Source organism: Dromiciops gliroides, chromosome 3 (assembly GCF_019393635.1).
Source record: "Dromiciops gliroides isolate mDroGli1 chromosome 3, mDroGli1.pri, whole genome shotgun sequence".
NCBI lineage: Eukaryota > Metazoa > Chordata > Mammalia > Microbiotheria > Microbiotheriidae > Dromiciops > Dromiciops gliroides.
The window spans coordinates 135486595-135558683 of NC_057863.1; the positions used below are offsets into that span (position 1 = coordinate 135486595).

Below are 72089 nucleotides of genomic sequence, written 5' to 3' on the forward strand. Positions count from 1 at the left end.
TAAGGCTGGCTGGTTGCTTTCATCCATGTCTTTTATATTTCAACAGTCATAGCCTACTTTTATACACTATGCATCCCTCCATTTATCTATGAGCAACTGACAACTTCTATTCCAAGGAAGTAATAGTGATTTAACAGTTCATATCATTGAAAGAATAATGGCTTTAAAAAAGGTGTGTTTTGCCATTGTTTTATTGGTAGGAAGCAGTTTGAGATTATTAAATTACAATGAAATTGCTTAAATGTTATCTAGCCTGCTCTCTTCTTGCTATTAAATTCTTGTCTTATCTAAGCATCTATTTCCTATGACTACTTCACTTAAATATATTAATATACAAATTCAGTGGACTAGACTTCTAATAGGTGTCATAATCTTGGCAATAGACATTTGTCAACTACTTTATGGTTGTCTTGTATGGATTGTTAGAACTATCTCTTTTAAGATATTTGGAATTTTTGTTTGGACTATCTGGAATTTTGTTGAACAGACTTTTTATATTCTGGGACTTTCAGAAGTCAGGTTAATGCTGTTCACTATCTGGTCCATGCTGGGACCTTCCTCATCTACTGTAAATAGGCAATTTTCCTAGAATGGAATAACTAATTCCACCCAAAACAAATAGGAAACCAAAGTATTAAAGTCAAAATATTGTGCATTCACTATCATTTATGATGAGAATATATTGTTATAGGAATGCTGAAAATTTGACAATGTTTTCCATCTAATTTGTTGTCTTCCCATAGTTTTCATGCTCTTGGGATAATGGAGCTTAGTTCAGCCTTACATAAAGCTTTCTGCAGATTTTATCTTTAATGTCTGTTGCTTTTTGCTGCTTTAATATAGAATCATCTTAATCACCTAACATTCCCATTGTAGTGTTTTCTAAATGAAATTGCATTCGAACTTCATGTTGCCCTTGGGTATTACCCATCTCTCTCAGTTTGGTCAGAAAAACATAAGGTTTCCTGTCTCTTTTGATGATAATTAGAGATTCCTCAAAATCTTCTTTCCCCATCACCTGAGGTCTTCTATTAGAAGACCTTAATTACTTGTCAAAGATTTTGTGTATGTGAGATATAATTTGAATTATAGAGGTCCCTTTGGACTTTGCCATTTTGTCATTCTATGAACCTATTCTGACCTGCATTTGACTTTTCTGAGTAAAATGTAATAAGTTCCCAAATTTATAGCTGCAAGTGACTTTAGAGATCATCTAGACCAACCCTCTTATTTTCCAAATGAGGATACTGTCCCAGAGAGGTTAAGTGACAACTGAAGGTCACACAAATAATAAGTGCTATAGACATGTTACTGGGTGGAAGTGTGAGAAATAAAACTTTGTTTTGTGGCTATATTCACTATTCCCAAGACAATCATGCCTAAGTGGAGAAAGAAATCTTGTTAGTATTATCATCCATAATATCCATAAATATAGATAAAAATTCACTATAATCTAGGTTTGACTTCAAAAATGGAAATGACAATGCATTTTAATGTAATTTGTTGGACAAAAATATTCCTTTTCCTAACATGAGAAAAATAAGGATTGTGATGACAGTAATAGTATGTAAGTATTTTTTAAAATCAAAATAAGGAACATTTTTATTTGGAATTTCTCTAGTCTTTTCTTTGTAGTTAAAAGCATTGGAACTTAGTAAATACACTATTCAGGGTTTGGTGTGCTTACTAATTAATGTTTCTAGCACCTTCTCCTTCATAGAAAATGCCCAATGCAGACATATTTCCTCTGGGTGATACTGTGCTGTCTGAATGATTTATATTAGGAGCTCTCCCTACTAAATTTGGACTGCAGTTGTAATATTAACCATTTCTATCTTACCCTGAATTATCCTGTTCTTTTCTTTCAGCAAGGAATCCTTACCTAATTGAAATAAAATGCTACGAAGGTTGATGGATTTCAAGGTGACTGAATTTCTTTCCAATACTGAAGTTCAATTTTATATTAAAAAAATCAAATTGTAATGTGTTAATGCACTTTTATGGATATTAGCTGTTGAACAGCCTTAGGAGAATGGGCCTCATCCAGGGAGTATATGAGAAAGCAGTCTTTTACAGTTGACTGGCACATCTGGCCTACCAGATGTTCATTTCTGATTGAGTCACAAGTGACTGTTCACAGGCATTACCTACTGTTGTTCTCTCCACTCTTAGGCTTCCCAGTCTTAATTAATAAACACTGAGAAATAACTTAGAATTAGTAAATAAATGGAGGAAAACCAGTTAATGTTTAACTTCAAATGCAAATATATTTTGAGCTCTGGTTCCTTACCAAAATAAATGATAGTGAATTTGACAAAATATACTTTGTAAAAATGACTCTATTCAATGCTGTTCAATTTAGCAGGTATTTATTAATTGCATGCTAGGTACAGAGCACTGTATGAGATGCTAGGGATACAGATAAAAACATAAAATTGAAACTATTCCTTCCCTCAAGGAGCTTACATTTTGATTGGGGCAAGAATGAAAAATACTACCTGAAAGCAAGTAAATAAATACAATTGATACAAACTAAATTTGACAGACAGAGGTACAGAGACATACAGAAAGACAGGGACAGAGAGAGACAGAGACAAGGAGAGAGAGAGAGAGAGAGAGAGAGAGAGAGAGAGAGAGAGAGAGAGAGAGAGAGAGAGAGAGAGAGAGAGAATCCACTAAATTAATCAGAGACTTCTTGTAATAGTTGGTAGTAGAACTGTACTTTTAAGGAAGTTGGGGATTCTCCTGGTAGAAGTGAGGAGGGAATACTTCTGCACAAAGTGAAGTGGTTGCAGATGAAATGTAGTTTACAGGAAATCCTACAGAATCACAGATAAGTTAGATTTGACCATATACATAAATTGGACATAAATTACAAAAGATGAGTAATATGAAGTGAGATTGTAAAGGTAGTTCAGAACCACAGTAGATTATTTTTAAAGCTTTGGTTTTTTAATTAGAAAACAAACATATGTTTTATATTTATTCCAGAAGCAATATGGAGTAACTGAAAAGTTTTGAATAGGGAATGACAAGCAGCTGTACAGAGGTTAGATTAGGAATGAGGGTGACATCAGAGAGACCAATATGAATCTAATGCATTATCCTTTAATTTCTTTTTCTTCTCTTGTGTTATAGCTAGCATTTCTGAACAAGATTGAATCATAGTGACAGTAATGAGCATCCTTGCTTCATTTTCTGATCTTAGTAGGGACATTCTAGCTTATTTCCTTTATAGCTAATACCTTCCTAATATGTATAGTATATATTATATATTATTCCTAATAGATAGATAGACAGATAGAATAGAATAGGATAGATAGATAGAGAGATAGAGAGATAGATAGATAGATAGATAGAGATATATTTTTGGGTGGGGGCAGTTGCAATGAGGGTTAAGTAACTTGCCCAGTGGTCACACAGCTAGTAAGTGTCAAGTGTCTGAGGCTGGATTTGAACTCAGGTCATCCTGTCTCCAGAGCGGTACTTTATCCACTATGCCACCTAGCCTGCCCCCTTTCTAATAATTTTTGATAAACACTACTTATCCTTTTTGAGGAAAGCTCCACATATTCCTATGTTTTATCATATTTTTAACAGAAATTTTGTAAACAAATCCTTTTTTACTGCATCTATTGAGATAATCATATTATTTTTGTTGTTTATTTATTGTTATTTTCAATTATGTTGTATTTTTCAACAAACGTTTATTTTATTTTTTCCAGTTACATGTCAGGGTAGTTTTCAACCATTAATTTTCATAAGATTTAGAGTTCGAAATTTTTCTCCCGACCTCCCTTTCCTCCCCCCTGCACAAGACTTCAACCAATCTGATATAGATTTTATATGTACAATCCATAAGTGTTCTTTTTATCAGTTTTTTCTATGGGGATGGATAGTATTCTTCATAATTAGTCCCTTGGGATTGTCTTGGATCATTGTATTGCTGAAAGTAGTTGTCATTCATAATTTCTCATTGAACAATACTGCTCTCACTATGTACAATATCCTCCCAGTTCTGCTCACTTCACTCATATGAGTCTTTCCAGGTTTTTCTGGGATCATCCTGTTTGTCATTTCCTATAGCATAATACCATTCCACTACAATCATATACCATCACAGATTCTTCAATCATTCCTCAATTGATAGATATTCCCTTGATTCCCAATTTTTAGCCACTACAAAGAGTTGCTATAAATATTTTTATACAATTTTCCCCCTTCTCTTTTCATGATTTACTATTGTTAACTATTTCCCTCCATCCTATTCCCTTCCCCATGATATTTACTATATTATCTATCTTCTTTTACTCTATCCTTCTTCAAAAGGGATTTGTTTCTCTCTGTCCCCTCCCCCAATCTGTACTCCCTTCTTTGCCCTTCTCTTTTATCTCCTTCCCCTCCTATTATCCTGTAGGGTTGGATACATTACCTACCCAATTGAGTGTTTATGTTATTCCCTCTTTGAGCCAATTCTGATTGAGATTGAGGTATTTGAGTCAATTCTGCTGAGTGTTAGGCTCATTTACTTCCCAGGACTAAATAAATTACTCCACCAATCAGGTGTGTGTGTTGTGTGTGTGTGTGTGTGTGTGTGTTGTGTGTGTGTGTGTGTGTGTTAATCCCTCCTTGAGACACTCTGATAAGATCAAGGTCTTTGATTTTATTCAGGTGAGTGTAAAATTCATTTACCTGCCCCTGCTCCTCCCACCATCTCTTCCTATGTTAATGGATTGAGAGATTTGCTCCAAAATATTGAACAAGATATAGTGTTTTATGAAAAGCAAATAGGACAGTGATGAGTCTGAAGATCATTTGATATTGGAAACCAGTTGAAGAAAAGAGAGTATTTAGCTTGGGCATAATAATACTTGGTGGGATTGGTTGAGGGGAGGACTGGGACATGGTAGTTGTTTTCAAGGATTTGACAGGTATTGTAAGGATTCCTGTTTCCTCTACTTGGGCTACAAAAGGCAGAACAGGAGCAATTGGGAAGATGCAGTGAGTTAAATTTAAGCTTCATGTAAGAAAAATATTTATTTTGAATTAGAGTTATTAAAATATGTAATGTAACTGATTGGAGGTGTAGTGGGTTTTCTTTCATTAGAGGTTTTAAAATATGATGTAGAAGTGATTCTTGTTCAGCAGATAGCCTAGTTTAGATGACTGCTGAGGTCCCTTTCCATCTATGATATTTTATGGTTCTGTTAAGTATTATAAATATTCTACAATCATTTTGTACATACTTCAGATGAAGAACATCAAACAGCTAATTGTTGATTATTTGACACAATATGTATTCTGTCTATAAATAGACTAGACAATCAATCACATGTATCTAATTATTTGTGTTTACAATTCAAATAGCACTTTTAAGACTAAACTTGGAGGGGCAGCTAGATGGCGCAGTGGATAGAGCACCGGCCCTGGAGTCAGGAGTACCTGAGTTCAAATCCGGCCTTAGACACTTAATACTTAACTAGCTGTGTGACCTTGGGCAAGTCACTTAACCCCAATTGCCTCACTAAAAAAAAAAAAATGACCTAAGACTAAACTTGGAGTCTTAGAGTTCCCATCCCCTACTCTCCTTAAACTAGTCACACATAAAATTCTGTTCATTCCTGCTTCTCAAAGACTGGTATATTCATGTTTTTTTTTATTTGATTGTTTTTTACCTTAACCATTATTCAGTTCATTGTTCATTGCAGAAAAATAAGACTATTAGATAAAATAGTCCCAAAAAGGATAGGATGATTTACAGTTAAAGTATAAAGCTTCATCATAATTTTATTTCATATTTTGCCAGTGTACACTATATCACTGATCAATCTGTAATTACTCTAAGAGTAGAATAACTCAGCATGTGGTCTTCATAAATATTTCTTGTGTTATTTTGTTTTTCACCATTTAACACAATATCTGACAGTCATTAAAATATATCATTCTATCATTCCTTAAACAAAACCAAAAGCAAAGCAATGAAACATACACTATTAAACATGAATGTTAATGTTTATGAAAAAGAGCAACTTTATACTGGATAGTTTAATGATGGAAAAAAGTAGATGTCAGCTTTACATATTTGTCACTCTTCATTCTATATACAAAAAGGACAGTATAAAAGAAGATAATAGGCCTGCAGTCAAGACAGTGCTTCTCTTTTAATGAAGTAGAAACTCCATAATAAAATAAATAACACATGACTTTATCCCTATAACTGAATGCCAAGTGTTTCATGTGAGAAATAAATTTCCTTTATAAATCTTATGAACCTTCAAATTTCATTTTCTTTGTGAATTTTCACATATACATACATACACATGAATCAATTTGTCCAAAATGAAGATTTGCACATTACAAAACACAACCTATTTTAAATCATAATTATTCTGTTGTGTATAAACTATTATGTCCTTAGATAGCATTACAAATATTTATGAAAAACAGAATGTACTTCTTATCGATCAAATAATACTTTAGCAAGTTGGAAATCAATGCTTTCTTGCAGATAAGATGGGGGTAGAAGTTTCCAATGCAAGTGTATTCAGAAATCTGATGTTCAAATAATATTTTTATTTATCAAAACCAGTTTTAGGAATATGATAAAAATTACAGAACTGACAATTCAAAATTGTACTGTCATCAACATATATAACAGGATAAACTGTCCTTCATATATCTGATTCTGGACATTGCTTATTCTTTCCATTCAAATATACATTTTATTCTACATTTAATACCCAATACATTTTGCTTCTAGGGAAGATTATTCTCTGGCAACCTATACTTTTTCTCATCATTTTGGTAGAGGGCTCCTTCATTCCTCATGACATGGCTATGCAAGTCTCAGCAATGGAATCTGATTCAAATTAACTTCTGAGTTGCAACTCCTGTGCCTAAGATTACAGTGGATTTGATTTTGATTCAAAGTAGTTTTTCTTCAGATTCAAAAGTGAATTTGCTAAATCACCTCCTGTCCCACATATTCTTCAATTTTTTGACAATGACAACATCTGTTCCCATGTGCTATATATGAAGCTACAAAGCTGGCATCATCTCCAACAGGATGTGGCTGCTCCCTGGGTCACCAGAGCAGAGCAGGTAGCAGAAGCTATGATCTCACTAGGGCTTCTGTGGGTGCCCATACTGGAAGACTGGCACATTCTTGTTGGCCTATTCCATTTCATTGCCAAATGCATAACCCAGGGCCACATTGCTTCATTCCTAGATTATTCTAATAGTTTCCTAGTTGGTTTTCTTAATCCACTTTCTATTTTTCCAAACCATCCTTTACATCCTTCTCAGAATAGTCTTTTGAAGATACTGTTTTCATTGCATCCCTCTACTGCATAAAAGCCTCAAATGAATTCTATTTGAAAATTAAGTTTTAGAACCAAGTCTAGTTTTCTCTAATCCGCATTAAAGACTTGTTCATAATCAGACCTCAGCCTATTTCCAAATGTCTACCATCCATCCACAAAAATGCTTTTATCTAAGATAACTATTATCATTATTTCCCAAACCCTCCATCCTCATGAACAATTTTATTCCTGTGATGTTGTCCATCTGCACTGCTCTTAGGATCTCATGAAAACTAATTCAGACAACTAATTCCTGTCCTTTTTTGGGCAGATGAGGAAATTGCAATGTAAAGAAATTAGATGACTTGATGAAAGTCACACAAGTAATAAGTGGCATACCCAGGAATCTAAATCCAGCCCATCTGACTTAAAATCTGGCTTGCTTTGCACTGAATCTTCTTTTTCTACATCTTATCCTATTTTTCCCTTCATTTAGGCCAAGCTGAAGTTCTCCTTCCTCAAAGTTCTTCCACTTAGCCCATTTAAGCATTTATTAAATGCTATGCTCTGTTCTGCTGCAGAGTAAAAATGTTAGCACTAAAAGGGTATCTAGTTACCAGATAGTCCAGTTCCATCACTAAAAACTTAGATTTGTAGTTAAACTGACTTGCTTAGTACCCCACAGTTGACTCTTGAACACAGGTCTTTGCATCCCTTATATTCATCTTGATGCTATATCATATCATGCCACATTTGTTATTTTAGTGTTTTATCTGTGTGTGTGTGCACGTATGAGGGAAATAGAGTCCCCTTTCTCATTTTAAGTTCCAACTAAAATCCTACATTCTAAAGAAGACTTTCCCGGTCGCTCTTAAATTTAGTGCATTCCCTGTACTAATTAGTACAGCTACATAGTTCAGTGGATAGAGTTCAGGGGTTCAAATCAGGAAGATTCAACTTCCTGAGTTCAATTCTGGCCGGTAACACTTAACCCTGTCACTTAACCCTGTTTGCCTCAGTTCCTCATCTATAAAAATGAGGTGAAGAAAGAAATGGCAAATCATTCTGGTATGTCTGTCAAGAAAACCCCAAATGGAGTCACAGAGAGTTGGATGTAAATGAAAAATTACTCAACAACAATAATTTACTTTGTATCTATCTTTTTTGTATATATTTGACTAATGATTGTCTCTCCCGTTAGATTGTAAGCTTTTTGAGTACAGGGAGTGCTTGCCATTTTTTTGTATCCCAATAATTAGCACTGTGCCTGGTACATAGTAGGTCTTTAATAAATGCAGCTTAATTGATTGATTAATTGATTGTATGTGTCCTTATTTCCCCATTTATAGTGTAAAGTCCTTAAGGATTCCTAGGTTACATATCTCACTGGCTTGACAAATGGTGGTACCTTCCATTGTGTCTTATACCTCTTTTGTATTTTTGTGAGACCTAGCCCCAGTTCTTTATTCATTGATTGATTGATTGATAGATTGATTGATTCATTTGTTTATTCATTCATTCATTCATCTATCTATTATCTATCTAACCTATTTATTTATTTGTCTATCTATGCATCCATTTATTTATTTGTTTGTTAGTTAGGGCAATGAGGGTTAAGTGACTTACCCAGGGTCACACAGCTAGTAAGTGACTGGGACCAGATTTTAACTGGGGCCCTCCTGAATCCAGGGACTGTACTTTAACCCTGTGCCAACTAGCTGTCCTGCCCCAGTTCTTTAGATAGAATAGTAGCTCAATAAGAACATGTTCATGTCAATTGAGTTAATTTCATTTCAAAACATTTATTAATCACCTACTATGTACAAATTCAGAGGTAATTTACACAGACTTTCACCTAACATCTGAAGAATCATTTATTTATAAGTTAAATTATTGCATTATTTCTCTCTCAACTTTTTAAACTGCATATAAGTATTGTACATGTGGGTGTTTATATATGTACCTATAATTATGTCTCCATGTGTGTATGCACACATGAATGCATGCATACATGCATAAATACACACATACATGTCAGTGTGTGTGTGTACACACACAACTACATCCACAAATGCCATGATCTTTGTTCTTATGTTTCTTACAATGCTCATCAACTGTCTGATTCTATATAGGATTTGGAGATTGTTGTCACACAGAAACAGATGATATGTTACTGACCTAAAGGTATTACTATACCTACATTTTAGACTTTTAATAAACAAGACTTAGTACCAAATTAGATAAATACTATAATCAGCATAATAGAAAGTAAATGGGAGACTTTCCAATTATGAAATTAAATAAAACAGATCATCTAGATAACCAAGCCAGATTAATTAGACCAAAAACATGTAGTTTGGGGCTTGAGTGATTAGGCTTGGTTATCAAGTAAAGATCTGTATGAATTGTCTTAATAGAATAAAGGAATGACTCATGGCTCAATAGAAGGTGAATTCTTCTTTACCCTATTCCCTAATCCACATTATGAAATTTTCATTTTTATTTTCACCATGGGGACAGCTTGAGTTAATGATGTTGCAACTGCACTGAGATCTCATAACATGCAATTAGAAGGATTGAATTCCATTTGCTATTTATGTAATAAAGACATCTAGAGATTGAGTGACTTATCCTTCCAATATGCTTTGATAGAACAGTTTTTTTTCTCTTGAACAACCTTGTTAATAAAATGATATATTCTAACAGAATGAAATGTTGTATGTGTTACTATTGTACTTTGCCATCTATCACTTCATCCAATAACTCAGATTCAGACATCTGTTCCATTGCAAATGCAATATAATGTTTTTCATATTTTCAACATTTGCTACAAAAAATTGATAGCCATTAAAGTAAACATGGGAGCAAAACAACAGGTGTTGACATTTTCAATCTTTAGCAGAATCAGAGATAAAAATATCCTTTGTGTATTTTGACTTTATTGGCTTAGATTGGAAGCTGGGCTTTGCATAAATAAATTCACACTTGTGTCATTGATAAATCAGGAAAGTAATTCATAGAATCATAGCAGTAAATCTGAAAGGGACCCATAAGACATTATTCTTCAAAATCAACATTTTCAAAAGGAGGAAACTGAGGCAGAGAGAGAGGTTAAGTGATTTGTTCCTGATCCCACAGGTTAGGCAACAGAGACAGGCTGTGAACCCTGGTGACTCCAAAGCTAGTGACTTTTCTTCAGTATCATATTGCTTTTTAATATCACTTATTGAAAAATTTTCACATTCTATCTTCTGAATCCACTTGTCCGTGATCATTTTTACTATGGCATCTGTTCCATACCAGATATTATGGATTGTTTATTTGTTACTGCACCTTAAACCATTACATCTGCAGTATTTCTAAGCCTCTTCTGCCCTTCTACACAAATAAACTCTTTTTGAAAAAAATATAAAAGTATTTTATTATTTTCCAGTTACATGTAAGGATAGTGTCCAACATTTGTTTTCTTAGGATTTTTAGTTCCAAATTTTTCTCCCACCGTCATTTCCCTACACTCTCCCCAAGACAGAAGGCAATCTGATATAGGTTATATATGTACAATCACATTAAACATATTCCTGCATTAGTCATATTGTGAAAGAAGAATCAGAGCACAAGGGAAAAATGTCAAAAAAGAAGGAAAAAACAGCCCAAAAGTAGAACCAGTATGTCTCAATCTGCATTCAGAATCCACAGTTGTTGGTTTTTTTGTTTTGTTTTTATTTTTTTTTGTTGTTGTTCTTTGAAATTGTTTTGGATCATTGAACTGCTGAGAAGAGCCAAGTCTATCACAGCTGATCATCACACAATGTTGCTGATACTGTGTACAATGTTCTCTTTGTTCTGCTCCTCTCATTCAGCATCAGTTCATGTAATTCATTCCTGTTTTCTCTGAAATCCTCCTGCTCATTGTTTCTTTTTTTGTTTGTTTGTTTTGTTTTGTTTTGTTTTGCTGGGCAATGAGGGTTAAGTGACTTGCCCAGGGTCACACAGCTAGTGTCAAGTGTCTGAGGCTGGATTTAAACACAGGTCCTCCTGAATCCAGGGCCAGTGCTTTATCCACTGCACCATCTAGCTGCCCTACTAGTGGTTTCTTTTTTTTTTTCCATTACATGTAAAGATAGTTCTCAACTTTTGTTTATACGAACTTTCAAATTTCAGATTTTTCTCCCTCCCTCCCACCTTACCCCCTCCCCTAGACATCAGGTAATCTGATATAGGTTTTATATATATATATATATATATATATATATATATATATAACATTAAACATATTTCTGCAATAGTCATGTTATAAGAGAAAAATAAGAGCAATAAGGAAAAACCTAAAAATATAAAAACAGCACCCAAAACAAAAAGAAGTAGTATGGTTCATTCAGCATCTATACTCCACTTTTCTTTTTTTTTTCCTGGATTTGGAGATCCTCCTCCATCCTGAGTTCCCTGGAACCCTTCTGTACCGTTGTATTGGTGGGAAGAATATAGTCCATCACAGTAGGTCAACACTCAATGTTGATGATATTGTGTACAATATTCTTCTGATTCTGCTCATCTCATTCATCATCAGTCCATGAAAGACCCTCCAGGTTTATCTGAACTTCTCTTGTTCATCATTTCTTATAGCACAATAGTATTCCATTACATTCATATACCACAACTTGTCCAGCCATTCCCCAATTGATGGGAATCCCCTCAAATTCCAATTGCTTGCCATAACATAAAGAGCAGCTATAAATATCTTTGTACATGTGGGTCCTTCTCCCCTTTCCATGATCTCTTTGGGAAAAAGACCTAATAGTGGTATTGCTGGTTCAAAGGGTATTCAGAGCTTTACAGCGCTTTGGGCATAGTTCCAAATTGCTCTCCAGAATGGTTGGATCAGTTCACAGCTCCACCAACAATGCATTAGTGTTCCAATTTTTCCACAGCTTCTCCAACATTTATTATTTTCCTTTTTAGTCATTTTAGCCAATCTAATAGGTGTTAGGTGGTACCTCAGAGTTGTTTTAATTTGTATCTCTCTAATCATTAGTGATTTAGAGCATTTTTTCCTTTGGGGATAGATAGCTTGCTCTGGTTTCTTCATCAGAAAACTGCCTGTTCATACATATCCTTTGACCATTTCTCAATTGGGGAATGACTTGGATTTTTATAAATTGGATTTAATTCCCTATGTATTTTAGAAATGAGGCCTTCAGTTTCTATATTCCACTTGTTGATTCTGTCTTTACCTAAATCTTGTATCTGATATAAAAATCTTTTAAAAATTTTATGAGGCACCTATCAGATTGGCTGATGAGACCAAAAAGGAAAATAATAAATGTTGGAGAAGGTGTGGAAAAATTGGAACACTAATGCATTGTTGGTGGAGTTCTAAACTGATGCCAACCATGCTGGAAAGCAATTTGGAACTATGCCCAAAGGGTTATGGGGCTGTGCATATCCGTTGGCACAGTAATACCACTACTAGTTCTGTATCCCAAAGAGATCATAGAAAAGGGAAAAAGACCCCCATGTACAAAAATATTTATAATAGCCCTCTGTGTGGTGGCAAAGAATTGGAAATCAAAGGAATGCCAATCAATTGGGGAATAACTAAACAAGTTGTGGTATATTAATATAATGGAATATTATTGTGCTATAAGAAATAATGAGCAGGCAGATTTCAGAAAAACCTGGAAAGACTTAAGTGGAGTTATACTGAGAATTGAGCAGAACCAGACATTGTACAGAGTAACAGCAACATTGTGTGATGATCAACTGTGATAGACTTGGCTCTTCTCAGCAGTGCAATTAACCAAGACATTTCCAAAGAATTTATGATAGAAAATGTTCTCCACATCTAGAAAAAAGAACTATGGATTCTGAATGCAGATTGAACCATCCTCTTTTTACTCTTTTCTTCTGTTTCCCTTATTTTTTGAGGTTTTTCCCTTTTGTTCTGATTCTTCTTTCATAACATGACCAATGCAGAAATATGTTTAATGTGATTGTACATATATAGCCTGCTTCAGATTGCTTCATGTCTTGGGGAGGGGGAAAGGAAGGGAGGGTAGGAGGAAAATTTGGATCTAAAAATCTTATGAAAACAAATGTTGAAAACTAATTTTACATGTAACTGGAAAATAATAAAATGCTTTTATGATAAAAAAAGAAAAGAAAAGAAAATTACGAGGACCCAACTTAAAAAAAAAAAGAAATGAGGCCTTTATCAGAAGTACTGGCCATAAAAATTGTTTCCCAGCTTTCTGCCTCCCTTCTAATTTTGGATGCATTGCTTCTGTTTGTACAAAAACTTTTTAATTTAATGTAATCAAAATCATACATTTTGCATTTCATAATATTCTCTATCTCTTGTTTGGTCACAAACTTTTTTCCTTTCCAGAGATCTGAAAGGTAGACTATTCCTTTCTCTCCTAATTTTCCTATGGTATCACCTCTTATGTCTAAATCATGTATCCATTTTGACCTTATTTGAGTACAAGATGTAAGATGTTGGTCTATGCCTAATTTCTGCCATACTATCTTCCAGTTTTCCCAGCAGTTTTTGTCAAATACTGAGTTCCTATCCCAGTAGCTGGAGTCTTTGGGTTTATCAAACACTACATTACTAGTGTCATTTACTACTGTATTTCCTGTGTCTAGCCTATTCCATTGATCCTCCACTCTATTTCTTAGAGAGTAGCAGATAATTCTTTTTTTTTTTTGGTGAGGCAATTAGGGTTAAGTGACTTGCCCAGGGTCACACAGCTAGTAAATATCAAGTGTCTGAGGCCGGATTTGTACTCAGGTCCTCCTGAATCCAGGGCCAGTGCTTAATCCACTGCGCCACCTACCTGCCCCCATACCAGATAGTTTTGAGGACTGCCGCTTTATAGTAAAGCTCCAGGTTTAGTATAGCTAACCCACCTTCCTGTGCATTTTTTTTCATATTTCCCTAGATATTCTTGATTTTTTGTTTTTCCAGATTAATTTTGTTATTATTTTTTGTAGCTCTATAAAATAATTTTTACGTAGTCTGATTGGTATGGCACTGAATAAGTAAATTAGTTTAGGTAGTATTGTCATTTTTACTATATTATCTCTGCCTATCCATGAGCAATTTATATCCTTCTAATTATTTAGATCTGATTTGATTTGTGTGAAGAGTGTTTGGTAATTGTGCTCACAGAGTTCCGGGTTTGTCTTGACAAATAGATTCCCAAGTATTTTATAGTATCTACTGTCACTTTAAATGGAACTTCTCTTACTATCTCTTGCTGCTGAGATTTTTTGGTTATGTATAGAAATGCTGAGGATTTATGTGGATTTATTTTATATCCTGCTACTTTGCTAAAGTTGTTAATTGTTTCAAGTAATTTTTGAGTTGATTCTCTAGGATTCTCTAAGTAAACCATCATATCATCTGCAAAGAATGATAGTTTTGTTTCCTCCTTGCCTATTCTAATTCCTTTAATTCCTTTTTCTTCTATGATTGCTAGAGGTAACATTTCTAGGACAATATTAAATAATAGGGGTGATAATGGACATCCCTGTTTCAACCCTACTCTTATTGGGAAGGTCTCTAATTTATCTCCATTGCATATAATGCTTGCTGATGGTTTTAGGTAGATACTGTTTATTATTTTAAGGAAAGCTCCACCTATTCCTAAGCTCTCTAGTGTTTTTATAAGGAATGGGTGTTGTATTTTGTCAAAAGCTTTCTCTGCATCTATTGAGCTAATCATATGATTTTGGTTGGTTTTCTTATTGATGTGGTTGATTATGTTAATAGTTTTCCTAATGTTGAACCAGCCCTGCATTCCTGGTATAAATCCCACCTGGTCAAAGTGTATTATCCTGGTGATCACTTGCTGTAATCTCCTTGCTAATATCTTATTTAAGATTTTGGCATCAATATTCATTAGGGAAATCAGTCTATAATTTTCTTTCTCTGTTTTTGCTTTGCCTGGTTTTGGTATCACTACCATATTTGTGTCATAAAATGAATTTGGTAGAACTCCTTCTTCACCTATTTTTCCAAATAATTTGTATAATATTGGAATTAATTGTTCTTTAAATGTTCAGTAGAATTCACCTGTAAACCCATCTGGCCCTGGGGATTTTTTCTTAGGGATCCATTAATGGCTTGTTCAATTTTTTTTCTAATAAGGGTTTAAGGATTTTATTTCCTCTTCAGTTAACCTGGGCAGTTTGTATTTTTGTAGATATTCATCCATTTCATTTAGATTGTCAGATTTGTTGGCATACAGTTGGGCAAAATGATTCCTAATTATTGATTTAATTTCCACTTCATTGGTGGTAACATCAACCTTTTCATTTTTGATTCTGGTAATTTGGTTTTCTTCTTTCTTTTTTAAATCAAATTAAACAATATTTTATCTATTTTATTGTTTTTTTCATAAAACCAGCTCTTATTTTTATTGATTAATTCTATATTTTTCTTGCTTTCAGTCTTATTAATTTCTCCTTTAATTTTCAGGATCTCTAGTTTAGTATCTAATTGGGGATTTCTAATTTGTTCTTTTTCTAGCTTTTTAAGTTGCATGCCCAATTCATTAATCTCCTCTTTCTCTTTTTTATTCATGTAAGCATTTAGAGCTATAAATTTTCCCTAAGCACTGCTTTGGCTGCATGCCATAGATTTTGATATGTTGTCTCATTATTGTCATTGTGTTGGATAAAGTTATTGATTGTTTCTATGATTTGTTGTTTGACCCATTCATTCTTTAGAATGAAATTCTTTAGTTTCCAATTGATTTTCATTCTACTTTTCCATTACTCCTTCTTGTATCATAATCTGAGAAGAATGCATTTACTATTTCTGCCTTTCTACATTTGACTATGATGTTTTTGTGCGCTAATACATGGTCAATTTTTGAAAATGTGCCATGTGCTGCTGAGAAAAAGGTATATTCTGTTCTATCCCCATTCAATTTTCTCCAGACATCTATCATGTATAACTTTTCTAGTAATCTCTTTTACCTCTTTCACTTCTTATTTATTTTTCGGCTAGATTTATCTAATTCTGAGAGGGGAAGATTCAGATCCTCCACTAGTATCATATTACTATCTAATTCCTCTTGTAACTCATTTAACTTCTCCTCCAAGAATTTGGATGCAATACCACTTGGCGCATACATATTTAATATTGATATTACTTTATCATCTATAGTACCTTTTAGCAAGATGTAGTTTCCTTCCTTATCTCTTTTAATGAGATCTATTTTTGCCTGTGCTTTGTCTAAGGATTGCTTCCCCTGCTATTTTTTACTTTAGCTGAAGCACAATATATTCAGCTCCAGCCTTTTACCTTTACTCTGTGTTTATCTCTCTGCTTCAAATGTGTTTCTTGTAAACAGAATATTGTAGGATTCTGGTTTTTAATCCACTCTGCAATTCACTTCTGTTTTATAGCAGAATTCATCCCATTCACATTCACAATTATTATTACTGTCTATTCCCCTCCATTCTATTTACCCCCTTTGTACTTTTCCCCCTTCTTTCACCCTATTCTTCCTCACTGTCATTTTGTTTCTTACCCCTGCCTCCCACAATCTGCCCTCCCTTTTTATCATCTCAGTCACTTTTCTTTACCCTTTTCTCCTTGCTTTTGTCCTCCCTTCTCTCAGTCCCCCCCTTTCCCTTCCCCTTTTACTTCCCTTAAGAATGAGCTAAGTTTCTTGTTCCCAATGAACGTATATGTTATTCCCTCTTTGAATCAAATCTAATGAGAGTAGGGTTGAAACAATGTTCACCCCTCCTTTCTTTCCCTCTATTGTAATAGGTGTTTTTTTCACCTCTTCATATGATGTAATTCACCCCATTCCACCTCCCCTTTCCTCTTCTCCCCATAGACTGCCTTTTTAACCCCTTAATTTTCTTTGTATCATCACATCAAAGACAATTTATGTTTATACCCTCTGTGTAAAGTCCTTCTCTCTCCCCAAATACATTTACAATTCTTAAGAGTTATGAGTGTTATCTTCCCATGTAGGGATGTAAACAGTTTAACCTAATTGAGTAACTTTTTTCCCCCTCTGTTTACCTTTTTAAACTTCTCTTGAGTCTTGTATGTTAAGATCGAATTTTCTATTCAGTTCTGGTCTTTTCATCAGGGAACATTGAAAGTCCCCAATGTCATTGAATGTCCTTCTTTTCCCCTGAAAGAGAATGCTCAGTTTTGCTGAGTAATAGACTCTCACCTGCAATCCAATCTCCTTTGATTTCCTGAATATCATATTCCAAGCCTTGCAGTCCTTTATTGTTGAAGCTGCTAGGTCCTGAGCAATCCTGACTGTAGCTCCATGATATTTAAATTACTTCTTTCTGGCTGCTTGGAGTATTTTCTCCTTCACCTGATAATTCTGGAATTTGGCTACAATATTCCTTGGGGTTTTCCTTTTGGGCTCTATTTCAGGAGTTGATCAGTGGATTTTTTCAATGATGATTTTATCCTCTGATTCTATAATATCAGGGCAGTTCTCCTCTATAATTTCCTGGAATATGCTGTCTAGATTCTTTTTCTGATCATGGCTTTCAGGCAGTCCAATGATTCTCAGATTGTCTCTCCTGGATCTGTTTTCCAGATCAGTTGTCTTTCCATTGATGTATTTCAAATTTTCTTCTATTTTTTCATTCTTTTGATTCTGCTTGACTGATTCCTGGTGTCTCATGGATTCCTTATCTTCCAACTGTCCAATTCTAATTTATAAGGCATTGTTTTCTTCCATGAGATTATGTACCTTTTTTTCCATTTGGCCAAGTGAATTTTTTAAGGCATTGTTTTCTTCAGTGAGATTATGCATCTTTTTTTCCATTTGGCCAGATGAATTTTTTAAGGAATTGTTTTCTGCAGTCAATCTTTGTGCTTCCTTTTCCCAGCTGCTGATTCTTTTTTCATAGTTTTCTTGTTTTGCTTTCATTTCTCTCCCCATTTTTTCTTCTACCTCTCTCAATTGATTTTTAAAATCCTTTTTGAGTTCTTCCAGGAAGGCTTTTTGTTCTTGAGTCCAATTCACCTTTCCTCTTGAGGCTTCTCATGTAGGTATTGTCCTCATCTGAGTTTGTGTTTGCCTCTTCCCTGTTGATACAGAAGCTCTCAATGGAGAGGGATCTTTTTTGCTTCTTACTCATTATTGCAGCTTATTTATTTATTTTTTGAGTTGAGGTCTTCTCTGGGGGCACCAGGGACCCTGTTTTGGGCTTCTTGTGCAGGGGTATAGGTGCTGTTTGACTGGCTTTTTATGCTGTTGCCTTTGTAGTGTGTGCAGTTTGCCCCTCTGCACTTCCTGTCTGAGCGCACTAGATCAGTGGGCCTAGTTGCTCCTATCCTGTTCGTGGCCCTCTAGCTGGCAACTTGCTTTCTCAGCTGGTGCAGGTAGGCTTTTCCCCTGTCCTGCTGGGCCACCAGATGTTTGAGCCAGGATCCAGGGGCCTCAGTTGTTCGGCAGTGGCCCACAGCTTCCTGCTGACTTGCCCCGACCCCTTTGGTGCTGGGCTGCTGCCCTGCACTGTGCCTCCCTTTTGCCTGAGTTAGACCAACCTTTCCTGAAGTCTTCTAAATTATCTCTGGTTGGAAGACTGTGTCTCTCTGTCTCTTTGCAGGTTCTGTAGTTTCAGAATCCGTCCAGAGGGTTGATTTAATGTTCTTTTTGAGGGAACAGAAGGAGAGCTCAGGCAGCTTGCTGATTCCTCTCTGCCATCTTGGCTCCGCCCCTAACAGTCTCTTCCCAATTTGTTTATGTTCATAATTTCTTGCAGCACAATAATATTCCATTACATGCATATATTACAACTTGTTTAGCCATTCCCCAATTGATGGGTATTCACTCAATTTCTAATTCTTTGCCACCATGAAGAGTGCTGCTACAAATATTTTTGTGGGTCCTTTCCCCTCTTCTATGATCTCTTTGACATACAGATATTGTAGTAATATTAGTGGGTCAAAATGTATGAACAGTCCCATAGCCCTTTGGGCATAGTTCCAAATTGCTCTCCATAGTGGTTGGATCAGTTCATGGCTCCACCAACATTGCAGTAGTGTTCCAGTTTTTCCATATCTTCTCCAACATTGATTATTTTCATTTTTTGTCATATGAGCCAATCTGATAGGTGTGAGGTGGTATCTGAGAGTTGTTTTAAATTTCGTTTCTCTAATCAATAGTGATTGAGAGCATTTTTTCATATGGCAATAGATAGCTTTGATTTCTTTATCTGAATACTGCCTATTCATATCCTTTGACCATTTCTCAATTGGGGAATGAATTGGATTATTTTTTTTTTCAATGCAACAAACATTTATTTTATTTTTTCCAGTTACATGTAAGGGTAGTTTTCAACATTCATTTTCTTTCTTTCTTTTTTTTTTTTTTTTGGTGAGTCAGTTGTGGTTAAATGACTTTCCCAGTGTCACAAAGCTAGGAAGTGTCAAGTATCTGAGGCTGTATTTGAACTCTGTTCCTCCTGACTCCAGGGCCTCTGCTCAACATTCATTTTCATAAGATTTAGAGTTCCAAATTTTTCCCCTCCCTCCCTTTCTTCCCTGTTCCACAAGACTTCAACCAATGTATGTACAATCCACAAGTGATCTTTTTATCAGCTCTTTCTATGGGAGTGAATAGTATGCCTCGTCATCAGTCCCTTGGGATTGTCTTGGGTCATTGTATTGCTGAAAGTAGTTAAGTCATTCATAATTGTTCATTGAACAATACTGCTGTCACTATGCATAATGTCCTGCCAGTTCTGCTCACATCACTATACATCAGTTCATATGAGTCTTTCTAGGTTTTTCTGGGATCATCTTGTTTGTCATTTTCTATAGCACAATACCATTCCACTGATGACTTGGAGTTCATTACAAATTTTATTTTATTTCCCTATATATTTTAGAAATGAGGCCTTTATCAGAAATACTGGGTGTAAAAATTGTTTCCAGCTTTCTGCCTCCCTTCTAATTTTGGCTGCATTTGCTTCTGCTTGTAGAAAACCTTTTTAATTCAATGTATTCAAATTCATCCATCTTGCATTTCATAATATTCTCTATCTCTTTTTTGGACATAATTTTTTTTCTTCTCCATAGATCTGAGAGGTAAACTACTCCTTCCTTTCCTCACTCTTTATGTCTAAGTCATGTACCCACACAAATAAACTCTTTTACTTCAAAAAAGTCAATATCTTCTCCAAATTATATAAAAGGCATAACCTATAGCAAAGTTGGTATGTTAAGTATATGATAAAATCTGTACACATTTGCAATTTAATATGTTCTGTTCCATTAGATCATTTTCAAGTAATCAATCTATCTATTGCCATTTATTCAGCTCTGACTATATGCCAGGAACTGTGCTACATGATCTTGATACAAAAATAATAAAAAATGAAATAATCTCCTTGTTCAAGAAACTTACATTCTATAAGGGTATATAGTATGCTGACAGATAAATAAATGTAGGACATATAGATGGAGAGATAGATCTAGATATATGATGATAAATATAGATAGCTGTAGATGATATAGATATAGATAATAATAGATTATATATATATAGTTAGATTGATGGAGGGGTAGATAGATAGATAGATAGATAGATAGATAGATAGATAGATAGATAGATGTACACAATCACTGATCATAGGGGTTTGCACAACTTATAAAATCAGAAAGGTCTCTTGAAGCAGGTAGTATTTTTGCTAAGGTTTAAAAAGAATTAGGAGTTCTGAGAAGTGGAACAATTCCAGGCAAGCTGAATAACATTTACAAAGATATACATGAGGGAGGTAGAGAGAAAGCAGGCCTCTTTCACTGGAATATGCCATTGGTTGGAGGGAGAACTAATGTGTAATTAGTACAATCTGTACTAAAATTATAAAAACCATTAAATGGCAAACAGACTTGGTATTTTAACTGAAAGGCAATGAGAAACCACTGAAACTTCTTGAGCAGAAGAGTGATATTGTCAGCCCCAAATTTTAGGAACATCAACTTGGCAGTTGCAGAGAAAGAATTGGAGAAAATGACTACTGTAAGATCAGGTAGGCTACTTCCACAGTCCATGTGCGAGGTGATGTGGGACTGCAGTATAAAGGCAGGCTGTGAGTTGAGAGATGAAGGATATGAGATATATTGAAGAAGTGGACAAAGAATGGCAATTGATAGGTATGGTGGGTGATTGAAAGTAGTCATGAATGATTGCTTTCTTGTGAGACTAATTGTAATAATAATTGGTTGGAGGTTTTTTGCAGAAAGAGGCAATGAAGAGGAGCAATGCATTGAGGGGGAATGAGAATGAGCTTTGTTTTGCACAGGGTGTTTACACATGTCAAGCAGGCAGTTGGATTGCAGGAGTTAAGCTCAAAAGGGCGATAAGGTATGAATAAGTAGATTTGTGATCCATCTGCATTGGAATGATTGCTGCAACCATGAGAGGCAAGGGCAGTAGAGAGGCAGTGTTGAACGGTAGTTAGCTTGGTGTACCTGAGATCAAGGATGCCTGGCTTCAAATCCTGCCTCTGACATTTACTAGCTGTTTGACCATGGACAAGTTATTTATTGACCCTTAGCCTCAGTTTCCTCTTCATAAAATAGGAATAATACTACCTATTGTAGCCAACTCAGATATTCATTAGTTCAATTCAATGTAATTACATTTAAAGCACTATATAAATGCTAGCCATTATTATTATTTATCTTAAATCTATCATGCCAAACTTTAAAATATTGTGTAGCAAATAACTGCAGACATTTTATATTAACTTTTTGTTTGGGGGGTAGGGCAATGAGGGCTAAGTGACTTGGACAGGGTCACACAGCTAGTAAGTGTCAAGTGTCTGAGGCTGGATTTGAACTCAGGTCCTCCTGAATCCAGTGCTGGTGCTTTATCCACTGTGCCATCTAGCTGTGTCCCTATACTAACATTTTAATTAATTCTATGAGTAGCCTATTTGAGAATATCATTCTTTCAAATGTTTGATTTATAAATTATTTCTTAATTTTTAATGAAATTTTATAATATCTGTACTAAAATGTTTTATAGAAGAGGGGTCAAACATCCTATACATGGGACATAGGTAGTTCACAATATTCCTGAGTATGTTCCAATGCAGATAAAAATGTAATTTGGAAATATATAATAAAATAAATAATACCTAGATACAATAAAACTTAAATAAAAATACAATGCAGTAAATCATAGATAGTTTTTGGTGTTTTGTGTTGGGTATGGTATCCTGCTGACTACGCTACTTGTTGGGTATAGGATCCTGCCCACTATGCCAATTATTGGGTATAAGCATGAGCTCAAATGTATACCTCCCCATACCCCCTAGATAACAACTCTATACCAAAGAAAGCCATTGGCAGATTAAGGGTTAAATAGATAGCATTTATTTAAAGGGGACTTACTCACAGGGGTGGTCAGTGTCCTGGATGGCTAGCAGACATTATGTGAATTCCCACCTAACTCCTCCCCAACCTTCTCTGATATTTATACATATAAGCACACCTGACCAGAAAGCCTTTGTCTATGTAAGCACAAACCAGAAGTATGGGGAAACATGTGCAGGGGGATGATTGGTCAAAATGTTGTTTGACTTCCCTGTGCTTGGCTAGCTCATACTGCATGTACCTTAAGTACAGTCATTCTGCATGTCTTGGATCCCACACTCCAACTATTTTTCCCTGGGAAATTATTGTTAAGAAAGGACAGGCTAGGGCAGCTAGGTGGCACAGTGGATAGAGCACCAGCCCTGGAGTCAGTTGTTGTACCTGAGTTCAAATCCGGCCCTCAGACACTTAACACTTAATAGCTGTTGTGACCATATGCAAGTCACTTAACCCCAATTGCCTTCACTAAAAAAAAAAAAAAAAAAAAAAAAGGAGAGGCCTAATGATATAACAGTGTGCCTGAAACATGCACATGCAATACCTATTAGCCCCCTAGGTAACAGAATGAATGTGAGGTCAGATTTTTCTCTTGTGAGACCATGGCCATACAAGTAAAGCCAGGGACCCTACATCATATTATGTTTCAACCTACATGACTACATTTGGGCTTGTCTTGGCCAAAGATACAGGAGTGGTATGCCCTTACCTTCCCTTCTCCAGCTTATTTTACAGATGAGGAACTGAAGGCAAACAAAGTTAAGTGACTTGCCTGGGGTCACACAGATAGTTCATGGCAGAGGCCAATATGAACACAGAAAGAAGACTTTAGGTGTAATACTCTTACCATGGTGCCACTTAGATGCCCAAAACAAAAATAATATCATATTTTATAATTAAGTCAATTGTGGCCCACAAGGATCTTTATGTATAGATTAGTGGCCCTGTATTTCTATATGAATTTGATAACAATATTTTATAGAACCAACATTCTAATATGCAATGAAAGACCATGAGAAAACATTAAGATATAGCAATATCAGAGTCAGCAACTTTTTAGGAATAGAACTATTTAACATAATTATGTATAATCTTTTACATGAATATTAAATGCATTCCCTAAGTGTAATGAAGCAAATAGAAATGAAAGACCCAGGAAGGCACACACTTATATACAATATTTGAATTTCATCTACATCTTCAAGCTCATCATAGCTGATGTTTACATATGTTAAGGCTCACAGATGGCTTTATATGCATTATCTCAGTTGATGATACATCACAGTTTCTGTAGATTTATAAGAAAAAGCTAAGTTCACAGACAAATTAAATGCATCTGTAAATGCCAATAATATAACCATTGATAATTGTTAAATTTTCCTCTAAAATATTAATTTGGCTATCACCCCATTGATCTTCTCAAGGACAGTTGGACAAAGTGTATTTATTGTGATGGAATATCAGTCAAGTTCATGACCAACAATTCTATTGCTAAAAGCTCATTAGATGCATTTTCAATCTTTAATCAATAGTAGTTAGAGTCTTCTGGACACTATCCATATATTTTGAAAAGGAAATAGACCTTTTTTGAACACTACTTGGAAATATCTGTTGGCTGGCTTACAAACCCAATAGCATTAACAAAAAATAATGTTCCCATGGATACAACTCAAAACTGAAAAGATAATAAACTCACTTATAATATAAAATTGTTAGAATGCTTGAAAAGTTTCCCCTTTTATGATCCACTTTCCCCTTCATCATTAATTCTCAATGCTAGAGTTTATAGCATTTTGACCTTTTACAGCTTCCAAAAAGGCCCTACCTAAAGCTTCTTTGTTGAAAAGCATTTTCTGATTTCAGTTCATATTATTTTTCTAACATTTAAGATTTTCCCCAACAGTTTCCATTTTTAGTTTTCCTCACATTTCATTTTTCTGTCACCTCTATGTCCTTTTCCCTCGAATTTCCCACCTTCTTTTCTATTCTATTAATCTATTAGTGTATTTCCTGGGTAACGAGGAACAGTCTTGAACTGATATTAGAATTCTGGATAAAACTAATGTATCAAGAGACTAACTGAAAACAAAAATAAAAGAAAACTTATTCATGAGGTAAGAGAAAAATTACTTGAAACCCTATGCCTATGAGATACTGTGTATGTTTATGCCATGGATTATTTGTTTTCAGGAAAAAAAGAACACTTGAAAATCTATTTGTCTGACTAAGCATCTGTAGCTTTCCTTAAATCATCTTTTTCTGTATTATTAGTATTGGAATTTCTTCTGATTTAGTTCCATAAACTGTTGTCAAAAAGATACTATGTGCATTTGTGGATACTTCATACATAATACATAACATAAGCATATTTTAAGCTATGTAAGCACAGACCACAGTAAGCTAAACCCTATATTGTCCAAAGTTTAGGCAAATTCAGCAAAACACTTGAGTTTAGTTGAATTTTCCACATGGGGCCTGTGGAAATGTGTACAGATAGTTTCCTCTCCATGTAATCTCATTTCATTCTTATTTCTTTAGAGATAACTGAATATCTTAATAAATTAGGTATGACAGGTGTGATTAGTGGAGCCATATTGAGCCTTGGGTATTTAATAATGACACTGGACAGTGGCAACTTACTTAAAGAAGAAAACTCCCTAATGGTGATGTAGCAATGAGAGGTAAGGGCAAAAGTTTTTAGCTTCAGGGAAAAGACTAGAAAAGAGTTTAATTCCTGAAAGCACAGCAGAGGCATTCCAGTGGATTATTCTTGAATTCCCTTAATACAGTTTACACCCTGTAGTATGGGGACTTTAGCCATATGTTTGTTTGTTTTCTGGCCAGCCTTTTTCTAGGAAATGAATGGAAGTAAGTATTGCCCTCCAAAAGAAAAGCTTCATTGCTATGGTAGCATAGAGTACCATAACAGTGAAAGGCTAATGAGGTGAAATTTGAACCACATGACTATAGGTGTTGTGGTTGATAGAGCTATGGACTTTGCCTCAGGAATGCCAGAATTCAAATCTTGCCTCAGACAGTTCCTACCAGTATGACCTCTGGGCAAATAATTTAACTTCTGTGAGCCTTTATTTCTTCATCTGTAAGACAAGGCTAATAATGGTTCTTACCTCAACAGGGCTGTTCTGAGAAACAAATGAGATACTCTATGTAAAGCTCTTTGCTAACTTTAAATTAGGGAAAAAGAAAGCAATAAGCATTTATATAGTGTCTATTGTGTGCTGTGCACTATGCTAAGATCATTATAAATATTATTTCATTTGATCCACACAAAAGCCCGGGAAGGTAGGTGCTAATATTATCCATATTTCACCTTTAAGGAAACCAAGGCACACTGAGCATTAATCACTTTGTAGGGGCAGACAGCTATTAATATTTATTATTTAAACTCAGATATTCTTGACTCTAGCTTCAAGGTTCAATCCTTTGTGCCTCCTAGCTGCCAAATAGAAGTGAGAGGTTTTGAAGACCTCAACTATGTATATTTTTAGTTGGCATATAAAGAAAGGGAAGGGTGAAAAGGCTATTGTGGAGAGAGAAACAGGTATTGGCAACAGAAAACTCTAGCATCTTCAAAAGGTTTTTCCTGATCTGCACAGAACCTAGTGAATTCCCCCCTAAGACTGATTTCTACTTAATCTGTATGTAGCTTGCAGATACATATTTCTCCTTCTATTAGAATGTAAGCTCCTTGAAGGTTGGGAATTGCTTTTGATTTCCTTTCCATCCTAAATGGCTAGCTCAAAGGAAGAGTTCAGATTGATAGATAATGATGGCTTTGAAGTTTGTTACTGAAGTGATTGGGATGATGATAGTACCATAATATAAATTAGAAGGTTAGGGGAAGGGAAATCTTTTGATGGGAAGATTAGGTGGCTATTTAATACATGGGAAATGTAGGTCTGAGATTAAATATATATCTCTATATATCTATATAGATATATATCTAGATATATATCTATATAGATATATCTAGATATATATAAAATTGAAGCCATGGGAATGGAAAGGTTTACTAAGTGAGAATGTAGAGAGTAAAGAGTTTCCCAACTGAGCCATTTTCTTTTCCAAAAATAGATGAATGGTATCCAGAGCACTGTAGCTACTACTTTGCGGTCAAATAATTGTAGATTAATGTAGGATAAAGGGAAATAAAAGAGGCAGGGGAAGTTCAGGGAGAACAATATCAAGGAATTTAAAGTAGGGAATAATAATAATAAGGAAGTACTAAAATATGTACTTTAACTAACAAAAAAGGGAAGGAGGAGCCGGTAGAGCTTTCCTTTTAGGAAGATTTTTATTTAATGGAATTTTCTAGGTAAGGGCAATGAAGAATATCTGGCTTTTTTTGGGGGGGGGCAGGGCAATGAGAGTTAAGTGACTTGCCCAGGGTCACACAGCTAGTAAGTGTCAAGTGTCTGAGGCCAGATTTGAACTCAGGTCCTCCTGAATCCAGGGACCGGTACTTTATCCACTGAGCCACCTAGCTGCCCCCTTATCTGGCTTATTTTCAAGCTTCTAAGTATGAGTTCCTGATATGTCTGGAGAATTGTTCAGTTCACACAGGAGGAAATCCCAATGCAAGCCCAGTGCTTACCAGTACAAGACAGGCAAAGGGCTAATCAAATTTCTTTCTGTACTTTGCACAATGTCTTGCATATAGTAGGCAATTAATAAATGCTTATTGATTGATTCATTGTTTAGACCATTAATGACATTGGAAATAACTAGTTTTAGCAATCCTGTTTTGTAAAGACCTCAGAAATCAAATCATTCAGCGATTTTTCATTTTATACATTTAACACTATGATCAGTACTTTGGGGGCAATGGAAAGACTATAAGAAAATGAGTCAGCTCCTCAAGGAGTTTACAGTCTGAATGGGAACAAAACACATGAAAATGAAATATAGCCCATCTGAAGACATTATGCCTGTACTTCAGTGAATCTATATCCCATCAGCATAGGTCTTTCATTTAGTTCAGATCATAAACTATTCACAACTTTCAACTACTGCAGACCATAACCTATTCATACTCTTGTCATTATCTTCCATTTCTACAAATTGTCCAAAGGGGATTGACCACATATGCTAGGAATCTGGCTCTAGTTAATTTAATATTTCATGAATAGCAATAAAATGCCCAACTGACCACCTCTCATCTCTCACTTGTGCTATATGAATTTCCTACCTCCTCATCCATTCATATATGTCACTGATAAACAACAACAACAACCACTGGTAAAACATCTTGAACCACTTTTTGTATACAAATCAACACGTGTTGTTCCATTGCTCTTTGTTTTCACAATTCCTTATTTTTTTCTGAGATCCTTAGATAGATTTATAAAATGTCTTTCATAAATTATAACTGCATAGCATTAGAAGGAGAATATTAGTGTTCAGAGGAAGTGGAACTTACATGAGGAACTATTGAGAATAATTGAAGTACTTTACAATTTCCTATATAATTTACCTTGTTCTCTTCCTTTGATTAAATTGTTTTATATAATTTTTCATATTTATCACCTGCCCAAGATTGAGTCTCTATGAGGTATGTTCAGATGACTACATAATGTTACCCAAACAATGTTCATTCATCTGATTTCCTTTGCTTTGCCATTTCTCTTTGGAGTAAGGAAAAATAATAATGACCTTTTTCTTTCTTGTTTTGGAGATTGATGCCATTAATAAAACAGATCACGGACAGAGTTACCTTTGCCAGGAGTGAATCACCTAATGTGTAGATTTTGCAAAGAACATACTCCATGATATTGATAGGCTGCTTTCTTCAGAATACATCTTAGTTTTCAAAATATTGCTTGATGGAGATACTTAGTGGACTGTTTCATCAAATGATCATAGTAGTCATATTCTTCATGAAATCTAAGACAGATGTAATTAAGTATATAATTGTGAAGTATAGATTATAAGTGCAATTTAAAAGTTTCTTTGGTTGAGCCTTTGTGGTTAAATCCAACATTTATCTTTGCCATTATAACCAACTTATACTTTAAAATTTATAAATGCATTTTGCATAATTCTCCTTCAAGCCTTCCAACAGGCTTGTCAAGGAAAAATTGCAAGTATTATTGTCCTCATTCACAGATAAAGGAACTGAGGATTAAAAAGGTGAAATGACAATCCTAGCTAGTAACTTTCAAAAGGGAGATTATAACCCAGTTTTAATTTCAAGTCTAGCACTCTTAAAATGAGGTCAATCAAGAGGGTTTTCTTTGGTTTTGATGTGAGTGAATGTGATTTTTCCTTATCACATGCTCAAGCTAGATTAACATTTTTAACATTAATAGGAAAAATTAAGATGAAAATATGTTTGTAAATAGTTGGCCTCTGAAAATCTGGAAAAATAAAGCAATTGAAAGGCCATTTTGAATTCTGTGCTGCAGCTCTGATAAAAGTTCATTTTGAAGTGTCCAATTTCCCACATCTGTTTATACATTGATAAAGTAATCTTGTAATTTACTCATGAGGTTATTATAATGACATGGAAACAAATGAGTCATCTATCCTTAGCAAATATAAACCCAGACACATGCAAAATTCATTTGAAATACCCCTCCAATCAGTTTTTAAGGTTTTATTTGAGGATTTTCAGTATTTGTTATCCTTCATAAATTTTTAGCATTTTGTGCCAAATGCAAAATCAGATTCTATGGAAGACACAAGAAAAATATAAAACATGACCGTAGCTTATGACCTTACAATCTGGTGAGGAAAATAACATTTGAAAGAGAAAACTAGTCTACATGCTGTCAGGCCTTCAGCACCTTTTGTCCACTTAACTATAGTAATAAATGTAGGGACTGAACTTGTTATTTTATCAGTAAAATGAACTCACAGGTGACATAATTCTGTATCTCTCTCTCTCTCTCTCTCTCTCTCTCTCTCTCTCTCTCATCTCTGTCTCATCTATCAGTCCACCCATCTATTGCTCTATCAACCTATCTACTTATATGTATATATCATATAAACATATAGATGCTCATACAGACAATATGTATATATGTATAAGTGACTATATATGTATGTGTATGACAGAGTCAGGGAGAAATGCACACACATGGTCATGTTTGTATGTGTAATTGTGTGTCTTATTATTGTTTCTCCAAACCAAATGAAATGTTCTCAAAGAAAAGGATTATTCCATTTTTGTTTTTGTATTCTTGTCTTTAGAATAGTTCCTGGCACATAGAAACTTCTATGTAGGCATGTCAATGATAGAGCACTGGCCTGGGATGCAGGAAGACTGGAGTCCAAATCCAACCTCATATAGTTACTTTGTGATCCTGCACAAGCCACTTAACCTCTGACAGTTTCAGTTTCCTCAATTGTAAAATGAAGATCTCAGCACCTATTATTGAGGTTGTTGTGAGAATCAAATGAGATCAAATGTCATAATATTTGTAAGATACTTAGCACCTTCCCCAGCACATAGTATATGTTCAATACATGATTGTTGCTTTCATTCCTTCCCACAAAATATATATTTGATACATATTTTTTGATTTATTAATCTTGAAATGACTTCAGCGACTCCTTTTAAAATATTGATACTTCAAGATGATTTTGTAACAATTAAGTACAAATTTGTGTGGTATGGCTTATTAATTATCTGGAGGATACAAATATTTAATTCTAATTTGAACCTATATTCTGTTATAGTAATTGTTTAAATGCACTATCATATTGCTTTTATTGTTTTTTTGTTTGTTTGTTTTTGTTTTTGTATTTTGGTGAGACAATTGGGTTAAGTGACTTGCCCAGGGTCACACAGCTAGTAAGTGTTAAGTGTCAGAGACCAGATTTGAACTCGGGTCCTCCTGAATCCAGGCCTGGTGCTCTATCCACTCTACCACCTAGCTGCCCCCCCCCCCCATATTGCTTTTTAATAAAGTACATTTTCTTTAGTGTTTTGTCTTTAATATGTATTAATTATTAACCTACCAAATATGACACATACGCATAGAAGCAATGCTTATAACAGAGACAATATGTCATCAACAAGGACGGGTCATGGGAAGAAAGGCAGGAAGCTCTTGGAACTCACAACATGATTGCTCCAAAAAAACCTCCAAATAATGACAGAGCACAATTCCGGGACCAGTAGAACCCACAAAAGAATGAGCTGAGATAATTTTCCAGCCAAAGACAGCTTAGAGGTTTGGCAGGAGGGAACTGCTGCACCTGGGGCAGGAGTAGAGCCCAACTCTGAGGTCACACTAATACGGATCCAGTAAAACGCAGGCCTCACCAGAGAAAGAGACCCCCAGAGCCTCTGAATCAGCTTCAGCACTGGTGTCATTTGGAACTAAGCTCACAGTCAGCTGAGTGGGCTGAGCAGTTGGCCAGGGGGAGATTACAGGGGTTTCTGCTGGCACTGAGGTGAAACTTGGGTGATTCATCCCTGCTGGGAATCAAGAAGTAGGCTTCAGTGACTGTGGCCCTGAGTGGAGAAGGGGAACAGGCTCATCAGAGCTAACAAACACAGCACACAAAGTTTTGCTGCCTGGTTAATTAGCAAGTTGGCCTAGGTTTATCTACAGACCAGAGGACAGGCCAGGCAAGGGAACAACCTTAGACCACATTAGACCCCATGAATCTTGGGACAGTACATTCTGGAAGTATTGCCCCACTTTCAGAAAGTCAAGTAAAATATTGTCAAGATGAGCAGACAGAGAAAGATGAGGAACATAGAAAGTTTCTTTAGGGACAAGGAAGATTGAAGAACCCTCTCAGAAGAGAATATCAAAATCAGGGCTCCTACATCCAAAGCTTCTAAGAAAAATATGAATTGGTCTCAATCCCTAGAAGCACTGAAAAAGGATGTTGAGGATAAAGTAAGAGAGGTAGAGGGAAAAGTAAGAGAAGTAGAGGAAAACATGGAAAGAGAAATTAGAGTGATGTAGGAGGGTAATAAAAAAAGTCAAAAGCTTGAAAAGTCATATTGGTCAAATGGAAAAGGAGGTACAAAAGCTTTCTGGGGAAAATCATTGCTTAAAAATTAGGATTGAGTAAATAGAAACAAATTACTTTATGAGAAAACAAAACAAAATAAAGCAAATTCACATGAATAAAAAAATAGAGGGCAATGTGAAATACCTACTTGGAAAAACAGCTGACTTGGAAAATAGACCCAGGAGTGATTAATTTGAAATTACTGGGCTCTCCGTGAAACCCATGATCAACAAAAGAGCTTAGATAGCCTCTTCAGGAAATTCCGGGGAAAATTGTCCTGATATTCTAGAAGCAGAAGGTAAAATAGAAATTGAAAGAATCCACTGATCACCTCATGAAAGAAATCCCAAATGAAAACTCCTAGGATTATCATAGTCAAATTTCAGTGCTTCCAGTTCAATGAGAAATTATTGCAAGCAGCCAGAAAGAAAGAATTCAAGTACTGTGGAGCCCCAGTCAGGATAACACAAGATCTAGCAGCTTCTACATTAAAGGACTTGAGGGCATGGAATATGATATTCTGGAGGGCAAAGGCATTGGGATTACAACCAAAAATCACCTACCCAGCAAAACTGAATGTAACCTTTCAGAGGATAAAAGGGACTTCAATGAAAAGGAGGACTTTCAGGTATTTGTGATGAAAAGACCTGAACTGAATGGAAAATTTGACTTTCACATACAAGACCCTAGAGAAGCATAAAAAGGTAAACAGGAAAAAGAAATCAAGAGGCATGTTAAAAGCTTAAACTGCTTACATTCCTACATCGAAGATGATATGTCTAACTCATAAGAAATTTCTTAGTATTAGGGCGGATAATAGAAATAAATTTAGACAGAGGGCACAGATGGGTATTGATTATGGAGAGATGATATCTGTAAAGCATTTTTTGTTTTTTTGTTTTTTTTTGTAGGGTGGTTGGAGTTGGGTGCCATGGTTGGCAATGAGCAGGGCACAAGTTTCCTGTGACTGGGGGTGGATTTTGCCTCTGGTCCTCCTGGGTCCAGGGTGGGTGCTTTGTCCACCATGTCACCTAGCTGCCCCATGACAACATCTTTAGGCTAAAATGGAGCAGTGAGAGGACTGCACTGGGGAAAGGAGAAAGTGAGAGATAGAATGGGGTGAAATTCCACATGAAAGAAACAGGAAAGGGCTTATGGAATGGGGGGAGAGATGGGAGAGGAGTGGGCAAGTAAATGAGCCTTATACTAATCAGAATTAGCTCAAAGACTTTAATCTCATTAGAGTTGGTTCAAGGAAGGATTAGCATACAGACTCAATGGGGTAGAGTAATCTATCTAACCCTACAGGAAAGTAGGAGGGGAAGGGGAAGAGGATAAGGAGGGAGGGGTGAAAGAAGGGAGGGCAGAGTGAGGGAGGGGGCAATCAGAAGCAAATCCCTTTTGAGGAGGGATAGGGTGAAAGAACATAGATAATAGAGTAAATATCATGGGGAAGGGAATAGGATGGAGGGAAAGTTAACAATGGTAACTGTGAAAAAGAAGAAAGGAAGAAAAAATTGTACAAAAATTTTTTTGGCAAAATTTGTGGTGGCTAAGAATTGGAGATTGAGGGAATGCTCATCAGTTGGAGAATTAGTGAAAAAGCTGTGGTGTATGATTGTGGTGAAATATTATTGTGCTGTGGGAAATGAAGAGCAGAATACTTCCTAAAAATCTGAAAGGCTTATATGAACTTATGTATAGTAGAAGTGAGAAGAACCAGGAGAATATTTGTGCACTGTGGATCAGCATTGTGTTCTATGAGCAATTGTGAACGACTTAGCTACTCTCAGCAATACAATGATCAAAGACAATCCTAAAGGTCTAATGATAAAGCATACTGTCCAGCTCCAGTGAAAGAACTGATATTGCATGAACACAGACCAAAGCATGCTACTTTGCATTTTCTTCTTTTTTTTTAACTTGAGTCTTTTATATAAAATCATTAATAATTATGTTTTACATAATTGTGCATGTATAACCTATATCTGATTGCTCACCACTTCAGGGAGAGGGGGTTAAGGGAGGGAGGGAATGCAAGAGGAATAGAATATGCGAACCAAAACTTAAATATTTTAAATTATTAATGGGGGAAAACACACACACACCACACACACACACAAACACACACATGCGCGAACCCAAAACCAAACAAACAAGGCTGGGTCATTGCCAGACTAAACCCATTTCTTAGAGGAAATGACTACGCTTTAGAATAGAATAACTAAATTATTTAGTAGATGAGAGTGATGCTGTGTATAGAATTTACCTGTGCTTTAGCAAAGCCTGTAACAAAGTATACCATGCTATTCCTGTTGAGAAAAGAGAGAGAGAGATGGAATAATCCATTTGGTGGTTTCATAACTGCTTTGATGTCTAGACTCAAAATGTAGTATTAAGTGATTCAATGTCAACATCTTCTTTGGAATTCCATAGAGAATTCAATAGGTTGTTGTTCCTGTGCTTTTAGCATTTTTTACCACTAACTTGGATCAAAGCATACATGCCATGCTCATCAATTTGTCTAGGCCATCCCAACTGGGAAGAATAGGTAACATACTAAATACTAATCAAAATTCTAAAGTATCTTGATAGGCTAGAGAATTGTATTGAACCCTAATAATATGAGATGCAACAGAAATAAACCTAGAGTCTTACAACTTAGGTGCCAAAAGATCTGTTCTCAGATACAAAGTTGGGGAGTCATAGTAGCATAGAAGTAATTGTGAAAGATTTGATGGTTTTAGTGGACTACAAGATCTGTTGTGAATAGATAGTTGAAAGCTAAGTGACACATGAAAGATAGAAGGACTTGGAGTCAGGAATAATTGAGTTCAACGTCACTTCAGATATGTGTATTTGGGTCTAGTCATTTAACCCTGCCTGTATGATTCAGTTTCCTCATCTATAAATGAGGATAATAATAACACTACCTCCCTGGGTTGTTGTGAGGTTAAATAGATAGGTGCAAAGTGCCTTTACAAACCTTAAAATGCTATGTAAATGGAAGTTGTTGGTAAGATAGGAGTTAGAGTAGGGTAGTAGTGTCACAGTCCAAAAAGTTAGTGCTACCCCAGTCATGATCAGAGTCTAGTGCAATTGATTCACTCATAGGCAGAGGGTTAAAATAATTACCCCCTTTATATTAAACAAAGCAAAACTCCCAAACCTAAAACTACATATATTCAAATACTACTAGGGAAATTCAGTTTTCAAGGAAGTAAAAGTTGTCCACAGAACGATAAAAGCAGATAAAAGTCATGAGAATGGGTGAGTAAATAGCAATGAGAAATGAAGCTATTTTTGGTTTCCAGAGCCCATACTAGAGGCCTATAAAAACTATATATTCCTTGGACAAAAGATTCCATATCTGGATGTCAGATTAATCCACAGTGGGACAAAGCTAAGTCAAACTTCTCTTAGTATATCCTTAACTTTATATCTACTGAACAGTCCCAGCTGGTGTTGCTGGGACTTAGCTTCCCCATTGTCATTGCTGGTTTGAACCAAACAGGTAAGTGTAAGAGAGTAGGAGTTTCCAGGCTGGTGATAGTTTCCACGGCATTTTTCCTCTTACGAGATCTCATCTTGAGTATTGTGTTCATTTTTCTGTGCTAAAACTTAAATAATGCATTGATAATTAGGAGATTACCACCAGGTTGGTGAAGGTTCTTGCATCCATGTCAAAAGAGTCACCCTTGGTTTCAGTTTCCTAACATGGAAAAGAAAGGGTTGGTCTGTGATCTCTAATGTACCTTCTAGTTCATGATCTATGCATGTTGAGGAGACTTGTGTCCTGGATCAAAGGGTTACCTTACCTAAAGAATTGGAGGCTCATAGCAAATCTTGTAAAATAAAAAGGTTCATTAGGAAAGAGAAATATATATGGCTGGGAGACAGAATCACTATGGAAACCGTCTCTATAAGTAAGAGAAAAGCTGGTCTTTTGTATGATTACAAAGAAAAGCTGTTAAAACAACTCGGAGGGGAATGTAAAGCAACTGGGAAAAGATGTGAAGCAACTGGAAAGAGGAAAAGCACTGGGAAGGGAAACCACTAGGAAGGAGTTCCTGGAGTTTGAATATCAACCCGTCCATATCAATATATATTTTTTTGTTTCCTTGCAGATCAATGTCTTTGTGCTCAGCCACACCACATTCCTGAGGTGTGAGACAGAGTTCTTTTAACCTTTGGGAAGTTTAAGGATTCCTTGGGGGTTAAGACCTTTGGATTTCTTAGAGTCCCTTGTCCCACTCCATGCACACTATTTAGACTTTGCTCATGATCAGTTGAAGGAATAAGGCATGTTTCACTTGGAAAAGAGAGACAGTATTCATGACAAATGTCTTAATATAGTTTAAAAGGCTGTCATGTATATATAAGTAAGTAGGTAAGTAAATAGCAAGCATTTATTAAGAATTATTGGGGCCAGAAACTATGCTAAATGCTGGGGATCTAAATACAAACCAAACAAAAGCTAGTTCCTGCCCTCAAAGAGGCTTCTATTATAATGGAGAAGATGAGAACATGAAAGGAGCTGGAAATCAGGGGAGGAAGTTTTGGAGAGGGACAGAAGAAGATTCCTATGCAGGAGACCATGATGGTGAAGCCTGGAGAGTACAATCAGGCCAGAAGAGGACTGAAGGATGGGACTGCCTAGGCCTGTCTCCAAAATGTAGGCCCAGAAGAAAAAAAGCTGGTTGGAGCAAAAGGAAATTCCAGGGTGAAGAGACCCAAGACAATGAGGGTTATCAAGGATAGAAATGACCCAACAGACATACCTGGACAATGATCCTCTATGCAAGATACCTGACAAATTGACAATTAAACCATTTCCTGCAGATATCTAAAGATGTGAGAATATGTTGTTTCTCAATACAGCCTCATTCAGTTTTGAATAGTTCCAATTGCTAGGAAGTTTTTGTTTTGTATTGTTTTTCCCTTTCACAAAGCCTAAATTTGCCTTCTTATCATTTGTATCTGCTGTTTTTATTTCTCTAGGAATCCCTGAGGGCAAAAAGATAATATATAATTCCCTTTTAAATATTAACTATTAAAGTGCTTATAGGATTATATACTATAGGATTCTAGGATTGGATACTACAGTATCCTTTATGTCTTCTCATGTTTTCGGATACACTACAGATTTTCCATTTCCTTTCTAACTGTTATGCTCAAATTGAATGTATATTCTTAAATAGGCATAATTCTTATTTCAAGATATTTAATTTCTGCGATTTCATCAGTGTGGGTGTTTACTCTCCCTGCCCCACATTACCATATATGCATAGTACAAATCTTTCATTTAATCACAGAGTTACTCTCTGAGAGTTGTAATATTTAAGAATATTTAAGAGTCACTGAGTCTTGTAATTCTTTTGGGATGCCTCATGATCAATCTGATCAACTATTTACTATCCTACATGGAGGGTATGATTCCCTATATAGAAAGAGGGAGAGAAGGGGAGAGAAGAAGAGAGGAGAGGAAATAACCAATATAAAATATATTAATATGTATATTGATTTTATCTGGGTATATGTAGATGTTTCATGTATATGTTTGTGTGCATGTTTGTATATATTCATTCATATAATGGTTTACATATATATATATCTATATCTATCTATATATCTATATATCACAGAATTTTAGGGTTTGAAGGGATTCTAAATGAGCATCTAATCCAACACAAACCTGAAAAAGGATTCTTATTACAATACCCTAGAAAAGTGGTCATCCAGTCTTTTCTTGAAAACCTGGATTGAGGAGGAAGCTAATACTTTCTGATATAGCTATTCTAGTTTAGAATATTTCAAATTTTTAGCAAGATTTTCCTTATGCCAACTCTAAATTTGTTTCTCCAATTTTCATCCATTCCTCCTAGTTCTTTTCTCTGAAGCCAAACAGAACAATGCTAATCATCTTCTACTTGACAGTCTTTCACATACTAGAAAACAGCTGTCATTTCCCCGCCCCCCCTCCCCTACTACTCTCTGAGTATTATCTCCTTTAGGCTAAGCATCCTCAATTCTTTCACTTCATATATGAAATGTCTATGATTAGGTATATAGTGTTTCTTCATTTTCTTTGTCATACTTTTATAAGTATTTATACATTTATTTTTATTTGCTGCTGGTCAGTGCAGTTTCTGTTACCAGTATTTTGGATTTAATAAGGTGAATTTTTTCTAAACTGTATTTGAGGCCTAGAAAAGAATGTAATAAATTCTTTTACTCTGCCTACATGATCTGAAAGTCTATGAAAAAAGTGCTTCTAAATTACCCTAGGGAATAGTGAGTCCTCATAACTAATATGCTGTGCAGACAACATATTAGTTCTTAAATATATAGATTCAATAAGGAAATGAAAAGTTTCTGGTGACTAAGATGGAATGGAATATTTGTTTATATTGAATAATCTTTTTATGTAAATAGCCATATTATGTCTGACTTTTTTTGGGGTTAACTTCTTTATGTGGTTTGTTTATGACTATCTTTGCTTTGACTAGCTGAATGATTTTTTGATTTGTTGTGAAAATACTTTCTTTCCTCTTGTGCCTTTCATTGCTGAATAAGCAAAATGGTCTTAATTGCTCTCTATCTGCTTCTGTCTTTCTGCTCCTATTAGCATAGACTAGCTCAATAACATTCTGTGAGTGTCTTCTCTTCTGATAACATTAAAGACAAATCTGATAGTTTGGTAAAAGAATATTGATCCAACTTATGCTCTTTCTAATTTAGACCACACCATTGTTTTATACAGATAGTGAATGGATTTCTCTCATCAGGAAGTGAGTACTTGTTGAGTTCTGAATTCTAATAAAATCCTTAAGGGTTCTTTAACATCATGTGTAGCCAACTCTATTTGGCCAGAGGAAAGTTCTATAGCATATTAATCTTTCAGTTCTCTCAACATCACTGTGTATTTATTCATTTTTTGTCACCAATAGTAGTAGCAGTAGATACAACCTGAGAGTTCCATTAATTGATGAAATAATAGATTGATTTCCTATTATCCTTATTAATTAGGACATCTCTTAACTTTGTATAAAGTTTTAAAGACAGCAAGGCATAGTGGATTCCAGCCTTGTTGGCAAGGGAAGCTAGATTTAAGCACTACTTCTGACTTCCACTTGCTTGTTTAACCATGAGGAAATCACTTAATCTCACAGGATGCCAGATGTCTCTCTGAGTTTATAGATTACAGAATTAGTTGCTGTTCTTAATGGTGGAGGAATTTTACACACCATGATTCTCCCTCTCATCCCCCATGGATTAAACATCAAAGCTCTGGACTTCCTTATACCCCCCCTGTGTCTCCCAAAATTAATTATTTTCTCAATGAATAAATTAAGAGCAATAAAAGAAATCACTTATAAGTCAAGTTTCTTCTCATGTAAGTTCAAAAAGAAAAGTGTTAAGTATTTTGCATACTCCATACTGTGCTCATTATTAAGTAATAATCAAAATTTTAATAAGAAAATTAAAGCTTATGATACTGCTGCAAATGTAATTATAATTTCCTTAAATTTCAGATCTAGATTCTATAGGTCAAGATAGTTAAATGCTAATTTATTCTGTGTATTTAATGGGAAACTGTAAATTGAAATGGAAAAAATATAGTAATTGTTTTGAGGCAAAATCTGGTTAACATATGAAATTCCCATGAGGGATCTGTCAACAACATGACTACAAAGACAAAGAAGAGTCAATTCAGGTATTAAAACATTTAATTCAGTTGTCTAGAAATATAATTAGGACCTTTTTAAGTACAAGTCTTAAATGAAGTTAAACCAAATTATCATCTTTATGGTTATCTAATAATTTAACATTATCCCTTTGGCTTTGGGCAAGAAAATCAGAGAACAAATTTTTGTTACTTTACATCAGTGACTGCATTCATTTTATTCTTTTAAATGCCTGGTATGTGAGTTAAATCTGATGATCTTTGGTGAACTTTATTCTTTGGCCTGTGGTTTTCATTGGTATACTACTGAACAAGTGGATTAGGGGTCATTGAAAATTTTTCATTTAGGTTCTTGGGCCTTGCAGTTGTTATATGAAAAGTAAGGGAGGAATTATAATGATGACTTCAGTACCAGAAAAATAAGACATCTATGGGAGGTTAGAGAAACTAGAGTTATTGTTCTGGAGAAAGGGTTTTTATAATAGTCTTCAGATACATGAAGAGTTTACACTGTGGGTTATAAACGGTTGTAATTTTCCTCATTATATCACAGTATGTAAAAAAAACACTTAAATGCAATGTGATGGATTAAGGTTCAAAAAAATCAATTCCATTAAACAAGTCTATCAACATTTTTTTTTTATTTGACTATCATATGAAAGTCAGTGTGTTAGGTGTGGGGTATACCTAATAGAAATTTAGTAGGAGAAATTTAAAAAAAACATATGAACTATTATAGTACAATATATATTTTAGTATTTGTCCTTAAAAAAACTGGTACATGAAAAAAATTGCATGGAAAGGGCAGTTCAAATTAGGGATCATACACATTTATTTTGTATGTTCAGGGATGATATCATGTAAGAGGAGCTATTTGGTCTAGACCTTAAGAGTGGATTACCCATCAGTAAGTAGGGTGAATGGATCCATCATTCTAAGGTCTTTGCATGAACAAATGAATGAAGGTGGCAGAATGGTAGTGATGTTGCCAGGATAATAAAGAATGTACTTAATTAGAGAATAGAGTTCAGGCAGTGGAATTGTGGGAGATATAATTTGAAAAGAAAGGTTGAAGCCTATATTTGAAAGTATAGTTATTCTGTAGGTACTGAACCAGTACAGAAATGATTTATCAGACATTTACATATTAGGGTTAATTAAAGCTGTTAAGCACATAGTTAAACATTGGGATGTGTTGCTGAGAAAATAAGTAGAATCTTCATAAGCTGCTGTCTAAATAAGTAAATAGTTTCGCATATGGGATGATTTCCTTATATATCTATGCAATGTACATGTGGTTATATAATCTCATCTTTAAATAAGTATTTTATCCCTATAAACCATACCTGTAAAAAGCAGAATGAAGACATTTAGCAGTCTATATAACTAGCACTCAATAAGATTTGTCGATTTGAATTGGATTGGATTAGAATTAAACTGAATAGACTGGACTGGGACTAAATTTGAATGAATTGAAAATGATTTAAATGTTATGATACAGCAGGTGGACCCTGAGCGTGAACCATTTGAGTAAAGGCAAGCCATCTGTTTCTATTTATAATGAAAGTAACTCATATATTGATCAGAAATCCCATAATGACTTCTTTGGTAATTGCACACAAAAAGGTGAGAACAGAGTTTAGTTCTAAAATTTTCCAGGAATACTGTGGCAAGATTTCAATGAGAATCACTATGTGGGGCTTTGTACAGTACTTTGAACTTTTTTCAAAGAGCTTTCATAACTATTATCTCATTTTAGTTTTTGTGTGAGGCATCTTGGCAAAAATAAATGAATGAAACATGTAATTCCTTTTAGAATCCTGAAAAAAAATTGGAAGAAAAGACGTAAATAAAATGTTTGCTTTGTGATGGGGACTGGGCCTATTATTTCATGCATAGAGAACTCCCACATGAGAATATTTTCTCTTCCAAAACAGGTCGCACCCATTCTTCAGATTATAGTCTTAAATAGTTGCCAAGAAAATTCACAGATTCAATGAGTGCCACTCTCCACAGCAAGTATATATCAGACATCAGTCTTGACTAAAAGGCCTTCCTGCCTCTGAGGCTAAAGTCTATTGCTAGGTACGTGGCACAAAGGAAAAAATGCTGGGCATGAGTCAAGAAGACCTGGGAATCAAATCTTTTCTTCAGACATTTACTAGCTATGTTACCTTGGAAAGTAATTTCTCTTCTCTTTTCCTAAGTTTCCTAACTAGAAAATGGGGATAATAAAACACCCATCTCTCAGGGTTATTGTGAAGGTCAAATGAGATAATCATATGTTTAAAGTGCTTAGCACAATGCCTAGCACACAGCAAGTACAAACATAAATGTTCTCATTACTATCTTCTTTATGATGTTGCCTCTCAGAAACTGTTTTTAAGATAGAGAGGGAATTTAGGCTTCATAAAGAATTGGTAAAATCTATATTAAAGTGTAAGGTCATTGAATACTTAATAATAATCACTTTTATTTTGGGTCTTGGAATTATTTCTATTTAATATTTCTGCACAAAATTGAGGAAGAGTACAATGTTACATCATTTAGGTGGTAATCAATAACCAACAAATAAATTCTTTATTTGTAGCATTTGCCAATTTTAAAAGTGCAAATGATCACAATGAAAATGTAACAATTGTCTTTTGGGAGCTGAGTGGGTCTGAATTGCATCCAGTATACACTGTGCCATGTAAAACATGGAACATCTAGGGAAAACATCAAGTACTGCATTAATAGAATGATAATGAGTAAATGAGTTAATCTGCTCACCATCAGAAAGGCGACTAACAAAAAATGCCATCTATGATTCATAGAATCAAGAAAATTCAGGTCTTGAAGTTTTTGTTGACTATCATTTCATCTTCCATTTAGTAATGTTAGAACCTAGGAGCCTCCCTCAACTTTTCATTCTTACTCCCCTTTCCAGGCCCTTATCCAATCAGTTATTATGCCAATTTTTGCCACTATGAAATCTCTTCTTTTCTATCAATCTACTACATGCCAGGACATAAAAAGAACATTAAAACCTTCATAAAATAATCATTCATCTTTTTCTAACAAACCTCCAGTAAAGTGGAACCCAATCACTTCCAAGATAGTTAATTCCATTTTTGAATGGCTTCACTTTTAGAAAGGTTTTCTTATAATCAATCCTAAATTTTCCTCTTGAAAGCTTCTACCTATAGTGCTCCTAGTTTTGATCTCTAGGGCAAAATAAACGTGCTCTATCCCTTTTTCTTTGCAACACCTCTAAGATAAGCTGCCTTGCCTCCTCTTATACTGCCACATCAAATACTTACTAGTTGTGTAAGTCATTTAAACCTAATTGTCTTAAGCATCTGGGGCCATCTCCAGTCATACTGATGTATATTTTACCACTGGACCCCAATGTTTCTGGAGAAGAGAGTGAGGCTGGTGACCTTGCACAGTCCTCCCTCACTTAAATCCAACTTACTGAAGGAATAACATCATCTTGATGTCATGGGCCTCTTCCAAGAATGAAGAACAACATCAACTGCCACCATCCTGGTGCAGACCCTAATCACCTTATGTCTAGACTATGACTATAGTCTTGTCCATGTTCTCCCTGCCTCAGGACCTTTCTTGAGTACAGTTCAGTGAATCCTCTATTCAACTACCAAAATGTTCTTTCTACTGTGTATTCTCTTTTTTTTTTTTTCAACAAACATTTATTTTAATTTCCATTTACATGTAAGGGTAGTTTTCAACATTCATTTTCATAAGATTTAGAATTCCAAATTTTTCTCCCTCCCTCCCTCCCTTTCCTCCCCTCTCCACAAGATTGCAATCAGCTTATATATGTACAATCCACAAGTGTACTTTTTATCAGTTCTTTCTATAGGGGTGCATAGTAAGCATCCTCATTAGTTCCTTGGGATTGTCTTGGATCATTGCACTGCTGAGACTAGTTAAGTCATTCACAATTACTCATTGAACAATACTGCTGTCACTACCCACAATGTCCTCTCAGCTCTGCTCACTTCATTATACATTGATGTTCATTAGTCTTTCCATGTTTTTCGGGTATCATCCTGTTTGTCATTTCCTGTAGCACAAGTCCATTCCACTACAATCATATAACACAGCTTTTTCCATCATTCCTCAATTGATGGACATTCCCTTGATTCTCAATTCCTAGCCTCCACCAAGAGTTGCTATAACTATTTTTGTACAATTATTCCCCCTTTTCTCTTTTTCATGATTACTATTATTAACTGTTTCCCTTCCATCCTATTCCCTTCTCCATGATATTTATTCTATTATCCATCTTCTTTCATCCTATCACTCTTCAAAAGGTATTTGCTTCTGTCTGTCCCCTCCCCCACTCTTCCCTTCCTTCTTTTGCCCCTCTCTCTTTATCCCCTTCCCCTCCTATATTCCTGCAGGGTTATAGAGATTACTCCACTCAATTGAGTGTGTACATTATTTCCTCCTTGAGACAATTCTAATGAGATTGAGGTCTTTGAGCCAATTTTGATGAGTGTTAGGCTTATTTACTGCCCAGATTAAATAGAGTACTCCACCCAGTTGGGTGTGTCTGTTAGTCCCTCCTTGAGGCAGCTCTGATGAATTTAAGATATTTGAAACTTTTCTGATGAGTGTAAAATTCATTTACTGCCCTGCTCATCTCCCATCTCTTCCTCCACTCCATAAGCCTTTTCCTGTTACTTTCATGTAGGATTTCTCTTCTGCCCTTCCCTCTCCCCCAATGAATTCCCTTTGCCCCTCAATTTAACACTAAAAATGTTATTATCTAGCTAACTGACACAGTGCACAAATCATCACCCCATATTATCTCTCCTGGACCTATTTTCCAGGTTGGCAGTTTTTCCCAGAAGATATTTCACATTGCCCACTATTTTTTTATTAATTGGGTTTGCTTTATTGTGTCTTGGTTTCTCATAAAGTCATTGGCTTCCATTTGTTCAATCCTAATAATTAGGCAATTATTTTCATCAGAGAACTTTTGTACCTCCTTTTCCATTTGACTTTTCAAGCTGTTGACTTTTCTCATGTCTTTCCTATATCACCCTCATTTCTCTTTCCATTTTTTCTTCTACCTCTCTAATTTATCTTCAAAGTCCTTTTTGAGCACCTCTGTGGGCTGAGACCAATTTGTATTTTCTTAGAAGCTTTAAATATAGGGTCCTGATGTTGACATCTTCCTCTGAGGGTGCCCCTTGGTCTTCCTTCTATGGTACTCACCTTTCTCTTTTACTTGACTTTTACCTCCTTAAAGTGGGGCACTGTTTCCAGGCTTGCAGTATCCCAACCTTAAGAAGTCCCAGGTGGTATGATTTAAGGAGAATCAGGTCTTCTTTCCCTCACGCGGCCTGTTTCCTGGTCCTAGATGAACCCAGACCAACTTGCCAATCAACCAGCTTTGTGTGTTATGGTGTTAGCTGTGATGAGCCTGTGCCCCTCCCCAAGCTGGGCCACTTCTACTCTAGCCTACCACCTGGTTCTCAGTAGGGGTGTAAAATCCAAGTTCTGCCTTAGCACCAGCATAGATCCCTGTAGTCTCTCCCCTGCCTACTCACCAGACTGTGAGCTTAGTTCCAGACAACACTGGTGCTTCAGCTGATTCAGAGGCTCTGGGGGTCTGCTTTTCTGGTGATGCCTTCCTGGGACTGGATCTGTGTCAGGTTGATTGTGAGGTTGGGTTTGACTCCTGTATCAGCACAGCAGCTCCCTCCTTCTGACCTTCCAAGCTGTTCTTGGTTAGAAGATGATTTCAGCATATTCTTCTGTGAGTTTTGCTGCTCTGGGCATTTTCCTATGACCATATTTGGATGTTTTTTGGAGTGATTGTGTCATGAGTTTGGGAGCTCACTGCCTTTCCTCTGCCATCTTGGTTCCACCCTGGAAATCTCTACTGTGTATCTCTTACCACATCACCTCACTTCTTCCCACACTCTATTATTGCCAGATGTGAGGGCCAAATTTAATATATGGAGAGTTAATTGAGTGGCTCACCATAATATTGGGGCCCTGGAAATAATAAAGGACCTTTAGGTACAAAGCTCCCTCCCCTCTGAACTGCCTTTTTAGATATTTCTCCCAGGCCGATATGAAAGAAGCTAACAGCCTCTTTTCCACAAACAAATCAGGTTTTTATTATTTGGGAATGTAATAAACAGCAAGGTGAAATTAATAAAATCAAAGACAAGGGAATAGAGAAAAAGAAATATGGATAATCCTCCTAACTCTAACCTAAGTCTATACAATCCCCAAACTCGCTTCCACTTCAGCTAATTCAAAAGAGCAGGGATCATATGTTAACTTACCACCTGGGTTCCATAGCTTCAATGGAAAACCAGCTTTTCAGCCAGGGCCTGCAGGACTTGCCTACTCTTGCTGCTAGCACAACCAGAAAGAAAGTCACTCTGGAAGAGGCTGAGCTTCCCTCAGCGAGCGTTTACTCTTCTGCCCCCAAAAGGGGAGTTCCTTCAAAACTGCCTGTGGAGAGTGGTTTCCCCTGCTGACATAAGCAACACGTGTCACTCAGGGCAGGCCAGGTGTGACTCATCCCAATCAGTCAGCCAAATTCCAATAATTTTACCACATTTCCCCCTTTGTTTCTTTGAGGAACTTGATGAAACAGTAAAAAAATAAAAGAATATAATACCCTATGCTAACCAACAATATGTTAATAACAATATGGAAAAGGGAGAAAGGGGATTACTCTTCCACCCCCCCCAAAAGGGGAGGTCCTTCAAAACTGCCTATGGAGAGTAGTTTCTCCTGCTGCACACATCACTCAGGGCAGGCCAAGTGTGGTTCATCCCAATCAGTTAGCCAAATTCCAATAATCTTGCCACACAGAGTCAACTATAAAATCTTCTGTTTTTCTTTGAAAGCTCTTTATACCTTGGTCCCTTCCTCCAATTCCCATCTTCTGGTATCTTATTCACTTCCACATACTCTGTGATCCTGTAACCCTGGGCCCCATTATCTCATGCAAGACTCTCTATCTGTCAATTCCATGCCTGGGAAATGGTTGCTGGAATACCACCCCACCCTCCTTTTCTCTATGTCTTGGATTTCCTGTTTTCCTTCAAGTCTTAGCAAAGATTCCATCTTAAGAAATGAATCTTTCCGGTTTCCATCAATGCTGGTATATTAATACCCTCTTAAATTTTCTCTAATTTAACCTGTGTATATCCTGCAGATACATGGTTTGTATATGATCTCTTCTTTAGAATGTGAATTTATTTAGGGCTGGGACTGCTTTGATTTTCTTTGTAACCTCACCACGTAACAGGTTGCTTGGAATGCAAGTGCTTAATAAATACTATTGATTTAACTTAATTTAACTTATACAAGACAGACTTTTAAGTATTTTAGGCAACTGCCATGTTTCCCTTGAGTTTTCATTTCTCCTCAGTATAGAACCAATTCCTTCAACATATTCTAATATTGTATATATTCAAAGCCCTTTGCCACTCTATTCACCCTTATCTATATATTATTCACCCTGATAATAATCTTCCTAAAATTTAGTTCCTAGACAAAATGTGTGGATCATGATTCCAGGACTGCAGCTACCTATGAGGATGCAAGGAAGTTGGCAACATGATGGAGAAGATGTCTTTCAAGTCAGTTGTCAAATGAAGCATGGCTGAGTCTTTCCATGAAATAGTGATTAAAAAAAAAAAAACAGTCACCAGGAATGAGAGTGAGAATGACAGGTTGGAAGTTTTGCCAGGGTAAGAGGTCTGTTGATGAGATTTTAAAATAGATGGCTTGTGAATTAGAAGTGAATGGAAAAAATGGCTGGGCTTTCTCCAGAAAAAGAAATAAAAAAGGAAATTCACTGGTCTTTTGTATATAGATTACATTCTCTTCCTGTTTTGGAATTTGAGGGCACTGTCCTTCTCTAGTACTATGATACTTCTCCTATATAACTTAAAATATTTCTATCAATGGGTAATCAATATTATTCACAAGTTCTTTTCATACCTATGACTTTGTTCTAGCTTCCTTATGACTAGAATTCATCCAGGGCAAATGGGTGGTCTCTTTTATTATCTCCTCCTCATCTTAGTTATCAACACCTGTTAACATTTTTTTTTTGTTTTCCCTCTTTCCTTAATAGAGAAGACTGAAAAAAAAGTGAGAATTGAGGAGCTCTATATTTTCTCTGTCATTATTATCATCTGAATAGGGTACTCATCCTATCTCTTAGGCTCCTATTTTCCTCAGAATACAAACAGAAAACATGTGTGCTATTCCTAGCTTTCCTTGACAATCTCAGCTCATTCTGAGTCTTGACACTCTGGACACCATTCTTTAAAGTTAAATTATGCCATTATTTTGTATTCATTCTCTGTTCTGAACTCTTCTTTTTGTATTATTCAAAGATCAAATTTCTTAGTGAGTTCCCTATGTATCCTCATCAGTTTTGGCAACTCTTTTTTTCTACTTATCACAATTTTTTCTCCTTGAGATCTTTTCATCTCCATTGGACCAATTTTGTTCATAAAACTTTATTTCATAGTTTCTTACATATCTTTTCTCTGAATCTTTTGAAGTATGCTTTTGGAAGATCTATGGTAGTTTCAGGGGTGTGCTGGAGTCACTCAAACCAGCTCTCAAGAGTAAATTGTCAAATTTTCAACTTGAGTGTTTAATCTTTGGAAATCTGCCAATATTACAAGTCGAGGTTTAATTTATCCTCTAATTGATTGTCTAGACTTGAAAAAATGGTAGAGAAAATGCTAATTATGCACATTAAACTTAAAAGTGTTCCATGCATTTTTTTTCTCAGAGAGTCAGTTAAACATTAAACATTTACTGGTGCACCCAATAGGTAGATGTAACAATAGGTCCATCTTCCTACTCCTTCTTAGAAACACATTTTAAGAAAAAAAATGACAGCTACTTTTCCCTCATCCCATGTCTCCCCCTCATTTCTACCTATTATTTTATCCACAAAGAAAATATATTTGAATATAACTGTATTTCAAATAAAGATATTTATGTTCTAAACCACTATTGCTTAACAAGTCACTCATAATACATTATACTTCCTGAAGCCTTTCTTGTCTAATTGATCTTCAAATAACTGCTACCACATGGAATGTTATATTTCTGTGGTTCTCAGGAATAGCCAACACGGAGTAAAGTATAGCTGGCACCAAGCTCTCTCCCTTGTGTTGTTTGTTTGGTTTTTTTTGGTTTGTTTTTTTTGTTTTTGTTTTTGTTTTTTTCAGGGCAATGGGGGTTAAGTGACTTGCCCAGGGTCACACAGCTAGTGTCAAATGTCTGAGACCAGATTTGAACTCAGTTCCTACTGAATCCAGGACCAGTGCTTTATCCACTGCATGACCTAGTTGTCCCCTCTTTCTTGTATTGTTAAAACAAGAACTACATAATAACACAACATCTGGTTGAACTGAAAGCATTCTCACCACCTTCCCTCCTCCAGTACTTTTAATCAAAAGTAGCTTTTACTAAGGAAAGTGTTGTGTTGGTGATTAAATGTCAGCAATCTAGAGAAAACTTCATGTGTGAAATAAGAAAACAGTAGTGAAGAAAGAACTTGAAATAATCCACTAAAATATTAAGAATTGCTAGTAGACATCTAGAATCAGCTCAGTAGGAATAGTATGGATTTGTGTGCTATTCTGTCTGAGATATATATGGTACAAATTTCCAACTCTTGAGTGGCATTTCACAGTGAAAATTTTCCTCTCTGGATGTGAAATAAAAACCATACAAAATGTTATTTTCTCTAAGTAAAAATTGTCTGTTATTTAATTTTTGTACCTCAGCACCTAGAACAGTATCTTGAAAACAATAGGTACTCCAATAATGTTTGTTGAATATGGGTTTTGGGTAGCTTTGACAGACTTGTTGTTTTGGGGGGCATTATCTCTCCACACCCAATTTCCATCTTCTTTCTAAACCAAAGAAGAAGAAATAGTTCTTGATTAGCTCTATACATTTTTACAACAGTGATCTCTTGTTTTTTCCTCTTACTTGTCTGAATATTTTCACTGATATCCCCCCCCATGGATTGAATGTTCTGTCTCTTCATCTCTACTTCCTAGTTTCCCTGGATTCTTCCAATTCTTGTCCAGAGTCTCAGCTTCTTCAAGAAGCCTTTTCCAATCCTCTTTAAACTTAGTGCCCTCCCTTTAATACTATCACTAATTTATCTAGTATATATCTTATTTATATATAGTTGTTTCCATTTTATCTACCACACTATAATGTGAGTTTCTTGAGAGCCTTATGTTCTTCCTCATGTGCTTAGACTGTTGAGACAGCTAAATGGTCCAACAGATAAAGTACTGGGCTTATAGTTAGGAGACCCTGCATTCAAATACAGCCCCAAATACTTACAAGCTGTGTGACCTTTGATAAGCCAGCTAACCTCAGTTTCCCCATGTGTAAAAGTAGAATAATAATAGCAACTCAGAGTTGTGAGGAGGATCAAATGAGATAATAATTGTAAAGTGCTTCTCATAATTCATAAGTGTGAGCTACTATTATTAGCACGAGCTCTGCCACATAGTAGATTCTTCATAAATTCTTATTGACATATTGAATTTAAATAAAAATATATGAGTTCTGTTTAGCTTGTTTTCTATATTTAAGCTTGCTTTATTGTTCTATTATTGCTCTAAACACATTAATTTATTGTTTAAGGAATGACTCTTCAAGGAGTTAATGCTTAGTGCCATTCTTTTGTAAAGTAGTTCTTACAAGAAGAATGGCTATCTCTGGGAGCAACCCATATTTAAGAACTCTCTGTAATCATGATTGTTACCAAATTGTTATATTGCTCTTTCCACTAGGATGTCCCACTTAAAAAGACTTTTACCATTTAATAATGGCACTTCCAGCTCTTGGAATAAAGACAATTATGTGAAAATATATTTCTTTTTTTTCTGGTAAAATTCAAGCCAGGAAATGTCAGTCTGCAATATAGTAGTTGAATGTGCTACCATAACAGTTTGTTTAGGTGAGAATTATTGTCCTAGCTGAATTAAAACTTTGTATTTTAAGTTGAATACATAATTGACTTAGATTAGAGTATAGATATTTCTAAAAGAGGAAGCACTAAATTATTTTCAGAGTTTATTTATGGTTTTCTATTAAAATGAACAATTAATTTAACTGTCAGAAATTGACAATAAAAAGTAGTTTAGACAAATTCTGCCTGGACAGCTGCTCAGATATATTTCTTAAAAACTTCTTTTAAATCAAGCCTAGAAAAAATTATATCAATGCTGTCCAGAAGCTTTCTTTCAGACAGATGTTTAAAGAATGAACCCTTAGATCATGGGAACAATCAAAGGAGAAGAATGTGAGTGATTTAATTTAGTAAAATAAAATAATGTAACCTTTAGAATCATAAAAGACATTGAGAATAGACAGACATGATACTCATGAATCAATAAAGAGAGAGGATGAGATAGAAAAAGACAGAGACAGAGACACACAGAGAGAGGTAGAGGCACAGAAACAAACAGAATGAGATAGAATGAGAGACAGAGAGATACAGCCTTAGAGATGGAGGTAGAGATAGATGATGAAAGACAGACAGAAGAACAGGGAGAAATAGAGAGAGACAGAATTAGAGAGAGAGAGTTGAAGAGAGAATCAGAGAAAGACAAAGATAGCTAGATACAGGTGGAACAAAGAGCGGGACAGAGACAGTGACAATGAGAGAGATAGAGAGAAAACACAAATTTAGTTGTGATTAGTAGGGTCCAGGAATTAGATTTACGGAATCTTTTCTTTGTCCTTCATTCTTTTTTTTTCCCTTCTGTTTACTTTCTTTCTTTCTTTCTTCCTTTCTTTCTTTCTTTCTTTCTTTCTTTCTTTCTTTCTTTCTTTCTTTCTTTCTTTCTTTCTTTCTTTCTCTCTTTCTCTCTTTCTTTCTTTCTTTTTTGGTGGAGCAATGAGGGTTAAGTGACTTGCCCAAGGTCACACAGCTAGTAAGTGTCATATGTGCCTGAGGCCATATTTGAACTCAGGTACTCCTGAATCCAGGGCCAGTGCTTCATCCACTGCGCCACCTAGCTGTCCCCTATTAACGATTCTTTAAAGGAAGCCACTAAACTAATAATGTCTATATTTTAATGCAAAGAGAAATGATGGGCAGATTGAACTCCAAATGTTATGAAAATGAATGTTGAAAACTACCCTTACATGTAACTGGAAAAAATAAATGTTTGTTAGCAAAAAAAAAAAAAAAGAAATCATTTAATACAACTGATCTTATTTTTAAAATTGGCATAGAGAGTTAGTAGCAAAGCTTGTAGGAGTATAGCACCTAGCTTCTTAAACTGTGGGTCATGATCCCATGGGGGTTGTGTAACTGCATGTTGGGGTCATGAAAAATTTGGCAAGAGTAAAAAAGGTTATTTCTACCTATTTTATATACTTATATACCTGGAATCCTGTAAAAATTTCTCAGGAAAAAAAGTGTTCATGAGCAGAAAAGGTTTTACATCCTGGTATATAGAACATAAACATACTTTCAGCCTAGTATTCTTTCCACTATGCCATTCTATATTAAGTTCCTCCTCCTCCCCTACCCTCTCCTCACCTGTCTCCTCTCTGCATCCCTCTTCTCCCCTCTCCCTTCCCCACCCTTCCTTTATTTCTTCTTTTTCTTCTTCTTCATCCTCATTAATACCTGCACTAAAACTTCTCAGCATATTTTCAAAATAAAATCTTAGGAAAGTGAGTCTTAATCATGTTACTTCAAAAGTGGCATATATAAATGAAAAAAAAATGATAGGCATAGTCTGATATGAACCCTAGACTTTAAGGCAAGAAAACTTTGAAATGATCTGGAAAAATTTAAGTAGGTTCCTGTTGTCCAAGACTTCAAAAATGAAGTGTGCTCAAGAGATCATATATGAAATGTAAGAGAGCCCCTTGTCTTCTCTTCAGGAATAACTCTGGATACCTCCATGAACCTTGGCTTCAGTAGCATAGAAATGTAGACAATTGGTATTTTTATTCCTAATATACAGCTAAGAACTTGACAGTAAGATTATATAACCAAGAAGAAACATATATAAGCACCAGGCAAGCAAACCAAGTTAAGCTGTCAATCATTTCCTTAAAGAGAGGACTTGTTTCAATATGCCTGAACGAATCACTCTTTACATAGGTGGAACTCCCCAGAAGCTCACTCCTCCCTCAGTGGACTGATTTTCCCTTTCTAGGCAACTTTCCCCTGTCTCTCTCTCAAAACCTTTATGGGGATGTGACTTTCTTTTTTATACACAAAGGCACAAATGTCTTCCTGAGAGGAGGAAAGCAAAAGGCATATACTTTGCTCACTGAGGACATAGCACTATTATCAGCTCATAATTTTTGTTTGTCTTAACTTCCAAGTGTTATCAGGGTTTTTTAAATTCTTTGTCAGATTTATAGCAGCCAGTCACCACATTTTACACTAATGACTCTACTCTTAGATCTAGTCACCTACATGTCTAGACCAAATATTTTGTTTCCTTGAAGCAGGGAATGTTTTCTCTCCTCTCCTTTTGCCTAGATAACTAAGCACTAAATAAAATATGACATTCAATTTAGAATCCTCTGTTGCACAACGGAGCTTTATGGGAGGTAAAGAAAATACAATTTGAAAGCTACAGAAAAGGAACAAACAAGTATGAACATTTGGTACTCTGCTTAATAACTAGAGAAGGGACAAGCATTTTTTGCTAGAAGGCGAAAAAGGTCATAGGATTAATCTTGGCCTTCTTCCAAGCTCTCATCTCTGAGATCCCAGGCACAAACTCCATCCTGGACATTAGGGAATCTGGGAAATAATCCCCCATAACCCCCACACACACACACACTCAGAAGGCACCAAAAGAGCAACTCATTTGCCTTTCTTCCATCTCCAAACCTTATGTTAGATTTTGAAAAGTAGATTGCACTAAAAATGATTCTAAAATTCTTATTTTGTTGTCATAGAATGATAGAATCATAGAGGTGATAGAATTAATATGAAGGAGACATATATTTTTGAAATGACCAATGTGAGAATTTGTTTTGCTTCACCATATATATTTGTTATGTGTTACAATACAAAGAAGCAGCTAGCTAGGGCTGTGGATAGAACACTGGGCTTGGAGTGGCAAGACTGGTCTTCAAATCTCACCTCAGGCACTTAGTTGTATAACCTTGGGAAAATCACTTAACCTTTATTTGCCTCAGTATTCTCATCTGTAAAATGGGGATAATAATAGCACCCTCCTCTTAGGGTTCTAATGAGGATAAAATAAAGTTATATTTATAAAGCACTTGGCACATTCTTAGTGATTAATAAATTACTTTTATTTTAATAATTTAAATTTAAATGTTTTTGCTTCTTTTTAAAAAAGAGAAAATAAAATATCCTTAATTGAAAAACAAAATAAAACAGAATTAAAAAAAAAAAGAATCTTGAAGTTATATGACATGACAGTACAACTAGTACAGCCTCTACCTATATTATCAATCCTATGTACTGACATTTTCCACAACAAGCCTTCCTGCCTCTAACTTTTCTCATTTTTCCCCAGTTTCAGTTTAAAATCTTCAGCCATCATTTACTCTTCCCCACTTGACCCTGTTTTCCAATCTCTCTATGCTAACTTGTATTTGTCTCCTCCTCTCCATTCACACCACTACCACCCCTGATTTAGATGCTCATTGCCATTAAATTCTAGACTATTGTAATAGTCCCTTTTCTGTTACCTAGAATGTATTCCTTATTCATTTCCATAGTTCACAATCCTTATATTTCTTCAAAGGAAAATGGATGTTACCATCTTCATGCAGCCTCCCCTGATGCCTTTTGTCCGAAAATGGTGTCATCATCCAAAGCTGCTCCTACCGTATTTTACTTACATTTTATTATGTCTCTGTGTACAGACACTGTATTCTGTATCTATCTTGATTTGTTAATTCATGTTTATCTTGGCTCCCCTTTTAGAATGTGAACTCTTTGAAGTAATTATTATTTGATTTTTTTCTTTAAATCTAGAGAACCCAACATAATGCCTTGCATGTGGTAGGTATTTAATGCATACTTGGTGAACTGAAATGTCCTCTTTCATTAAGAGATAAGGCAAATTCCACGTGAAGATATCAGTGATCAGAAACTTACTATCCAATGAAATGGTACAATTGCATTGTTTTTCTTTCTGCAAATCAATGTCAGGAGGTTCTGCTTCCTTATATTTCTACTTATTGATACTTGGGATTTAGAACAAGAAGAATAAGGTTAATTTTTCCATATGAAAACTATTCAAACATTTGATGACTAAAATTATGTGCCCACACTTTTTTTTTTCTTATGTACAAAACATCCCAAGTTCCTTCAATTGATCCTAATTTGGTATACTTTTAACATCTTTTCCCCATCCTATTTGTACTTCTCTGTACTTCCCTGGGATATTCAAGTTCGCAAATTAACCTCCTAAAACATATAATTCAGAACTAGACATAGTATGTGAGATATGCATTATGTACTCACATATACTTCTTACCTTCCCTGACTTCCTTCAAGACTCAGCTCAAAAAAACCATTCTTTAGGAACCCTTTCATAGCCATGTCACTCTCTCTAATCCCCCAATGATAGTTCCCTCCCCTCTGAAAAACCTTCTATCCTCTACATATCATATATATATATATGGTTAACTACAAATTGTTCATTGTTTTCTCATTTAGAATGGGAACTACTTGAGGACAAGGGACAGATTTTTAAAAATCTTACCTTGTGTAGGCAATGCTTAGTACAACACTGTACATAATAAAAACTTACACAATGCTTGCTACTTAACTCTAATTGAATATAGTGAGAATATCACTGCTCGCCCCTTGGTATACTACACTTAATAAAATTATGTTATAAATATACTTAATATATATACATATTAATACATATTATAATATGTGCCATATACACATATAAATTAGACACACATGTGCCTATACACCATATATGTATATTTATGCATATTTGTCATATATGTATATATCATATATATGTTGATGAACGTAGAATGATAGGTGGATGATACAAAACAAGAGTAGAGAAATGTATCCACATATATAATTATTATTATTTTTTAGCATCATCAATATCTTTATTACATCTTTCTGCATTTCTTCTTCAAAACATAATTGTACTTTGAAATGTTAAGGTATTTATACTTTTCATGTTTGATTGTTTTGGTCAGAATCCATAAAATATTTTGAGTTTTCCATGCACTATCAGGTTCACTCCTTATGCTGGTTAATTCAAACAAACAAAAAAAGAAGAAAAGAAAGAGGGGAAGAGGGGATATAGAGAGGAAGGAAGAGATAAAGGAAGGATGGAAAGAATGAAGAGAGAAAGGAAGAAAAGAAAAGAGCAAGGAAGGAGGGAAGGAAGGAAGGATTCTTAATTCAAAAGAAAAAATGGTTGTTGAATAATCCTTATTGGGTAGAATCTTCCCCCCACTTAATATAATTTCTTATTATGGACTATGAATATCTAAAACAGGATTTCTTTTTTATTACTCTAACTCAGGTTCCTGCTATAACATTAGTAATTATGTTAACTAAAGCTTAGATTGTCATATATATGAAATGGCAAAATTGAGTATGTGAAATCGAGAGAGAGAGAGAGAGAGAGAGAGAGAGAGAGAGAGAGAGAGAGAGAGAGAGAGAGAACAATAAAATAAGAAAAAAAAACATTCTAGAGCCCTTGCTACATTACTGATTAGCAAAACCATTTCTGTCTTTTTTTTTATGCATTCCATTATAAAAATATACATGCATTACCATGCATTGCCACTTACCCACTTTCAACAGGACTTATGCCTTAGATTATTATTTTTTCAGTCATTCCTCCTAGTGTTCCCACTTATTACCAATGATATGCATATGATCTGTAAGCAGTCTCTGTGTATGGAAAACCCACACAGACACACATTTATGCTCTACATATTATATATGTGTGTGTGTGTGTATGCATATATGTATGTATAATTAATAGTAATCATAAATTATGCCTACTTTAGGCCAGACACTTTCCTAAGCCCTTTTTATAAATAACATCTCATTTGATCCTCAAACAATTCTTCCAGGAGGGTGCTATTACTATCCTGATTTTACAGTTAAGGAAACTGAGATTAAAATGAATTCCCTAGGATCAAACAGCTAGTAAGTGTTTGAGGCAAGATTTTAACTTGTCTTCTTGGCTCCAGGCCCAGGACTCTATCCACTGTACCAACTAACTACTGTATATTTTCACCAGCTAGGTTAAAAGGAAACATATCTGTATATAACCATATCAATGCTACCAATAGTGTCTTGAAAACTTAAAGTCAAGAGACTTCATGGTTACAATCAGAAGCTTCTATTTCTCTTTGTGTTTCTGGTCAGTCTTTGCCAAACCAACATGGTCTATGAAACCCCATTGTAGAATATGAACAATAAAAGCTTCAGAAGAAATGCAGATTAAAATCATGGTGATTTATATCTAGACAAGTTGGGACATTTTCCCCATATGATTAAACACTAGTCATCTCTCAAAAGCTATGTCTTCATTTGAAAAAGCTAGAGATTTGGGAAATCTAAGTTTGGGTAAAAGAAATCATGTTAAGTTGATATCAATATTGGTATAAATCTGAAAGGATTACTGCATTGCAGCAGTCTAAAATAAATGTCCTACTTCCACGAAATCAGTGTTCCAGGCTAAAAAAGAGCAGAAATGAAGAGAATTGTTGTCATAGCTGGTTGAGGTTGAGGGACCCAATGACTGCTGCATGTTCTTAAAAGCACTCATATGTGAAATAAGAATACTTTGTTATACTTTATTACAACATTAAATAATCTCTATGGCTGCCAGATTCAAGAAGAACTGAACATGAGCCTTCCTTAAATAAATATGAGAGGAAATGAAAAATACTCCACTAAAAAAACACTAAGAATTTGTATTCTTTTTATCCTTAAGTTTTGTTGATGTTATAATTTAATGTGCAAGTGATTTGTTGATACATTAATTAATATGTAATTAAATATATAGAATATGTATAATTATATAGACAATGACATTTTCTGATTTTAGCTTGATTTTAGTGTTCTTTATTAAAAATCTATGTATTTGTGATAATTAAAGTACCAGAGGACTACGATTCACATTGGTGTTTCTTCTAATTATTTTGTAAGAGATTTTTAATGTATTTTATAAACTCAATTTCTCTGTTTCTTATATGCTTTTGTTAAAAAGCTTAATAATTCATTAACTAGTTAATTCCCGGTCTGGATTATCTATGTTGTTATGTTTAATAACTAAATAAATACATTTATATGAGGTTGATTCTTTAAATAATAAAATACTAAAATCTTTCTATTTTTTTCTTTTTTGGGGTGTTTTTGTATATTTATTGTTTTCAGAAGAATGCTCAATACAGATAATAGCTAAACATTTATTTCTATTACATTTAGTTGCTACAGATGAATTTAATTGATAGTAATAATTTTCACAAAATCTGATGGATCTACCTTGGAAATAAGCATTCAATTATAGATATTTCCAGAGAATCAACCTCTCTCTCTCTCTCTCTCTCTCTCTCTCTCTCTCTCTCTCTCTCTCTCTCTCTTCTCTCTTTCTCTCTATATTATCCATCCATCCATCCATCATCTATGTATCTATGTATCTATATCATTCCTTTTGAAATAGCACCTAAACAACATCAGAGTTTCTTATGATTAACATTCCCTTTCCTAGAAAAGATGAAAAAATAATTTTAGAAATGATGGAGGAGTGAAGTCTTTAAGGCATAAGACTTTTGAATTTAATATTAGTTATAGCAAGCAAGTAGAGTGATTTAATGTGTAAGATATTATGAAGAAATTAGAAAAAAAAATATGCTAGGGGCTCTGAAAGAATGGAGAAGCCAAAGAGAAAGGGTGCAATGAACTAGAAAGGAGATTATTTGTTAGGTTTTAAAATTTGTTTTCTTTGCTTAAAGCCTTAGGACACAAGCCCACCCAAATTTCTTTTTAAATTTCTTAAAGTAAAAACTATAATATTAAATATGAACTTAAAAAGGGTAGCACCAAAATGCCTTTCATAATGTTACTCCATTTAGGTTTGATCAGTTTTAACAGTTTTATTCTATACTCCATCTTAAATTTGAGGAAAATGATACTACTCTGTACTGGATAACCTGCTATAGAAAATGTTCTTCTTCAAATTCCTTTAAGTATTGATCAGGGAATCTTTATTAGGCATAGACCTGATGGTCTTCAACATTTCTATAACATATAGGAAGAATCAAGATCCTTAAGGCAACTTGAATCCAAAGTGTAAAGAATTGTAGAAGCTTAAGCCAACACCAAGAATTCAACTTTGGGGAATATCACAAGGCAGTAAAAATCGTTAGCACTTGTGAACTTCACTAGATTTGTTCTTCATCTTACATTCTCACCCTAAAATGCCATATTAATATATTAACTACCCAGTGAAACTTCTGGTTAATCTTTTGGAGGCAGTTACATATTTAGCACTTTAAAAGTTGTTTTTAATTATGAAAGTTACATGTAGAGATACTTTTCAACATTTATTTTTATAAAATTTGTAGTTTCAATTTGTTCCATCCCTCCCATCCATTCTCCCCTCCCCAAGACAGCAAGTAATATGATATAGGTTATATATGTACAATAACATTAAATATATTTTTGCATTAGTCACGTTATAAGAGAAGAATCAGAGCAAAAAAGAAAAATCTCCAAAAAGAAAAACAACAGCACCCAAACCAAAAGAAATAGTATGGTTCATTCTGTATCCATATTCCACAGTTCTTTTCTTTCTCCTGGATTTGGAGAACCTTGTCCATCATGAGTCCATTGGAACTATCTTGTACTGTTGCATTTCTAAGAAGAATCAAGTCTATCACAGTTGATCAACACATAATATTGATTATACTGTGTACAATGTTCTCCTGGTTTTGCTCATCTCGCTCATCATCGGTTAATACAAGTCCTTCCAGATTTTTCTGAAATCTGCCTGCTCATTGTTTCTAACAGCACAACAGAATTCCATTACATTCATATACCACAACTTGTTCAGCCATTCCACAATTTCCAATTACTTGGCAGCACAAAAAGAGCAACTATAAATATTTTTGTACATGCGGGTCCTTTTCCCTTTTTTATGATCTCTTTGGGGAAAAGACCCAATAGTGATGTTGCTGGGTCAAAGGGTATGCATAACTTTATAGCCCTATGGGCATAATTCCAAATTGCTCTCCAGAATGGTTGGATCAGTTCACAGCTCCGCCAACAATGCATTAGTGTTCCAATTTTTCCACAACTTCTCCAACATTTATAATTTTCCTTTTTTTTTTTTGTAATATTAGCCAACCTAATTGGTGTTGGGTGGTACCTCAGAGTTGTTTTAATTTGTATTTCTCTAATCAATAGTGATTTAGAGCCTTTTTCATATGGTAATAGGTAGCTTTGACTTCATCAGAAAACTGCCTGTTCATATCCTTTCACCATTTCTCAATTGGGGAATGACTTGGATTCTTATAAATTTCATTTACTTCCCGATATATTTTAGAAATGAGACCTTTATCAGAAGTACTGGATATAAAGATTATTTCCCAGCTTTCTGCTTCCCTTCTAATTTCAGCTGCATTGCTTCTGTTTGTAGAAAACCTTTTTATTTCAATGTATTCAAAGTCATCCATCTTGCATTTAATAATATTCTCTTTTTTCAGTGTTCAAAAAATTATTTATTTATAAAAAATACAATGAGATCAGATTATGCTGAGAAATGCAGCAATAAATACAGCTGAAGAAAACAAAGAAACAACTCTGCATTGACACATTGGCACAAACAGGAGGAAGAAGTGCACTACACAAACCTAAAACTTCTGCAAGCTCATTTTGTACAAGCTCCTTTACCAACACTGCTCTTCAAGTGTCTGGTCAGCTTAGATATTAGAATGAATACACATTTAATCACAAATGGGCATTGATCATGACTTTATTTAAAAATATAATTTTATTAAAAAATAGAATAATATTCTCTATCTCTTATTTGGTCATAAACTCTTCTTTCCAAAGATCTGAAAAGTAAACTATTCCTTCCTCTCCTAAGTTATGTATGTTATCAACTTTTATGTCTAAATCATGTATCCATTTTTACCTTATTTTAGTTTAAGGTGTAAGATGTTTGTTTATCCCTAATTTCTGCCATACTATCTTCCAGTTTTCCCAGAAGTTTTTGTCAAATACTGAGTTCCTATTCCAGAGGCTGGAGTCTTTGGGTTTATCAAACAATACATCACTAAAGTCATTTACTACTGTGTCTGCTGTGCCTAGCCTATTCCATTGATCCTCCACTTTCTTTCTTAGCCAGTACCAAATAGTTTTGGTGACTGCCACTTTATAGTAAAGCTTCAGATTTGGTAAAGCTAGCCCACCTTCCTGTGTATTTTTTTCATTAGTTCCCTTGATATTCTTGACCTTTTGTTTTTCCAGATGAATTTTGTTATTATTTTTCTAGCTCTATAAAATAATTTTTAGGTATTCTGATTGGTATGGCAGACAATAAGTAAATTAATTTAAGTAGGATTGTCATTTTTATTATATTAGCTTGGCCTATCCATGAGAAATTTATATTTTTTCAATTATTTAGATATAATGTGATTTGTGTGAAAAGTGTTATGTAATTGTGTTCATAGAGTTCCTGGGATTATCTTGGCAAGTAGACTCCCAAGTATTTTATATTGTTGGCCATTGCTTTAAATGGAATTTATCTTTCTATCTCTTGCTGCTGGACTTTGTTGGTCATGTATAGAAATGCTGGTTATTTATGTGAATTTTATTTTATACTCTGCTACTTTGCTAAAGTTGTTAATTGTTTCAAGTAATTTTTGAGTTGATTCTCTAGAATTCTCTAAGCATAGCATCATATCATCTGCAAAGAGTGATAGTTTTCTTTCCTCCTTGCCTATTCTAATTCCTTTAATTCCTTTTTCATCTCTGATTGCTAAAGCTATATTTAGCAGTTTTTAGAACTGTGAATTAACAATATTTCAGTTTAACTAATACAGAAAGGAGAAGTGCTTTTACTAGGCTAGAGTGACTTAAACTTTGCCCTCAAGTTCTGAAATTTAAACAACAGAACTTATACTTCATCTGCAGACAGAAACAACTAGGCTTAGAATCTATTTAACAAAGTAGTTACCAGTTAAAAAACTTCCATCCTCCAGGGGTTTTACATAGATGAGTTCTTTTGAATATAGATTTAGAGCCAGAGTAATTTAAGTGTCACTTTCATCACTAACATGTGAACTAGCCTTTATAGTAGCCAGAGCAGTGTCCACTTGGACTTCTTCCTCATCACACTGAACAACAGGTACCCTCCACTTTCACCGTTCTCCTGGGTGACAGAGTCAGTGCAGATTGAGAATAATGAAGACAGTTTACTTTGAGATGCAGAATGCTTGGGAACCTCAAAGCTTATTTCAGGTACTGGACAGGTACTAATCCAAGAGACAGTATGTTGTCTTCTCCTCCTGATTTCAAAAAGACAATGAGGGCCTCTTGATCAGACAAATCCATGAGATCAATCTGTACTAGTATATCTACATTTACTTCCATGGATGACATGCTTCCTCTGGGCTCTCATCTTTCAGCTATCTGAAGATAGCCTGTGGAAAGGTATTGTTCCATGTCCTGTTGGAAGGCTTCTTCAAAGAATTTCTGACATTCTTTTAGTTTCAGCTCTTGGCGGTGTTCCATATCTAACATCTTCTGAGTATGCTCTGCATCCAGCTCAGCTTTTTATGGTTCTTGAGGGACTTGTATGTGGAAGTAAAATTTTCCATTCTGTTCAGGTCTTTTCATCACAAATACCTGAAAGTAATCTTTTTCATTGAAGTCTCATTTTTTCCTCTGAAAGAATATAATCAGTTTTGCTGGATAGGTGATTCTTGGTTGTAATCAAAATTCATTTGCACTCTGGAATATCATCTTTCATGAACTCTTATCTTTTACGGTAGGAGCTACTAGATCTTGTGCTATACTGACTGGGGCTTGGCAGCACTTGAATTCTTCCTTTTTGGCAGCTTGCAATAATTTTCCTTGACATGGGAGCCCTGGAATTTGTCTATAATATTCCTGGAAGTTTTCCTTTTGTAATCTCTTTCATGAGGTAATCAGTGGATTCTTTCAATTTCTATTTTACCTTCTGCTTCTACAATATCAGGGCAATTTTCCCTGACAATTTCTTGGAAGATGAAGTCTAAGCTCTTTCCTTGATCATGGTCTTCAAATAGTCCAATAATTTTCACATTATCTCTCTTGGGTCTATTTTCCAAGTCAGCAGTTTTTCCAAGAAGATATTTCACATTGCCCTCTATTTTTAAAAAATTCATTTAGATTTGCTTTATTGTGTCTTGGTTTCTCATAAATACACTAGCTTCCATTTGTTCAATCCTAATTCTTAGGCAATTATTTTCATCAGAGAGCTTTTCCATTTGGCTTTTCAAGCTGTTGAGCTTTTTCTCATGTCTTTACTGCATCACCCTCATTTCTCTTTCCATTTTATCCTCTACCTCTCTGACTTTATCTTCTAAGTCCTTTTTGAGAGACTCTATGGCCTGAGACCAATTCATATTTTTCTTGGAGGGTTTTGACGTAGGGGCCCTGACATTGCTATCCTCTTCTGAGGGTGCACCTCAATCTTTCTTGTCACTAAATAAACTTTCTATGGTCCTCACCTTTCTCTGCATGCTCATCTTGCCTGTCTTTTACTTGACTTTTAACTCCTTAAAGTGGGGGCACTGTTTCCAGGCTGCATTGTTCCAAGTTTCAGGGGGGTCCTAGGTGGTATGATTTAAGGAGGCACAGGATCTTCACTTGCCTGGTCTGTTCCCTGGTCCATAGATAACACCAGGTCAACTTGCTAATTTATTAGCTCTGACAAGCCTGTGCCCCTCTCCCACATGGGTCACTGCTACTCAAGTCTACTTCCCGGTTTCTTTACAGATTTTTTAAAAAATGCGGCCAAAGGTCAAAGGGAGTAAGTGACAAATGCAGAGCATGAAACCAGGGTTTTGGATTCCAAATCTAACATTTCTCACTGTATCACACTATGACTCTTTCCCTTTGCTATTCCACTATCTAGGCAATAATGCCAATGTTCTGCCCCACCAGAGCATCTGTGTGATGTTCCAAGTTTGCTGCCCATGGAGAGTGATGACCTATCTTATGAACATGTTGTCCTTAGGCCTTTCAAATAAATTTGTCTACTATAGTGTATTTGAGGAAGGGTTTCATCGTGCTTGTAAGGTTTGTTAAACTACCTCTGAGCACTCAAACTGCAAGTGAAAATTCTGGTTAATAACAAGCATTGGGGATTTTTTTTTCCAGAATGGAAAAAAGGTAGAAAAAAGGAAAGAAGACATGGATTTTGACAATCTTTTATTCTTTCCTTGATGATATATTGACAATATATTACTGATAGGACATAGGAAGTCTTATCTCAGGCAAAAGTCATTGTCTAGTCTGTGGTCATTCTTATCAGTGGCGACATCCATTTCTAATTGACCTAAGTAAAACCAGCTTCCTAGATTCTTTGAGCAACCCTTAGAAAGAAAGACATGGATATAGTATTTACCCATAAATTCTGTCCTCCAAGAAACACTGACAAATACCTCCATATTTGAATCCAAAGATATTGCACAGATTTTTGAATGCTGCATGCAGATCTATTATCTACCTATCAGCTATCTATCTATCTTTTTATCTATCATCTATCTATCATCATCATCTAACAACTCTTATCCATCTTATATTGGTTTCTGTCTCAAGTAGGGGAAGAAGCACTAAATGAATAGACATATTACATCGGTGATTCCATATGATTTACTTTCTTTAGAAACTTCATGTTTTGGAGGCAGCTAGGTGGTACAGTGGATAAAGCACCAGCCCTGGATTTAGGAGGACTTGAGTTCAAATATGGCATCAGACACTTGACACTTACTAGCTATGTGACTCTGGGCAAAGTCACTTAACCCTCATCACCCCCTGAAAAAATAAAAATAAGAAAAGGAACTTCATGTTTCCTTTTTAGCTTCACGTTTCCTTTTTACATCCAAATGTATATATACTTTCTTCATTTGACAGTTTCACAACAGACAAGAATATATTTATTTATCCATTCCTTTATCACTAATTACTAGTCATAAATAGATTTCATTGAGTTTGTGTATGTGGTACATGTGTTTATGTGTTTGGGAGAAGAGTTAGGAGGGTATGGGATTGAAAAATACACCATTCTGACAGAGAAGATATATGGAATTGAAGAATGAATATCAATGCAATGATATGCAAGGCATCTAGTGTCTATAATTAAAAAAGCTGATTTATAGAAAGTCTGCTCCAAGGGATTAGCCCTCTTTGGTTATAGAACTATTTCTTCACAGTTCTCTCCAAAAAAATTCACAACACACTCAGGAAAGCCATGAAAACAGAATATTTCCATATGGACTATTGTCAAAATATCACTATTTTTTTTTCAAAAACCCTGTGAGACATCTTTGTATATCCACCCTCCCTTAATAGTAAATACCACCCCTGCTAATTTTAGAAATAAGTAAATATTACTAAATCCTAAAACTCATAACATGTAATAGTAACAAGGGAATACACAAGGCCTTTTGGAAATCACTAATTCCCTTTCTCCAGCATTGTGGTATTCTGAGTGCCCTAGAAACAAAACAAAACAACAATATCAAAATAAAACAAAGCAAGAACAATAATACAATTGCTGATAACTTTAAGGAAATTAAATGACAGAATTCAGGACATGATGATCATCTAGGTCAGGGACCTTTGCTTAGTGTACCTCACATTTAATCATATGGATAGTTAAGACAAGCCCTAATTCCATGATATATTGACAATTATTGTCTTATTATTTTGCATAAAATATGTAATAATAATATTTAGCATTTTTCTAATAGAAAGTTTTGTAAATCTTTAATCTCATGGGATTTTAGCTTATTTGGGACATGTTAATTAGTAATTTAAGTTACTAATCATTAAATACAAAGAATATTGAAATTCTTCTATTCAATTATTTCAGTAGTTCAAAAGATCTACAATATATTTTGTGAAGGTACACCTTTCACAAACAGACATCAAAGCTCCTGTGCAAGAGTAAATAAATTTCACATATTTCTTATGAAAATATATTTCTCGAACTGATGATTAATCCTCTAGATAATTGAAACATAGTTGATTTTTGAGCCTCTACATGAAGCCTTTTCAGCCTGTACTCTGTAGGCAAATTCAAAGGGAACCTAGGGTCACCTTCATGGCACAATATAACATCAGGATAGGACTTTAGCAGAGGACGTAGTTTACAAATTTTGAACATGTCACAAAACTGAGAGACAGAATAGTTAACAGTGATCTGCCAAAAATAGGAACCAAATAGATCTCAATAGGATCTGGAATGCTGAACCATCAGCATGAAATATAAAAAAGGAATGTCTTTTATGTGATTTAGAAAAAAAACAACTTCATGAATATGGGACTAAGGAAATAGGCATACCCACATGCTATAGGGGGAAGAAATAACTATCTTCAAATATTTGAAAGGTTGTTATGTGGAGAAGAAAAGTCTTATTTCTTTTCTTTTCTTTTCTTTTCTTTTTTTTTTTTTTTTTGCGGAGCAATGGTTAAGTGACTTGCCCAGGGTCACACAGCTAGTAAGTGTCAAGTGTCTGAGGCTGGATTTGAACTCAGGAACTCCTGAATCCAGGGATGGTGCTCTATTCACTGTGCCACCTAGCTGCCCCCAAAACAGTCTTAGTTCATTTGTCCACAGAGTTAAGAACTAGGAAATATGGGTAGAATATGCAAAAAGAGAAATTTAGAATTCATTTCAGGGGAAAAATATAATAATTAGAACTGTCCAAAAAAAGAATGGAATGAACTGTCTCACAAGGCTATGGGTTCCCCTCCTTGAAGATCTTCAAAGACTGGGTGACATCTTGTGAAGTGTGCTGGAAAAACGTTATGGATATGGATTGGATTAGATGACTTCTCAGATCCCTTCTACATCTTAAATTCTGTGTGATTTTGCAATCCTGTAAAGAGCAGTAAGGGGTTATCTTTCTCCTGCAAAATCAATGTCAGTCAAAAATATGAGATAACAGCTAAAATGGTGATTTAACTTATTCAGTTTGGCATTATAAGATAGAACTAATAACAAAGGTTGGAAGTAAAAAAGAAGTAGTCACAAAGGAAAAACTCCTGAATAATTAGAGTGGTCCAAATGTCAGGTCAAATCAATAAGCATTTATTAAATATCTATAATGTGCCAGAAACTCTGCTGAATGATGAGCACATAAAGCAAATCAAAACAGACCATCAAACCAAAAACAATTCCTCTTCTCTCTCTCTCTCTCTCTCTCTCTCTCTCTCTCTCTCTCTGTCTGTCTCTTTGCAACAAACATTTATTTTGTTTTGTTTCAGTTAAATGTAAGGGTAATTTTCAACATTAATTTTCATAAGATTTAGAGTTCCACAATTTTCTCCCTCCCTCCTTTTCCTCTCCTCTCCACAAGACAGCAACCAAACTGGTATAGGTTATATATGATCAATCCACAAATGCTCATTTTATCAGTTTTTTTTCCTATGGGAATGGATATTATACCTTGTCATTAGTCCTTTGGCATTGTCTTGGATCCTTGTATTGCTGAGATATATATTCACTACATATCAGTTCATATGAGTCTTTTCAGGCTTTTCTGGGATCATCCTGTTTGTCATTCCTATAGCACAATACCATTCCACTACTATCATATACCACCACAGCTTCTTCAGTCATTCCTCAATTGATGGATATTCCCTTGATTCCCAATTCTTAGCCACAACAAAGAATTGCTATAAATATTTTTGTACATTTTCCCTTCTTTTCTCTTTTTCATGATTACTATTGTTAACTGTTTCCCTCCATCCTATTCCCTTCCCCATGATATTTACTCTATTTTCTACCTTCTTTCACCTTATCCCTCTTCAAAAGGGATTTGCTTCTAATATAATATTATTCTATAGTTATCAAATTTATCTAATAACATTAAAATTACATTAAGGATCAAAGGTCTGGGGGCAGCTAGGTGGTGCAGTGGATAAAGCACTGGCCCTGGATTCAGGAGGCCATGAGTTCAATTCTGGACTCAGACACTTGACACTTACTAGCTGTGTGACCCTGGGCAACTCAGTTAACCCTCATTGCCCCACACAAAAAAAAAAAGAATCAAAGGTCTTTTTGATCGCTTTATCAGTATATATAAATATTAAAATAAAAGTAGAAATATAATTGTTTTATCCATGGTATGCAAGAAATCAGATGGAATTTTCAAACCTGTTTAAAAAGGGCAAAAATAATATAAATACCATCACCCTTTTAAATATTGTACATACAATATGAATAGGCTAAGTTCAGTTATTTTGAATCATAATGAAAATGGTCCCAGTATTATTTAATTAAAGGTATATTGTCTAGAAACAATATTTAAGTGACAATTCAACTACTTGGATGGGGAGAAGAAAAAAAAATATGTCATATGAGCATAGGCTTTTAAAAAGCACCCATGTTTGAAGAGAAAGGTTTTTTTTATTAGAAATCATTTGAGTTAGGAGCCAAGAAATGTTATGATAATTGATATTCTGTAACATGTTTGAGCAAAAATCATTGAAGTGCCCTTTGTTTCTGCCTTTCCCTGCTGTATAACTCTTTTGAGGAACATTCTTCTTTTATAATTTTTTTCAAAATTTAAATCCAAACATATATGCACTTTCCTCATGTGACAGTTTCACAACAGAAAATAATACATTTGTTTCTCCATTCCTTTAAAACTAATTACTAGTAGTTAATAGACTCCATTGGGTATTAATAAGAGAAGCAAAAGCTTTGTTTTTAACTATAGACACTAAGGTTTCACCACTTAAATACTGCATTAATTACAGAAATAGAAGTTTATAAGTAAATAATCTTTTGCATTGAAACTATCATGTTTTCATTTTGGGGAACTAATCTCTCTTATTAAAATGAGGTATTTTGAGTAAAAAAGAGAGTTACTCCTTTTAATCATTAATTTATCCATTCATCCACTTAATACACATTTTTAAAGTTTTAATTATGTGTCAAATTCTGCCCAAGGCATTTTGCTGAAAATAAAAATAGTAGAACAAATAATTGCTTCTCTAAAGAAACTTCTTTCCCCCTCCTAATTTGGGAAACTAGCTAAAGATGTAGTAATAAACTAGAGAACAATCAAGGTGAGAAGTTGACCCCAGAAAACACTATTGAATTAAATTTACATAATCAAATAACACACTGTATACTCCACAATGTAAATGCTACAAGCAAAAAGATGCTACAGACCTTCTATGGAATGAGGTTAATTAGAGGTTTCATGGAGAAAGTCATATTACTATGTATTATGAACATTAAGTAGCTATTGGATTAGTGAAGAAAAGAGAAGAGTATGTCCCAGATGCCCTGAAGAAGATAGCACAGAGGGAACATTCATTATTCTAAAGATGAACCATTATCTATAAATAGATTATATTGGATTCAGATAAAAGGATGCAAAATTCATAGAGACTGATGAGAGATTTTATTTTTGTTGTTTTTTTTTCAGTTTTTAGATACTCTGTGATTATCTATTTAGGGTTAATTTGAAGAATAGTAGAAACACTCAGCAAAATGATGCTAGTCCAGAAAAATGTTTTCATAACATTAATGGACTTTAATAACAAGACTTTTGCATTTATAGGGATCCTTAATAATTCTTGATGTTGCTAGTACAACTTGTTCTGTACATATTTCTTTTGTTTAGGTCACTGGAAATTCATGGAGATTTTATTTGGGTCAAGCTAAATTTTCACTTAAACTTAATCATTGTTAGAATGCATCAAAGAAAATAGTTTTCTGATGATTATACTTTCAAAAATGGTGACATTCCCAGACACTTTTTGCATATTATGGGGAATGGTATTAATAACAGAGATAATGATGATGATGGTAGTGGTCGTGGTGGTGGTGATGATCTATCTGAAAACGTAGCAGTGCAAATATATTAGGTGTTCTGCATGCTGTAAATTGAGTATAGTTTTCTTAACTGACAGCCCTGTTGAACCTCCATCTCTTCCTAATTACTATTCGGCTTGTTATCTATAGCTCTTTCAGTATGATTATTTTTCTTTGTTAGACTAAATAAATTATAAAGGACTGTATGAGCTCAAATGTAGAGAAAGGGGAAGTAATACCTGAAGGAAAATAATGAAAACAATATGAGAATATAGGTTCTAATAATTCAATTATGCTACAAGGAGAAAAAGTCTAGTAGTGATTATAAATAGCTGCTTCAGGTAAAAAGGTTATGATCATCCTGAGCATTATGAGTAAGACTATCAGTAATCAAAGAGACAAATTACACTTCCTTTGTATAAAAGTACAGTATATTCATTGAATATTGGGTCAGTGGGTCATAAAATATGGAGGTAGAGGGTTCATAGGTAGCAAGCAGGTGGAAAAGCACGGATTTCAGCCCATCACATCTGACCCTAAATCAAACATTCTTTCCACTTTGTAAGGCTTGCCAATAGTGAAAGTGTATTTCCTAGTTCTTGTAATCATTATCTGATAGGCAAGTTTCTGTTCACCTTATCCTTGTTGTTATTGTTCAATCATGTCTGTCTCTTTGTCAGCTCATTTGGGGTTTTCTTGTCAAAGGTACTGCAGTGGTTTGGCATTTCATTCTCCACCTTGTTTTACAGATGAAAAAACTGAGACAAACTGTGTTAAGTGACTTCCCCAGGGTTATATAGCTAGTAAGTAACTGAGGTCGGATTTAAACTCAAATCTTCCTGACTCCAGGCCCTTTGCTCTATTCCCTACATCACCTAGCTGCCCATCACCTTATATTTACTCTTCAGTATGTATAAAACTGATTATTTAGCTTTTCTGGATGCTTTTTTTCATTATATGATTGTATAGTAGCTTATACCTTAAATGGATTATATTACCTCTTTTTGAACTTTCATAAATTCTGTCATTGCTTTTTTTGTGGTGGTGACCAGAACTTAATAAAGTAGTTTAGGCAACCTGGTTCAACACAAAGAATTTTGGATTTGGAGGAAATGATCTGGAGTGTAGGACTATGGAATGGACCTGTCATCTGTAAAATGATACTTCTTGGAGTGGAGCCAAGATGGCAGAGAGAAGCTAGGAACGTTCCTGAGCTTTCCCATATTTCCCTCAAAAACAACATTAAACCAAGCCTCTAAACAGATTCTGGAACTACAGAACATACAAAAAGAGAGACAAAATTCTGTGACATGAAAAAATTTAGAAGACTTCAGAAAAGGTCTGTCTCACCTGGGGTAAAAGAGGAAGGCGGCTCACCTCAGCAAAGCTCAGCTCAGTGTGGATTAGCACCACTTGTCTCAGCTGGCAGATCACCTTAGCAAAGCTCCACTCAGTGGCAGCTCAACACTCTTGCAACTTGACACAGCTGAGAGTGGGGCAGCTGAGAGCAGTAAGAAGCTTGCAACTATGAACCCTGTACCCGAGGAGCAGACTTCAACTTGATAAGTTAAAAATAGCCTACAACATGAGCAAGAAACAAAAAAGGATCCTTACTGCTGACAACTTCTATGGTGAAAGGGAAGACCAAAATTCAAACACAGATGTGTTACTCAAAATGCCCACAAGTGAAGACCCAAGAGGGAAGATAGTCTTGTCTCAAGACCAAAAAGCCATCTTTGAAAAGCTCAAAAAGGCTTTTAAAAAACCAAATAAGAGAGGTAGAAGAAAAAATGGAAAAGAAATAAGAGAAATGAGAGTTATACTGCAAAAAGAAGCACAAAAAATGAGAGGAAAACAATTCCTTAAAAAATACAATTGGCCAAGTGAGAGAAAAAATTAGCCAAACAGAAAAAGAAGTGCAAAAGCTGACTGTGGAAAATAAGGCCTTAAAAATTAAAATTGAGCAAATGGAAGCGGATAACTCAATGAGACAACAAGAATCTGACGAGCAGAATCAAAAGACTGAAAAAATAGAAGAAAATGTGAAATACCTCATTGGAAAAACAACTAACCTGGAAAATAGGCCCAGGAGAGATAATCTGAGAATTATTGGACTACCTGAAAGCCATGATCAAGAAAAGAGTCTAGACAGCATATTACAGGAAATTATTATAGAGAACTGCCCTGAAATTGTAGAATCAGAGGATAAAATCATCATTGAAAGAATCAACCGAACACCTCCTGAAAGAGACCCCAAAAGGAACACTTCAAGGAATATAGTAGCCAAACTCCAGAATTATAAGGTGAAGGAGAAAATACTCCAAGCAGCCAGAAAGAAATCATTTAAATACCATGGAGCCACAGTCAGGATTGCACAGGACCTGGCAGCTTCAACATTAAAGGATTACATGGATTGGAATATGATATACAGGAAGGCAAAGGAGCTTGGATTACAACCCAGGATCAACTACCCAGCAAAACTGAACATTCTCTTTCAGAGGAAAAGATGGACATTCAATGAACTAGGAGATTTCCAAAGCTTTCTGAGAAAAAGAACAGAAATGGACAGAAAATTTGATCTCCAAATACAAGACTCTAGAGAAATATAAAGAGGTAAACAAGGG

At 35.1% G+C, this 72089-nt stretch overlaps 2 pseudogenes; both read right to left on the bottom strand.

Annotated features, from left to right (window-relative positions):
* Positions 1-6414: 6414 nt before the first annotated feature.
* On the bottom strand, positions 6415-54962 carry LOC122747233 (annotated as a pseudogene).
* A 6713-nt stretch (positions 54963-61675) lies between these two features.
* Positions 61676-64120, bottom strand: LOC122747234 (annotated as a pseudogene).
* Between the last annotated feature and the right edge of the window lie 7969 nt (positions 64121-72089).